Source organism: Schistocerca serialis, chromosome 5, assembly GCF_023864345.2.
Source record: "Schistocerca serialis cubense isolate TAMUIC-IGC-003099 chromosome 5, iqSchSeri2.2, whole genome shotgun sequence".
Lineage (NCBI taxonomy): Eukaryota > Metazoa > Arthropoda > Insecta > Orthoptera > Acrididae > Schistocerca > Schistocerca serialis.
In genome coordinates, this window is record NC_064642.1 from 366413489 (window position 1) to 366485577 (window position 72089).

The 72089-nt window shown below is 43.1% G+C and overlaps 1 protein-coding gene across 1 annotated transcript; it reads right to left on the reverse strand.

Annotated features, from left to right (window-relative positions):
• Positions 1 to 11455: 11455 nt before the first annotated feature.
• Positions 11456 to 45908, reverse strand: LOC126481942 (uncharacterized). The gene is made up of 4 exons (XM_050105901.1): positions 45858 to 45908; positions 42176 to 42694; positions 18368 to 18935; positions 11456 to 11466 (listed from the first exon to the last, which is right to left on the reverse strand). The coding sequence occupies exons 1-4, from the start codon at positions 45906 to 45908 to the stop codon at positions 11456 to 11458; spliced, it is 1149 nt and encodes a 382-aa protein (XP_049961858.1).
• Positions 45909 to 72089: the final 26181 nt, after the last annotated feature.

Below are 72089 nucleotides of genomic sequence, written 5' to 3' on the forward strand. Positions count from 1 at the left end.
GCAATTTCTCGGAAAATTTGGATAAGTAAAATTTGAATGTTGTTGTTATTGTTGTAAATTGTAGACACTATTGCAGGTTCTCATCAATAAGACGACTTCTCAGTTTACTCTTTACAAGGTTCATCCTTGAAAATGATTGTTCACTCAATATGCAGATCCGAATAAGGAAAGAAAGCAAAGCTAGTTTCGTCAGCTGGATACTATTCCAAATGTCTAAATTCACCTTTGTTTCTCTCCAATATTTCTATGTCAGTACAAAGACGTTCGGATTCTGAGTTCCAGAAATTTTTGATTTTTAATTCCAGCAATCCAGCAATTGCATTTCAGAGTTACCATTGTCAGTATGAAAGGGAGAAAATTTAATTTCTTTACCGTAGCTTCAAGAGGTTTTTTTAAAAGAAAGAACAACGTCGCCTTGTTGTTTCTGAATTTCTCAAATCTGTAGAGAAAACCTTCCCTTTCATTTGAAACAGCAAATGTCATGATCAGAATGATTTTCTTATGTTTCCAGAGGCTTCTAAAGTGAATAAATGTTTCTCTTTCAAAATCTTGAGGAAAAAGTGGCAATTTTAACATTGCAAAAAAATAAATGGTTCAAATGGCTCTGAGCACTATGCGACTTAACTTCTGAGGTCATCAGTCGCCTAGAACTTAGAACTAATTAAACCTAACTAACCTAAGGACATCACACACATCCATACCCGAGGCAGGATTCGTACCTGCGACCGTAGCGGTCGCTCGGTTCCAGACTGTAGCGCCTAGAACCGCACGGCCACTCCGGCCGGCTAACATTGCAAAAAGTCCGTTACCTTTCCACTTTAGTTTACGAATAAACTGGTTTGGATAAGACTTAACGTCTACCATGAAATAAAATTTTTGGATCCACTTATCGTTCTTAAGTTCTGGATAGTGGAAAACCCTCTCAAGCAAAAAAGCTTTAATTTCTCTTGATGAGGAAGCGAATCGTTTCAAGATGTTTGCTCTTGATAACCAATATGCCGCGGATGATACCCGTGCTCGCTCTCCATTACAACAAAAAATTCTGTAAACAAGCGGGATTTAAAATCTGTGGCACTGTACGTCTACGCCCGCACGTGGTATTTTGTGGAAGAGCCACACTCAGCGGCCCAAAGACCCGCATGTGGCCCGCGAGCTGCGGTTTCGAACACTGACCTAATGTGCGCAAAGTTGGTGCAACAACATTGTCAACTACGTTGGGGTGGCAACATGACAACGGCATAAGCACTTGAAGAGAGTGCTGAGCCCACACGTGTGGGAGAGCATTCACCACGCCCAAAACTCTCTGGACTCTATGAGATGTCTTGAGTGTGTATTCATCTCAGAGTCGAATACATTGGTTAGTTATGATGTGGTCTCCCAGTTTTCCAAGGATCCACGCATTGGAGCTGATTATAGAGAAGCTTGACGATTTCCTTATACGGTGATGATTGTTACGAATGGTCAGAAGAAGTGAACATGGGCAGTCTCCTCTCTCCGTTCGTGTGAATACTTTGTTTTTTTAACCCCATGGTAGAAAGAGTGTCATTGCGCTTTTACAACACCTAAACTATATCATTCGAACACAACGTTCACCATGCAGCAGGAAAAGGATGGTCAGCTACCACCCGTGAATGCGCTGGTCAAACGGAGAGCACAGAGCAAGATTGTGCAGTCTTTAGTACACTGGACTCCGATTCAGGAAGACAACGGTTCAAATACCTGTCTGGTAATCGTGATTTAGGTTTTCCGTTATTTGTTCAAATCGTTTAAGAGTTCACGAAATTAACCGAAAATGTCAATTTTCAATTTATTTTTTATTTATTAGTAGAACTCATGGACAATAAATTCACATAGTTTCAATGATAAAAGCGCATCCGAAGTGCCTGAAAAATAGTTGAATACTTGACGCGACCTTCGTGCTAAGACCACTCTTTGAAGCAGCGCTTCAATATCACGCTCAGAGCGATAACACACCCTACATTCCAAAGGAAAGGGTTCCAAATAGTATCCTCGATGTTTTGAAGCCCACTTACTGGTTTCTGTCCAAAAAGTGTGTTCATGGCAAAATCCAATACCCAAATGAGTATCAAAATTCACTGATACGGAAACGATGCCCAACAACCAGTTTGGTCTGCTAAAGTTGTCAGAATTACAAGATAAGTGGTGTAAAAGGTATAAGAGATGTTAGAGGTAAAGTTAGTGAACCGCTTATACATGTTGACTTTGACACTATTTATGTATCAGAGCAGTATTTAAACAATGTGACAATTCAGAGGCTTCCTTTACCAGAATATAGACTAGCCGGCTGTTTTTCAAGGAGTTCTTTGCTGAGCGGGGGAGTGGCCAAGTACGTAAAAACAGTATTCAATTTGAGTCCGTAGACGTATAAAAGAACTGCGCTGAACAGGTATTTTAATTTTGTGCGGTGGCAGTTGAATATCCTGAAACTAAACTTTTAATTATAGTTATTTATTTATAGGTCCACTAACTCTGCCTTCAGAGCATTTCTGCTCAAGCTAGAGAGGCTTCTTGGTTTCCTTTATGGGAAGTAACAAAAATTAGTTGTAAGTGGATTTTAATTTTATATGTGATTGTGCAAAAAAACAGTATGCTGGAAGACCTCCTACATTCATATGATCTGGTCCAGACTATATTTTTCCCAAACAGGGTGCAGGTAAACTGTAGTACAACCACAGCCAATATTTTTATTCATCCTTCATTACTAGAAGGGCATTCTGTGAGTAAAAATACCACAAATTTTAACACTAAAAGGCATTTGTACTAAAACAAATGTTATATACAATTACAAACCATGCATAAAAGCTAATCCAATGGCAATAAAGAGTTTTTAAACCTCGTTTAGGAACAAATGGTTCAAATGGCTCTGAGCACTATGGGACTTAACATCTGTGGTCATCAGTCCCCTAGAACTTATAACTACTTAAACCTTAATAACCTAAGGACATCACACACATCCATGCCCGAGGCAGGATTCGAACCTGCGACCGTAGCAGTCGCGCGGTTCCGGACTGAGCGCCTTAACCGCGAGACCACCGCGGCCGGCTGTTTAGGAACAAGAATGGTAGGATGTTTGTAGCTCTGGTTAACATAGATGACAAATATAATGCTTTACTTAACACATTTCTCATGTTCTTTGAAAGCTGCTTTCCGTTAGAACATTCAAAACAGAGTACTAGCAGTGAAAGACAGCCTGGATGGAACAAGGATATCATGTAGAACAAAGTGGGGATTATATTAAAGTGTTAGAAGTTGTCACAATCGAGTTACAGTAGTCCATGAGAAACAGTACTGTAAGATGCTTAAAAATGTTATTAGGAAGGCAGGAAAATTATGGTACGCAAATAAAATAGGTAATTCACAGGATAAAACTGGAACCATATGCTCAGTTGTGAAGGAAGTGTCTGGTCAGCAGCATAAAGTGGAGGGTATAAAGTCAGTACGTAGTGAAAACGTTTCAGTTACTGATAAATCAGACATATGCACAGTATTTAACAATCACATTCTGAACATAGCAGGTGAATTAAATTAAAATATAGTTTTTGCAGTGAATTATATAACTCTTTTGAAAAATAGCTTTCCCAGACTGATATCTGAAATACTCCTCCGTGATACTGAGAAGGGGAAGATTAAGTCAATAATTAAATCACTGAAGACTAAGGCTCTTATGGATATGGTGGAGTACACAGTAGGATACTAAAGTACTTTGCTGCACATGTTAGCCCTGTGCTTAGCTACATTTGTAATTTTTCCTTTAGAAACGATCAGTTTCCTGATCGATTAAAGTACTCAGTAGTAAAGCCCATTTGTAAATAGGAGAAATGGATAATGTAGACTATTTCAGACCTATTTCTATGCCATCAGTGTTTGCTCAAGTTATTGAAAAGACTATGTATGTAAGGGTAATTGATCATTTCATTTCACATAATTTGCTGTCAAATGAACGGTTTGGTTTTAGAAGTAGTTTAAAAATTGAAAATGCTACGTTCTCCTTTCTCTGTGAACTACTGGATGGATTAAACTAAAGGTTTCGAACGCTAGGCATCTTTTTTTTGTTTAACTAAGGCGACTGATAGTGTTGATTACAAAATATTGCTCCAGAAGTTGGTCTACTATAGAATACAGAATTGGTTCACCTCTTACTTTAAGACAGCAAAAGGTCATTCTGCACAGTTTTCAGAATGACTATGATGTCGGGTCCGAGTAGTTAACGGTTAAATGGGAGGGGGGGGGGCAGGGAGGAGTGCCCCAGGGATCAGTGCTTGGTTCACTTCTGTTCCTTATTTATATAAACACGAGGGTTGGAACTTGAATAGTGGAAACTATTTATTTACAGCTCGTAAAAATAGGTACGTGTTTCAAAGTTTTACTGACCTTCAAAGTAGTCACAAGCATTGTGTATAACCCGTTTCCACCGATGTGGAAGTCGTGGGATACTCTTAGCAGTGCTAGTTGTGTTGACAGTTTGAGCGGCGCGGTCTATTGCCCGACGAATTTGTATCAGTTCTGAAGCGAATTCCGCGAAGTGTTTCCTTCAGTTTAGTAGGTGGTATATCAGTCAAACAAATCAGCAACAGTTTGCACTGTACGTGCATGAGCATTGTCCTGCAAAACGATGGTCAGGTCCTGCAGAAAGTGTCATCACTTCCGTCTCTAAGGTGAACGTAGATTGTGTTCCAAAAATGAACAGCATAGAGACAGAAGTGATGAAACTTCATGCAGGACCTGACCATCAATTTTCAGGACAATGCTCAAACACGTATAGTGCAAGCTGTTACTGATTTGTTTGACTGATGGGGCTGCTGAGTGCTATACCACTTATTGCACTCCCCTGACTTAAGCCCTCGTGAGTTCAACTCGATTTATAAACTGAAGGTAACACTTCACGGCATTCGCTTCAAAACTGCTACAAATTCGTCGGGCAATAGACCGCGTCGCTCGAACTGTCAACACAACTGGCACTGCTAAGAATATTCTACGACTTCCACATCGTTGGCAACGGATTATACATAATAATGCTGGTGACAACTTTGAAGGTCAGTAAAACTTTGAAACACGTATCTATTTTGTACGAGCTGTTAATAAATAGTTGCCACAATTTAAGTTCCAACCCTCGTGTGTCCCCTAGTATTACAAGTGATTCCAAAATATTCCTGTTTGGTAATGGCACTAGCTTGGTAGTAAAGGATTTTGAGTGCAACATTGGCAGTGTTTCAAAATGTGCAGTTCAAGACATAAGTTCATGGCTTGTAGAAAATAAACACTCGTGGAAACCCCTTCTTCAGTACCTTGCTCTGAGACTTAATGCCCCCATTTTTACTATTAATACAATATCTGAAGTAAGTGATAGTTGACATGAAAAGTAGTCTACTTTGCTTATTTTCAATCACTTATGACGTATGGTATTATGTTTCTGGTAGATCTTCCCTTTCTCAAAGGGTATTTTTGGCTGGGTTCGGTGTTAAGTTCCCGAACCTCTTGTCGTCTCCTGTTGTTGAGTCGTGGTATTCCGGTATTGGCCTCTCTATATACATGTTCTTTAATGTCGTTTCTTGTCAACAATATCAGCTTATTCCCAAGAATTAGCGGCTTTCACTCAGTTAATACTAGGGAGAAATCCAGTCTGCAGTTGGATCGCTCCTACTTGACTCTTGTGCAGAAAGCGTGCAGTATTCTGCTGCATCCATTTCAATAAACTACCTCAAGAACTCAAAAATTTTTCCAGTAATCCAAGCGCTTTCAAATCTAACCTGAAGAGTTTCCTCATGGGTGACTCCTTCATTTCTGTCGAGGAGTTCCTTGAAAAATTTAGCTAATTCCAGCATTACATTTGTTATTGCGCTTATATAAACTTGTAGCTGGTTTTTTTTACGATTCATAAACATTTCGTTTTATCAATTATTACTCGTACTTATCTGGTATAATTTCATGCACTGACACATTCCATGGCCTTGAAGATTTGCTCCTCAGTTTAGTGTCATGGAACAAGACGTGTAACATAAATAAAATAAAATAAACGTATATTGCCGTTGACGTATTTAATTATGGGAACGTAGGGATGACGACATATTGAGCTTTAAGATAGGAAATTGCGCTCAAAATATCTTGAGAAAAATAGATTTACTGCACCTTTCTGCAGCTGAAAAGTCAACTGAAGACCTGGTAAAGGCAGAAAACAAGAAACCAAAAGAGAATTCTTGACGGGAAAGAGGACCCCGAGTACAAATCTGCCGTCTTTTGAAAGTGTGGCACAAGAAAAAAACATTAGGTTGAACTTTAAATTGCATTTACTGAAAATTATATTCTTTAAAGTTTATGTACCTTTTTTTCAGGGTTAATGGGTGCTAGAATTATGGTATTTTGTATACTTATTTCTATAAAATCAATAAATGACGTCTCAAGAGTAAATTTTGAAATTCTGAATGTAAGCTGATATATGGGGCAAAGTGACTGGAATTTTGCATGAATTTTATGTTATGCTTACAGAATTAAAGTTGAAAAAATATTAAAATTCTCCTATTCTAAATATTATAAAAAGAGTCCTGAGAGAAGATTAATATGCAAAGATATTGAACAGATAAAATTTTGTAGAAATTTTTTGAATATGATCTGAGAAAAAGCTACACATATTATTTTTTTAAATAAAATTTTTAAGGTCCTTGCAAAAGTAAATATACGTAATCCAAGGAAGTTACAGTAAACTTGTTAATTTCATGTAAAGCATGGGACAAAATGTCACTGTCTTATCTTCAAAATTGTGGATTTGGTGCATTTTTAAATAGTGTGTGTTTTTCATGTACGTCCCCACTTCAGGCAAATTTCGGGTCGTTTTTTTTTTGACAGGGGACGGGCGATTTCTTTCCCCATCCTTCCCTAATAGAGTTTGTATTTGGTCCTTAACAGTGAAGCCTGCACGAGACCTGACGGCTTGAAACGAAAGCAGAATACTCGAGAGATTCCAGGTGGTGCGGATAGCCAAGGGTGTCACTCGCGCGAGCGGACTACATACGTAGCGAGAAGGTAAAGTGTACAAGTTAAACACAGCCTCCATCCGACGATCAGCATCACGTAGCACGTGATGAAGATGACGAGTCACGACAACGAAATACCGTGCAGGGAAAACGTCAAAATCAGGCAGAACCGTGACAACTCAAGAATGTCAGTATGAATTAGTTTTTGTCCGTGTGGCTATTGGACGATAGAGCTTTAATGCGGTATTCTGTGAACTAATTCGTGCGGTTCTAGGCTCTACAGTCTGGAGCCGCGAGACCGCTACGGTCGCAGGTTTGAATCCTGCCTCGGGCATGGATGTGTGTGATGTGCCTAAGTTAGTTAGGTTTAAGTAGTTGTAAGTTTTAGGGGCCTGATGATCTCCGAAGTTGAGTCCCATAGTGCTCAGAGCCATCTGAACCATTTGTGAACTAATTTCGGAAAAAGCAATTTGTTATACGGTTTTCTATTTTCTTATTTTCTTATCTTAATTTTCGGACCCCATACCATCAACGAGTAACTGAACGCACGAGCACAAGCACTATATAAATGGGGCGACGGAGGGAAGGAGGAGAGGGGGGAGGGGGGGAGGGGGAGGGAGGACGACAACTTAATAGATCACAAGGGAGTCTCAACAGGAGAGCCCCTGAAAAAAGACGAACAAACTAGGGCATAAAACCGTTTTTTTTCTGAATGCCTCAAACTATACATTTCCATGGTACTTAAAACTCTTATAACGTGCCAACTTAAACCTGGATTATTAAGTATTTTGTGATTACCAAGTCTAAGAAAGTTGAATAATAGTAACATTTAAATTTATCGACAGTGTGCGTGTGATTATTATTCATAACGCCCTAAATACTCACGTAACTATTTCAAATTTAATAGTTTTTCAAACTAAATAAAATCTTCGTTCCTGCAAAATTTCGGTTCAGTCTGCTGAGTGGAACCGTAACAGGCGAAGACCTCTACGTTTTAAGACAGTGAAAAGAATCCGCAAAAAAAAAAAAAAAAAATGTATTTCGTAGTTTAAAATACAGACCTATGATTTTAAAACCTAGAACAGGTTGGAAATTTATTACTTTACAAGAATACCATCGATACGTTCTTTTTGTGTAGTGTCCTTTTACTGCGTAAAACGGGAAAAGCCACGACGGGTAAATCGCTAATTTCTTATAAACCTTCTTGTCGGGAAGAATCAAGGAAAAATAAAATGCGTAGAACTTAATGGACTATATGCTACACTTAGATCCGTTTGAATAACACAGATAAATTCCTCTAGACTAGGTGTTCTAGTGCACTGTAGTGGAAAAACTGAGTAAACTGGAATACATTTTGTAATAAATATTTACTTACGATCATTGCTTCGCCTTTTAAAAAAAGACAATACTGATGAATTACCTTGAATTCTCTTCGTAATATTTCCTCTCGGCATATGCACTGACTATAACTTTAATATTATACGAAATTAAAGACTAAACACCATCCTAACAAGCCTCGGAGGCCCAACGGTTACCGACCGACCGCCGCGTCTTCCTTTGTATTGTGATGAGCCAGTTGCTCGGCCACGATTAACCAGACGTTTTCAATTGGTGAGAGATCTGGAGAATGTGTTAGCCAGGGTTGCAGTCGAACATTTTCTGTATCCAGAAAGGCCCGTAAAGGACCGGCGACATGCGGTCGTGCATTATCCTGCTGAAATGTAGGGTTTCGCAGGGATCGAATGAAGAGTAGAGCCACGGGTCGTAACACGTCTGAAATGTAACGTCCATTCTTCAAAGTGACGTCAATGCGAACAAGAGCTTTGGTGAGAGATCTGAAGAATGTGTTGGCCAGGGCAGCAGTCGAACATTTTCTATATCCAGAAAGGCCCGTACAGGACCGGCGACATGCGGTCGTGCATTATCCTGCTGAAATGTAGGGTTTCGCAGGGATCGAATGAAGGGTAGAGCCACGGGTCGTAACACGTCTGAAATGTAACGTCCATTCTTCAAAGTGACGTCAATGCGAACAAGAGCTGACCGAGACGTGTAACCAATGGCAACCATATCATCACGCTGGGTGATACACCAGTATGGCGATGACGAATACACGCTCCCAATGTGCATTCATCGCGATGTCGCCAAACACGGATGCGACTATCATGATGCTGTAAACAGAACCTGGATTCATCCGAAAAATGACGTTTTGCCATTCGCGCACCCAGGTTCGTCGTTGAGTACACCATCGCAGGTGCTTCTCTCTGTGATGGAGCGTCAGGGGTAACCGCAGCCATGGTCTCGTAACCGATAGTCCATGCTGCTGCAAACGTCTTCGAACTGTTCGTGCAGATGGTTGTTGTCTTGCAAACGTCACCATCTGTTGCCTCAGGGATCGAGACGTGGCTGCACGATACGTTACAGCCATGCGGATAAGATGCCTGTCATCTCGACTGCTAGTGATACGAGGCCGTTGGGATCGAGCACGGCGTTCCGTATTACCCTCCTGAACCCACCGATTCCATATTCTGCCAACAGTCATTGGATCTCGACCAACGCGAGCAGCAATGTCGAGACACGATAAACCGCACTCGCCATAGGCTGCAATCTGACCTTTATCAAAGTCGAAAACGTGATAGTACGTATTTCTCCTCCTTACACGAGGCATCACAACAACGTTTCACCAGGCAACGCCGGTCAACTGCTGTTTGTGTATGAGAAATCGGTTGGAAACTTTCCTCATGTCAGCACGTTGTAGGTGTCGCCACCGGCGCCAACCTTGTGTGAATGCTCTGAAAAGCTAATCATTTGCACATCACGGCACCTTCTTTCTGTCGGTAAAATTTCGCGTCTGTAGCACGTCATCTTCGTGGTGTAGCAGTTTTAATGGCCAGTAGTGTACATTCATCTCACTGAGAGACAAGATAGTCAATGCCTTCATGGAAAAATGTTTTTGGTTGCGTACGTAACCTTTATTGTACCCAGGTGCGCAGCTCTTCGTTCGAAGCTAAGCGACGGCCACGAACGTCTCTCTTCAGGGCTCCAAAAATATGGAAATCCTATGGGGAGAGATCAGAACTGAACGGATTATGGGTAAGGGCTTTCGAGTGAAACTACTGAAGAGTACTCAAAACAATCTTTACATCATATGGGCGGGCATTATCCTGCCACAGAATCATGCCGTCCGCCAACATTCTTGGGCGATTGGGCGTTTGGACTTGTTTGGACTTGATGGCGTGCTTCAAGTTTTGCAAGTGTTCACGCACCCTTGTGCTTTAACTGTGGTGTTGTGTTCCAGAAAGTCAATGAGCAGTGGGCCCCTATAGTCAAAGAAAAAGGTTATCACGGCTTTCCCGGACATGGCGTGCCTATTGTTTCGACTACGCTGCAAAAGTTTCGCTGGTGTGCCCTTACACATCCTCCACACAATCTCTCTCTCTACCCATGCGATTTCTGTATTTTTCGAGCCATGAAGAAAGACATTCGTGATCGTCGATTTGCTTCGGACGAAGAGGTGCATATTTGGGTACAATCATGCTTCCACAGACAACCGTAAACATTTTTCCATGAAGGCACTGAGTGTCTTGTATCATAGGGGATAAACGTAGTAAAGTTATGGCAATTACTGTTGAAAATATGAATAGCTAACTTACTTTTTCGCATGTGTCACATGCTCATTTCGCTGCCCGTTATAGAAATCAGTTGCTTGCAACAATTTTTAAACAGACATATTCCATTTTTCTCTAGCAGTTATTTAAACACCACCAATCTTTGGTGCTACACTGGCCTTATGGTAGCTACGTTTCGCCTGTACATTCCGTAAATCGAAAATCTGGGGCTCAGAGGGGCTACAATCGATTGTGGTGCCAGTACAGCGATTAATGCAATTGGGGTGGCCTTCAACAAGGTACGCTAACGAATCGTTCATAAACTAATTGTCTTCCGAATGCAAGCTTTCGTGCCTAGCGGCTATGCAGCTGTTACGCGTGCTTCGCCGGGTCATGGATAATAATTAACCAGACGTTCCTGGTACAGGCGTATTTGAGCTGATACATCCCACACCGTTCTGTTGCCGGTCGACTATCTGAAAACTGTGAATCATTCCCCTTCGCAGGACCTCACGACCTATCAGTGTAAAATAATTGATGAAGTCTAAGAATCGTTAGTATTTTTCAGGTATCCGCCTCCCTTCTGAAAGTTTACAACTGGCTCCCATGCGTGTATCACGCTTTAGTACTAGCAGTTACTGAGTCCAACACAAAGATGTGAGCAGGGACAACTTTGTCGATAACACTCTTAGGACAACCAATACACAACAGTATACGGCTTTTATTAGCTATTGTAGGACACTCATATTCAACAAGTAATACCTAAAATCACAAGGCTCCTATCAACAGGCGGCTTAGATACATATACAGGGTGTCCAAAAAGAAAAAAGGAAACGCCGAAGAGCTCTAGGACCAGGTTTCTTACACCAGACCTAGAAAAAAGTGCCTGGTAAACATATACTCTAAAATGCATACCTTAAAGGCTGTGAGCGCTTGTTCATCTTCGGTAGAGAGAAAAACATTTATTCTACTAAACTAGTGTTCATAGCTCTTAAGGTATGAATTTTAGAGACCATGTTTACTAGACTTTTTCTTGTTCTGGTCCATACTACCTCCCCCCAAAATATGAAAACCAAAGTTCTTGCAGTAGAGGAGATCTGTTTCATAGTATCGAAGATGAACAAGTGCTCATAGCTCCCAAGGTATGCATTTTAGAGCCTATATTTACTATTTGTTTTTTTATTGTTTTTATGTAACGGACCTGTCCCTAAAGCCTGGAGTTTTCTTTTTGCGAAGGGAGTGGGGGGAGGGAAGGACATCCTGTAGAACCACTACACACTGCTTGCAATATAATCTACTGAAAGTTATGCACTTTTTCTGCAAACAGCTGAGATCTATTAATTGTTTATTTTAATTGATATTTTTTGAGCTCCTTCTACATTCCACCACTCAAATTCATTTCTTACCCAGCGAGGTGGCGACGGTTCAAACCCGCGTCCGTCCATTTTGATTTAGTGTTTCCATGATTTCCCTAAATCACTTTAGGCAAATGCCTGGATGGTTCCATCGAAAGAGCACGGCCGACTTCCTTCCCCATTCTTCCCTAATCCGAGCTTATGCTTCGTCTCTAATGACCTCGTTTTCGGTGGGACATTAAACACTAATCTCCTACTCCTCCATCTCATCTTGCACCCGTTTTTTCTCGGACCTGGTAGTCTTGTGGTAGAGGGAGTGCATTCATCCCGAGAGTTCGCGGGTTCGAATCTCGTTCGAAGTATGGATATTTCAATCTTGTTTTTAATGTAGCATCCACTTCTCAACGGTGTGAGGACTCGTGAGAAAGGTCACATGGTTCGGATTCCACGTTAAACAGCAGGCCACCCTTCCCCAGTTGGATAACTGGGATATCTAGGGACACACAAGTCGTCGAACTAGCGTCCAGTTGAAAGACTTGCACCAGGCCGTTGAGCCACACAAATCTATTATTTGTCGTTTGTTGTCGTGGGTTGCAGATCCACGGCTTCATACGTATGTACGAGGTGACCATTTAGCGTTATAAATAACAAACAATATTTCTGACAATCTTGCTTTATTATTGTTCTGCCCGTAAGCAACAAGATATCGATACACTGAGCGACTGACGTACACTATGTGATCAAAAGTATCTGGGCATCTGGCTCAGAATGACTTACAAGTTCGTGGCGCCCTCCATCGGTAATGCCGGAATTCAATATAGTGTTGGTTCACCCTTAGGGTTGATGACAGCTTCCACTCTCGCAGGCATACGTTCAATCAGGTGCTGGAAGGATTCTTGGGGAATGGCAGCCCATTCTTCACGGAGTGCTGCAGTGAGGAGAGGTATCGATGTCGGTCGCTGAGGCCTGGCACGAATTCAGCGTTCCAAAACATCCCAAAAGTGTTGTGTAGGATTCAGAATAGGACTCTGTGCAGGTCATTCTATTACAGGGATGTTGTTGTTGTGTAACCACTCCACCACAGACCGTGCATTATGAACAGGTGCTCGGTCGTGTTGAAAGAGGCAATCGCCATCCCCGAATCGCTCTTCAACAATGGGAACCAAGAAGGTGCTTCAAACATCAATGTAGGCCTGTGCTGCGATAGTGACAAACAAAACAACAAGGGGTGCAAGCCCCCTCCATGATAAACGCGACCACACCATAACACCAACGCTTCCGAATTTTACAGTTGGCACTACATACGCTGACAGATGACGTTCACCAGGCATTCGTCATACCCACACACTGCCATCGGGTCGCCTCATTGTCTACAGTGATTTGTCACTCTACACAACGTTTTTCTGATGTTCAGTCGTGTAATGTGTACGCTCCTTACACCAAGCGAGGCGTCGTTTGTCATTTACCGGCGTGATGTGTAGCTTATGAGCAGCCGCTCGACCATGAAATCCAAGTTTTCTCACCTCCCGCCTAACTGTCATAGCACTTGCAGTGGATAATATTGCAGTTTGGAATTCCTGTGTGATGGTCTGGATAGATTTATACCTATTACACATTACGACCCTCTTCACCTGTCGGCAGTGTCTGTCAGTCAACAGACGGAGGTCGGCCTGTACACTTTTGTGCTGTATGTATCCCTTCACGTTTCCACTTCACTGTCACATCGGAAACAGTGGACCTAGGGATGTTTAGGAGCCTGGAAATCTCGCGTACAGACGTATGACATAAGTGACACACAGTCACCTGACCACGTTCGAAGTCCCTGAGTTCCTCGGAGCGCTCCATTCTGCTCTCTCACTATGTCTAATCACTACTGAAGTCGCTGATATGGTGTACCTGGCAGTAGTTGTCAGGACAATGCACCTAACATGAAAAATGTATGTTTTGGGGGTGTCCGGATACTTTTGATCACATAGGGTATCTTCCTGCTTCAACGAGAACTGCCATCTTCACCTTAAAAAAAACGAATACAGCACCATGTTGGATACACACCACATATGTCGTCTGCTAAAGGATCAGTAACGGTTTAAAACAATTATCGCTTGACCATACATTTTGCCAACACACACAGTACGAGTTTTTAATTGCGTGGAACTAGGGAACGCAGCACACACACACAGACACACACACACGATGTGTAACTGAGCTAGGAGTTTGTAATTGGATTGCGAGTGCAACCAAATTTAGAAGGTATGATCAGAAGATCACATGACTCGAAGCACCACCATCTTCGAACTTTAGAGTACAAAAGGAGGTTTGACAGCCATAACTGATCAGTCTTCTGTGGTAGTGCAAAGTTTAATCATGACGTCCGCTAACGTGCTAAACTCCCCTCAGCTATTAGGGAGGAAGACGTAACTAACCGACAAACCCTTTGATTTGTGGTTATTACTGGAGTACCTGGACAATCTTGTTACTGATATTGTTAACATAAATTGCGCTGAAAATGTTACATTCCTTAGCAAAAAGAATTTAAATGTGTTTACATCCGTTACAACAGCGTTTTGCGATAACTGTATGATGGTTAATTCTTTGATCAAGTGGACTGTCGGAAGCAATAGAGAAGAGACAATTTATAATTTAAAGAAGAAAATGTATGGTTCATTTAAGTTATCAACACAGGAAATTCTCCAAGTTCATCTCTGCAAAACAGGAGATCAAAAAGAAGCTACCATTTCTCCTACAGGGGAACGATAATGTGGCAACAATAGGAATGTTGGGATAAAAATCGGCAAGGCAGCACTGAAAACCGCTTCGAAGAAATATAAAAATTCTGTAGCTATACTATAAAAAGTGGAACTGACTGATGCTAAAATGGGTTATTAATGGAAGAGCTGCATGGGATTTTGTAGCAGCTTAGTGTAGATGACTATTATGTTGTGGATCTGGATATAACGCAAGATATCGCTGCAGGTTTTAACAAAATGGTTATGTGAAACTACCTAATATCAAACCATGACATCTGTGTGCCAGAGAAGTAGAAATATGACTGTAAACCACAATAAGACAGTTGGGATTGGCTGTTTACCGTGGATCAACTCCATTTGTAGAGTGAAGGTATATAAAAAAAAAATGTATTTCAAATCATGAGCCCAGGAGTGAACAAAGCTATCGGTAACCTCCTTATCGATTTTATAAAGTGCTCTGATATGCAACTACTAATAACTTTTACATCTCCTTGGGTAAAAAACTTTATATTACTACACTTGAGGATGCAGTTTACAACCACAAAATTGACTGTGTGTTTTTGACCTTTGCAAGATGTATAAGTGCATTAAATGCCAACAAACAGTATTTACAACATGCACGGCTGCACTCTGTGCCAGTCGCTTCTGTGTGGTGTCAACTAATGAGTAACTCACAGAACAGTTGCTGTGTGGTGTTTATCAGTGTTCTGTCGTTTGTCTGCTGGGGCAGTAAGAATACCCGAAAACTGACTGGCTTACAAGTAAACCTTGCAGATAATCAAGACTAAAAAATATTATGAACTATACTAACTGACAAACCCGGCGTTCCAAAGGTATTCGTTTTGCCATTTTTATATTAAAAACGAAATCCTAATTGCATTACTGCATTAGACTCGGTGTGAGATAATCCCAGACAGTTTCCGTAGACTGGGTGCAGCTGCTTCGTATGTCTGCAACGCGATTCCGTTGACGTCTCCATGGCAACGCCTCTTCATTGCTGTGCGGACGACTATTGTGTTCACATACAGTCGTTTGCACTTCGCAATTGAAAACTGTGACAACCGTTGCCAGATGCCAGGGATTACCTTAAGTTGATTCGACTGTGGGAGTGCCTTACTAGTAAAGAATAAATATACACACATCAAAAATACTTTTGCATCACCTCGGTTCCGAGAGTTCCGAACACTGTACAGAAAATTGGAATACACATCAACATAAACATCATTTACGCCCTTTTTATAGCTCATGAAAACCACACATTGCGTGTTGTACCACCATACAGCGAGTCCTTCAGAGGTGGTGGTCCAGACTGCTGTACACACCGGTACCTCTAATACCAAGTAGCACGTCGACTTGCATTGATGCATGCCTGTATTCGTCGTCGCATACTATCCACAAGTTCATCGAGGCATTGTTGGTCCAGATTGTCCCACTTCTCAACGGCGATTCAGCATTGATCCCTCAGAGTGGTTGCTGAGTCACGTCGTCCATAAACATCCCTTTTCAATCTATCCGAGGCATGTTCGATAGGGTTCATGTCTGGAGAACATGCTGGACACTCCAGTCGAGAGATGTCGTTATCCTGATGGAAATCATACACAAGATGTGCACGATGGGGGCGCGAATTGTCAACCATGAAGACGAATGCCTCGCCAATATGCTGCCAATATGGTTGCACTATCGGTCGGAGGATGGCATTCACGTATCGTACAGCCGTTACGGCGCCTTCCATGACCACCAGCGGCGTACGTCGGCCCCACATAATGCCACCCCAAAACATCAGGGAACCTCAACCATTCTGCACTCGCTGGACGGTGTGTCTAAGGCGTTCAGCCTGACCGGGTTGCCGCCAAACACGTCTCTGACGGTTGTCTGGTTGAAGGCCTATGCAACATTCATCGGTGAAGAGAACTTGATGCCAATCCTGAGCGGACCATTCGATATGTTGTTGGGCCCATGCGTACAGGGCTGCATGGCATCATGGTTGCAAAGATGGACCAAGCCATGGACGTCGGGACTGAAGTTGTGCATCATGCAACCTACTGTGCACAGTTTGAGTCGTAACATGAGGTCCTGTGGTTGCACCAAAAGCGTCATTCAACATTATGGCCTTGCTGTCAGGGTTCCTCCGAGCCATAATCCGAAGGTAGCGTTCATCCACAGCAGTAGCAGCCCTTGGGCGGCCTGAGCGAGGCATGTCATCGACAGTTCCTGTCTCTCTGTATCTCCTCCATGTCCGAACAACATCGCTTTGGATCACTCCGAGACACCTGGACACTTCCGTTATTGAGACCCCTTCCTGGCACAAAGTAACAATGCGGGCGTGGTCGAACCGTGGTACTGACCGTCTAGGCGTGGTTGAACTACAGACAAAAACGACAAAAACTCCTGTCTCTAAGCTGGTCGCAGGTTGTGCTCCAAAAATGAACAGCATAGAGACAGAAGTGATGACACTTTCTCCAGGACCTGGCCATCATTTTGCCGGACAATGCTCAAGCACGTACAGTGCCCGCTGTTACTGATTTATCTGACTGATGGGACTGCTAAGTGCTGTACTATCTACTGCACTTCCCTGACTTAAGCCCTCATGTGGTCAACTCGATTTCTGAACCGAAGGAAACACTTCACGGCATTCGCTTCAGAGCTGCTACAAATTCGTCGGGCAATAGACCGCGCCGCTCGAACTGTCAACACAACTGGCACTGCGAAGAGTATCCTACGACTTCCACATCGCTAGCAACGGGTTATACACAATGCTGGTCAATACTTTGAAGGTCAGTAAAACTTTGAAACACGTATCTATTTTGTATGCGCTGTAAATAAATAGTTGCCGCTATTAAAGTACCAACCCTCTAACATACATCCACTTTATATATTTATGGATGGACTGAACAATCTACATGTTTTTATTGATATTGTTGAAATCTTAAGCACGTGAGTCAGGTTAAGTGCGGGGATGCCGACAAGTTATACTGGGAGGAAGGGGACAGTAAAAACCCGTGACTTCCTCCCCACTTTTTCCTCTCCTCGCCCTGCTCCCCGACCAGAACTGAAACGAAGATCCGCGGCTGAATAACATTGTGCGGATATAGGCAGGGATAGAAACGTAGCGATATGAAAGCATTGAACCAAAGTGTGATTAGCAACCAAGGGTAAGTGAATCACGAAGTGACTTATACTGAGTGGTTATAATTAAAATGCAGCCTCTCGCAGAAGTCCTTTGTGGGCAGTGATTACAGTATGGCAGCGAAACTTGTTAGATATTCTGATATGTCAACGAGAAACCGATTTACGATGGAGAAACATTAGTTCCAATTTTGACCACCTGGTGGGAATCTGGCGCTGTACAACATTCCATCGACGTCTCCGATGCTCATATTGAACAAATTGTGTAAGTGGCAGTTAACAACAATGTCAACATTATGGCTTTATCACTTGTTTGATCTTTTCTACCCACGCCCCCTTCCTAATCGATTATATATGGAAACATTTCTTGCATTAACGGCACCAAACTTGCAACTGGTGGCCAAAATTGGAACTAATTTCTCCAAGCACAAATCGCTTCTGCCTTAACGCATTAGAATATCTACCAATTTTCGCTGTCATACGATAATTACAGCTCACAGTGGAATTCTGTAACTGCACTTTAATTATAAGCACGCGGTACTTACCCGCTTTGGGAGACTTTCGAAGGCAGACGACGCGCGTCGGCTGCAGGGACGCGCCAGCCGAAGAGGCGGTAGACGACGCTCCGACGTCTGCCTGGGACGCGGACTGTGCGGGGGCGGCGTCGCCAATCGCGGGCGTGGCAGCGGCGGCGGTGGCGACGGCGGCGGCGGCGGCGGCGTGCTCCAGCCAGCCGCGGGGCGTGGCGGCCAGGAAGGCAGCCGCGGCGGCGGGCCCGTCGCTGTCGTCGGCGTCGCTGTGCTCGGGGCTGAGCAGCGACACCATGGTGACGACGTCGACGCTGCCCCTGGCACCGCCGCGGCGCCCGCCCCCCGCCTTCTTGGCGTCCGTGGCCGCCTCCCGCGCCGCCGGCTCCGCCGCAGACGGCGGGGCGAGCTGCGAGCGGTTTTCGGCGTCGCCGACGCCGTCGGCCACCTCGTCGGAGGAGTCTTCGTCTCCGCGGGGGCGCGCCAGCCGCAGCTTGGCCGTGCGGAGGCGGCGGCGCGCGGGGGCGGACTTGACGCTGCGCTCGAAGCGGACGCGAGCCGTGCCCTGGGCCATCTCTTCCGCCGTCTGCCAACACCGGAAACAGATCCTCAACCGTGACCCACACTCGAGTTTAGGAAGCAAACGCCACTCCCCAATATACCAGTAAGAAATCACCCTCGCTGTAACAACTACACTGCCTCACAAAAAAACTGAAGGACCCAGAATAGATGGTCTAGTGCTGACGTACATTAGGTAGCCCTTATTTGAATGTAATTTCCTTAAGTTTAGAGCTTTGCTTCTCCCACCCCCACCTTTAATACCAACGGACAAAAAAAACTGTGAAAAATTCCATCGCAAGCTGATAAATTCTAGACGACCATCAAACGCCTTCAAGTTGGAGCATAGCATCCGCAGCACCCATTTCCCTTAAAAGTCATTGCTTTCTTCTTGATCTCCACTGCATACGTGTCTTTCGCGAGGGTAATGACACAGTCAGGCAAACCCATTAATTGTTTAAAATCATTGTGACTGAAAATTCATTCGAGGAATTCAAGAAACAACACGAAAATGTAAACATCAAATTTATTTTTGAAGATATATACATTTTCAGTCTGACAAACGTTTTCTTTACAATTATCATTTTAGACATTCATTTCTATAGAATCAGAAGATAATGTGACTTAATGAGGACTGGACATTATTTATTCATAACGAAAGAGTTGGTAGCAGCTGAGTACTTTTTACAGTCTGTAAAACACATACATTGTTCCTCAGTTGCGTCTTTTAGGAGATTGTTACTGTAATGTTGAATGAGTCCGACACCTCTTTCTGCAACGTCATTCAGAATAACCATATGCTCAACTTCTTGAATTACACTCTTGTAATAGGAGTCGTCTTTCCGTATTTCAAGGGTCTTTGTGGAAAAAATGAGTACTGATAGAAAATCTTGTGAAGAATGTTTTCGTAACAGGTGTTACAAAAGATGGAAAGTCAATATTCCTAAAACAAGAGAGGTCATCTCTGTGCAAAATGTACCGTTTCACTTGATTTTTTTCCTTGTTCTTCTTCATTTTTTCCTAATCCCAAGATAACTTGAGCCACATTTGCCTCGACCTTTTTTTGGATATTGTTATCAAACAAAACTAAAGCCCCAGTTTCTGGAGGTATGTACTAATGGTATTTGAAAACTATTTGTAGCAGCCTTACTGATTACTCGATCAAGATCATTATAATTTATCAGTTCACTCACGAATAGAAAATCATGGTAACGTGCCTTTTTGCTCCTGCTGACGAAAATCAGTCCCGATGTACATCTGTACGAGAAAATTACATATTCTTGTTAATGAGTTCTCCATACCAGACAAGTGGAGTTGATCTTGAACCATGTATAACTTGAATGCGTATATGGGGTTTACCATCCATCCAGAATCAGTTACAGCTCCTGCGATGAGAAACGATACCCCACTGTTTGGAATGCCGCCAAGAAATGTCATCGTTAACTCCAGCAGTTCTCAGTAATCATCTTGCGGTTGTTTCTGCGTAGAAATTTGGTTTTCATGAAACTCAAGAATAACAACTCGTACATCATCAGGTACTTCATTGCCGCCAACCAAGTACTGTTTGTGCAGAGTTTCGACCCATTTACTCTAAATGTCTTGAAGAGTTCCTTGTCTTGGAAAGTTCCAGAAACAGCCCCTTTCAGTGAGTCGTAACACGTCCTCAACACTAATTCAAAAATTTGATGACGGCTGCAGAAGATAAATAATAGGCAGAGGCCACTTTTACCCCCACCTGGCTAGTACAGGTGTCTATACTTATACAATTAATGTTTTACTATTAATAGAATTATGATATTTATTACATATTACAATATTAGGGTTACAATTTTGAAAGAGGGTTATCTCTAATAATACGGCTTTATTTAATAACAATAACAATGGCAAATTTCGTAACGAAGTTCACACAGCAAGAGTTCCAAACTTCATGATCGATTAGAATCGTCTTGTAGTTGTCTGTTTGAGCTGAAATTTTGCCCATACCGTCTTTTTTATTAATTCGAACAAAACAGGGAGGTGGGAGCTATTTCTAGAAAGATAAAAATAAGGGCTACCCTAATGTACATGTACGCACCTTCGGCGGGTATGCATATGTTTATAGTTGCAGTTCCCTGTGACTGGTTAAACAGCCACCAGAGTGCTTCCGATGTTGTTTTCTTTTAGGTCCTTTGTTGTAGCCTGGTAACAACACTAATGTTGTTACCAGGCTACAACAAAGGACCTAAAAGAAAACAACATCGGAAGTTTGGCGGAGTCAACTGGATGCTTCCGACACAAGAAGACGTCAAAGAAAGATTGAAACAGAAAATATTGGAACCGTCACAGGGACTAATACATTTTCTCGCCGGTCTTGATCCCTACACGGCGTATTTGCATCGAACACTTAGAAGATGAACATCGGAGTGTTCCTGTGGCGTCCTTATGGGGACACGCGAGCACATCATATATGAGTGCCAAGAGGTCGAGCAGGTTGTCTCTGACGAGAAGCAACTAATAACTAGAAACTATATCTTAGAAATCGTTCAATACTTGCAAAAACTGACGATCTTTAAGAAGCTGGTTGATAAAGTATCGAAACATGCATATACGGAATATGTTCAAAATGATGGGGGATCCAATGTTTAGACAAGTCTCACACCTCAGATACATCTGAGATGTGTTGGAGGCTAAAATGAATTGGCAAAAATATGTGTTAGCCGGTGTAAAACAGAACATTTGCCGGGACTTACGAACATTGAATTTGACCAGAGAAGCAGATGAATGTCGTCTCTCCTGTCTGTTGGAAAATAGACATGGAGGTTGCCTGGGATGGATTATGGTTCACGGTTTCCTTCCTGCTCGTCCAATACTTTATACACAAGACTGTAGTCAAAGCTCAACCAGCGCATCCCGAACATGACTAAATTACCCATAAAGACAACCACGTTATGTACAACTTTTTCACTGCTGGTAGTGTAGTTTGTTTGTTGTTTTGTTTGAAAAGCAGTTAATTTTGTAAAGTAGTGTGTAGTTCAAGAAGAGCGTGTAGGGAACTGTAAAGTAAAATTAGACTGGCAGTGGTTGTAGATACTAGAGGACCGCTCCTCATGGCAGAGACGGGCAACTTCCCAGATTAGCTGCGGAAGCTGAGTTCTCAATTAGGTATCAGTATCACAAATGTTTCACTTCACGGTAAAGATAAACACTGTCAAAATTGCTATAAATTAATAATGTATAGTCAGTAGCGCCCGTTTAAAATGTATTAGATAAAGAGCTATTGATACACAAACAAATGAAAAAAAAATGTTACCAGGCCCGGTACGGCATACAAGGGGCGTTAACAATACATGTTGAATGATCACTGTGAAGGGCATGGAGGTGTTGCATACTTGTGTGACAGCGTTACCAGCACCTGACACAGTACGTTATGGTCACATTGTGAGTCTCCAAATGAGAAGCTGGTTGAAACGTGCGATATCCATATGTTGGGGGGATTCGGTTGTATAGTGGGCTCACGTTGGAATGCATGGGAACCTCATGGCAATCTTAATGATTTCGGAGGTTCCAGTCGACCATATCTGACCAGCACAAGTGAATATCGGTGTACTGTGCACCAAGCATATCGTAACACCTTTACATCTGTGCACGCCATCCAAGAACAAGTATCGGACTCGTTGCAACACTCTGTACTAACTGCTGACGTCCGCCGCTGTGGATTATATTACTTTAATAATTACAGCAATCATCTACTTTGTTATGCATTTTTACTTAAACTAATACGCGTTTTGGGCTTTCACCCGTCTTCAATTAGGGTAATACATATTTGAGTCTTCACTCAGTATATAGTTACAAACATCGACAGCCTACTGAATCCTGCAGCTGCCCTATACTAAATAACAAATGCAAAGTTTTGCATTTATGGGTGTGGCCCAAACACTTTTTACTGCTATTTTGCATGAAACGAACCCAATATCAGCCATATTGCCAACTGACATCTTCTTTAACATCCGAAAAATACATATCGTCAAACACAATATTTTGATTAAGCAAAATATGACCTCTGACCCTAACAGAACCTGTAAGCAAAACATAATCCTTGACCATATGTATTTTGAGGCTGTAAATAAATATGTTAGTCCAGAATGAGATTTTCACTCTGCAGAGGAGTGTGCACTGATATGAAACTTCCTGGCAGATTAAAACTGTGTGCCGGACCGAGACTCGAAATCGGGACCTTTGCTTTTCGCGAGCAAGTGCTCTACCAACTGAGCTACCCAAGCACGACTCACGCCCCGTCCTCACAGCTTTACTTCTGCCAGTACCTCGTCTCCTACCTTTCAAACTTTACAGAAGCTCTCCTGCGAACCTTGCAGAACTAGCACTCCTGAAAGAAAGGATATTGCGGAGACATGGCTTAGCCACAGCCTAGGGGATGTTTCCAGAATGAGATTTTCACTCTGCAGCGGAGTGTGCGCTTATATGAAACTTCCTGGCAGATTAAGACTGTGTACCAGACCGAGACTCAAAAGCGGGACCTTTGCTTTTCGCGAGCAAGTCCTCTACCAACTGAGCTACCCAAGCACGACTCACGCCCCGTCCTCACAGCTTTACTTCTGCCAGTACCTCGTCTCCTACCTTTCAAACTTTACAGAAGCTCTCCTGCGAACCTTGCAGAACTAGCACTCCTGAAAGAAAGGATATTGCGGAGACATGGCTTAGCCACAGCCTAGGCGATGTTTCCCGAATGAGATTTTCAGTCTGCAGCGTAGTGTGCGCTGATGTGAAACTTCCTGGCAGGAGGACTAGTTTTCCAAGTCTCGCAGAAGAGCTTCTGTGAAGTGTGGAAGGTAGGAGGCGAGGTACTGGCATAATTGAAGCTGTGATGAGGAGTCGTGAGCTGTGCTTGGGTAGCTCAGTTAGTAGAACACTTGTCCCCGAAAGGCAAAGGTCCCGAGTTCGAGTCTCGGTCCGGCACACAGTTTTAATCTGCAAGGAAGTTTCAAATATGTCAGTTGGCAGCCATTTTCTGCAAAACAGAAGTAAAAAATTGTTTGGACCACATCCATAAATGCAAAAATCTGACAGACAACAGAGTAGTACACCTAAACAGCAGTACATCGTAAATATGCCACTCACTAAGTGTAGTAGCTGAACAAAATTGTTAATTTGTAGGGCAACTGCAGCATCCAATTTCCTGTCGATGTTACAACTATGTACAAACTGAAAATTCAAACATGGTTCCAATGGCTCTAAGAACTATCGGACTTAACATCCGAGGTCATCAGTCCCCTAGACTTAGAACTACCTAAACCTAACTAACCTAAGGACATCACACACATCCATGCCCGAGGCAGGATTCGAACCTGCGACCGTAGCAGCAGCACGGTTCCTGACTGAAGTGCCTAGAACCGCTCGGCCACATCGGCCGGCATTCAAACATGTATTACGCTAACTGAAGATGGGCGAAAGCCCATAATGCGTATTACCTTAAGCAAAACTACATAACAAAGTGGCTGGTTGTTGTATTTATTAAAGTAAGATTCTGCATCATCCCACACCATTCGTCGGAGACTGCTAACAGCCGGATTAGGGAATTACCGTACCATGAGTATGCTGCTGCTGATATCACAACACAAGCGGCTGCGTACGGAGCGATGTTGTGACCCGGATGCAAGAACTGCTGATGAATGCCGTAGCATTGTGTTCAGTGATGAATCGTGGATCTGAACTGCCCCAGATGATCATTGTCGGGGAGTATGTCGGCCACCTAGGGACAAGTACGTTCTTCCAGTGTTTTGGAGAGACACAGCGCAGTTACTCCAGACGTCACAATGTGGGGATCCATAGGATGTGCCTATACGTCGCGAAAGGCAGTGTTGAGGGAAGTCTGAGGGTACAACGTTACGTCAGGAACATGCTGCTTCCTCATGTATTACGTCTCTTGTGACAGTATCGTCGTGCTACTTTTCAACGGGATAATACTCGTCCACACACAAACATGTTTCTCTATGAACTGTCTGCGTGATGTTGAGGCACTTCCATGGGAAGCAATATCAATAAATCTGTCCCCAACACAACATGTGTGGAACCAGCTCGGACTTCAACTCCATCCCAGTGCTAGTAACCACTACATCAACCACCACTTAACAACAATTTTGGACCTGTTTTCCTCAGGTTGGGGTACCAAGGCTTTATGGCCCCGTTCCGAACCGAATCACTGTCTGCATGCAGGATACAGGTGTGCAACGTAATTCTTCTAAGCTGGCTCATACGGCCAAATTATTTGTAAATATAACTAGATTTTGTAATCACTGCAATAACATCACATACCAGCTGAATCCGTGAAATTTCATTTCTTTTCCTCCTCCCCTTCCGGATGCTTTAGTTATTTTGTGAGGCACTGCATCATGCCTTACACTGCTGATCACTAAAGTTGCAACACAATGAAAGACAGTAAATATTTTCAACCATGGTGCGTGTCTGCGTCAAATGGTCTCATTTCAGTTCGCATATACTCACGTACATTTCCTAAAAGAATGTTTTGTAAATCAAGTGGAGTCCATTGAACTGTTGTTCCCAGAAATGCTATCAGGTAAGCCTATAAAACATCATTTTCTTAAAGAGGTGGGCAAGGTATAAAGGAGAAATTTTCTACTGGTGAGAGAGTTATCAGAGCAGAAGCTTTATTCGACCTAGATTTTGTTCATGAGCAGGCAAACAAAAAAATTACTGTCAGGGGTAATCGTGATGTGTACATCTGTGCAAATAGCCAGGGAATTCCACAACGAATTTTCACTTTGCAGTGCGCCGATATGAAGCATCTTGGCAGGTTAAAACTGTGTGCCGGAACAGAAGTCCAACCTGGGACCTTTGCCTTTTGCCAGTAAATGCTCTACCGACTGAGCTACGCAAGCATGACTCATTGCGCCTCCTCAGAGCCATTGTTCCACCAATACCTGATCTCCTACCTTCCAAACTTCACAGAAGCTCTCCTTCATGACTTGCAGGACTAGCACTCCTACAACAAAGGATATTGCGGAGACATGGCCTAGCCACAGACTGGAGGATGTTTCAAGAACAAATTTTCTCTCTGCAGCAGAGTGTGAACTGATATGAAACTCCCTGGCAAATGAAAAAAGTTGGCTTAGCCCTCTCTTCGCAATATCATTTCTTACAGGAGTGCTACTCTTGCAAGTTACGCAGGAAAACTTCTGTGAAATTGGGAAGGTGGGAGATGAGGTATTGGTAGAAGTAAAGCTGTGAGAACGGGTCGTGTTAGTAGAGTGCTTGCCCGCGAAGCAAAGGTCCTAAGTTCGCGTCCTGGTCTGACACACAGTATTAATCTGCACGGAAATTTCAACGAGGGGATTATATATGAACGTCAGAACATTTTCTTGTGTTTTGTTTCTGTTCTGTTCTCACTTGCGAACTTGATCATTTTATTGCGTTTACTTGAGTAACTATAAATTGTGATGTGTAATTTACACACAGAACTGTTTCGCGTTTTATTCACAAGGCATCATCAATGCTTTTAAATTATACTTGTGGGGGTCGATGTTGTTTCACGTCCGTAGGTATAAACCTCAGAGTGCCCAATACGTAACCCCTGGATGCTGCTTAGAAAGCAACACAATTAGTTGCCAGACTATCTTTCTAGATCTGCTGGTAATACAAGATGTACATAACAGACTTAGAAGGAATGACTCAACATTACGTCAGGAGCCATTTTCAGGACCAAACAAATAGTAAACTTGGGCCAAGCATTAAAATAGTAAACTGAACATTGAAGGTATTAAATATAACAAAATTCTAAATTCTACACAAACATTGATTGAGGACAATATCGACGAAGTTGTCATACGGGCAACTCATGCAGATAATGAAGATCATCTACGCTCTAGAGGAAAAATACTAGGATATGAAATCACTGGCGCTGCCATGCCAATTTTGTAGCCACATACGTCCAGAATAAAACAGAGAACGCTCACCTGCTACCCACTGTCATAGACTACAACATCCACTCAGCGGCTATTAAAATTGGGAAAGTGATCATATGTAATATCTACAAATACAGCTTATCCCTGACCAACGTATGTTCTTCAAACATTCCGACATCCTGTAGTCTTTGTAGGAGACTTTAAGAGTTACCACACACAGTAGTAATTTAAAATGACTGATACCAGTGGTGAAGCCTTAGTAAACTGGGCATAAGAAAGCAACATCCGTCTTATTTTCGATACTAAAGATCGCGTTTTTTTCAGGTCAGCAGATTGGAAACAAAAGCACTATGCAGATTTATGTTTTGTCACAGCTTATGAAAAGCATCGCTTGGTCAGCGCAACTCGGAATACTCTGTCATGTATCCCTTATAGTCGACACCGTCCGGCTCTAGTAGAAATCGGCACAAATATCTCACTGATAACTCCAATTCCTCAACCTAGGTGGAACCTACAAAAATCTAATTGGAGTGCTTTCTCTCAAGACCTTGACAAATGCCTGAGCTGGATTCCTTCATCTGTTGTCAGCTATAAGAAGTTTCAATACAGCAAAAAAAAAAAAGGAGCTATATTCAGATGATATCGAAAATACGAGCAATACATTCCAGACTGAGACGACAAGTGTGAGGTACGTTACAATGATTTTCAAAGCAGCGATGACAGAGGAAAACCAGACGAACTGATACTGCATGACAAAACAAGTGAGCGGAAACTTCTCAGACGATACATTTCAAAAGATCCAGTAGAAAAGCATGTTCCCTGCTTTAAAAATTAGAAGGAGAACATAGCCTCACAGCTCCTAACAAAATAGCTTCGCACATTGTCAAAACATCTCAAGTAGAAATTACCGAGAGACCACAACACTTATTAAATGAGAACTCAAGAAACTAAATGCAACAGCAGGATTAGACACTAAATATACCTGCAGCATCACCCCTGAAGAGATTTCAGCAACAGTAAAGAACACAAAAGCTGGTGAAGCTCCTAGCTTTAATGACATGAAAATATGGTAAGCAGAATTCTTCAACTCACGACTAAAGACGGAAAACATGCTCCAAGAACTTAAATGTGTCAACGTAATTGTTCTCCTAAAGCCAGCTAAACATGGAGATCTTACGCGAAGTTATGGTCCCATTCCACTGCTTAGTGCGGTATATAAATTTTTGGAACGAGTACTGCTAAATAGTATTGGTTAAACAATACTCACAGCTATCCGTGTAGAATAAGCCGGATTTTGCCCCAATTGAAGCTGTGCAGACCACGTCCTGGCTCTCGCATCACTTTCTGAAGCGGGTTTTCAAGAGACGTTGAAAATATCTGTGGCTTTTTAATTGATCTGCTATACTGCATGGAGAAAAGGCCTACTATCTCAGCGAGCGAGGTGGCGCAGTAGTTAGCACATTCGACTTGCATTCCGGAGGACGACGGTTGAATCCCACGTCCGGCCATCTTGATTTGGGTTTTCCGTGATTTCCCTAAATCGCTCCAGGCAAATGCCGGGATGATTCTTTTGAAAGGCCGACTTCCTTCCCCGTTCTTCCCTAATCCGATGAGACCGATGATCTCGCTGTTTCGTCTCCTTCCCCAGACAACCCTACTACCTCTATAAACTTATGAAGATAACCCCAGGCGAAAATGTTACAGAGCTTATTGGCAAGATGACTGGTTACAGAGAGATCCGGATCGTCGTGGGAAACAAAATCAGTAGCCAGAAATTTCTCCAGAATGGCTTACCACAAGGTTCGGTATTAGCATAATTGCTCATTAGCCTTTACGTTGTCGGCATGCCAGAAACACATTGTGAAAAATTTGGCTATGCTGGTTTTGGGCCATGGCTATAAAGCAAACTTGTTTTGATACTATGGAAGAAATCCTGATATCTGATTTTTATGCACTGGCTGAATACTTTCGAAGATGGGGCTGATACAGAAGTGATTTGCTTAATCAGAAACAATGCAATAGAGCTCTGGAAGTCTGTGTTGATGACACATGCCGTAACTACAATAAGGAGACAACATACTTGGGTGTCGCGATAGAAAGAAACCTCTCTTTTAAATCCCGCTTCAAGAAAACTTCTTCTATTCTGCGGACAGGAAATAAATAATCTCGTTCAAAACTTTGTGGAGTCACATGGAGATCATCAGCGACAACTCTGCGGACTTCTGCATTGAGCTTGGTGCACTCGGCGGCGGAGTACCGTGCACCGGAACAGCTGAAAAGCACTCATGTTAACAAACTTGATGTTCAACTTAATAATACCATGCTCATAATTTCGGGAACAATTAGGTCTACTCCCACCATCTGGCTGCCTGCTGTGAGGCACATACTATCCCCAAATCCGTGAAGGTAAGAAGCCTTGGCCAGGGAATACAACAAGATGCTAGTAAACACTGGATTACCGCAGCATTCTGACATCCCTGAAATCAGAAGCAACAGATATCGTTCGAGACATCTCCCTCTTGCCTTTCCATACAGTCTCACTAAGATTAACTTAACCAATTTCTGTAAGAGAAAATGACTCCAAAATACACCAGTAACATGATCGTTGTATTACTGAGAGAGTTCCTGGCTTTACTCAGCCCCATAAGATTTCGTCAACTCTCAACAGACTGAGAATGCGACATTAAAGATGTGGAGATTCACTTCTGAAATGGAGAATGCTGTCCTCACCAGCAAGTGACTGTGGTGAGCCGAAGCAGACTAGCCAAAACATGAGGAAAGAATGCAGCGCTGGTCCATGTAGACCGGGTTCCGAAGAATTCCTGTTGGCAACCTCAGATTCCATCAAATATATATGGTGTAACTGTTATAAATGCTATTGTTGGCTGAGGCCGGTGTATTGAACAACATTAAATCAGTATTTACATTGTTTTTCAAACAAATAATTATAGCTACTATAAGTTGTATGTTTTTAGGTTGGGTACTATTTACAAATACGCGTGGAAAGATCAAGCTATTAATGATTATTTTACCCTGAGCAGTAGGTCAGGTTTTGAAATGTGGATGCTTGGACACAACACGGTTAGTCTATACTGTCCACTTTGTGGTGCAATTACGACCATTCAGAAAACATTACGTAGTAAAGTTTGTGACGTGTTTGTAGGAAGACTGTTCTACGCAGAGAAAGAACAAACAACACACTGATGTGTGTACATATTAATGTACCACATACCGAAGTATCTGTACTTATACCCTTTACACCCCGTATAGAAGGACTACATGTTTGTGATTAATTATTAAATGTTTACAAATAACGTTATGCAATTCAAAATTGAAACGCACTTAGATGCCACACATCAAATAATTAAATATTATATTTGCGAATATGTACGAGGGTCAGTTTATTAAATCGACTGCATGATTTCGTCGGGCTGATTGGGCTGGAAACAGATGAATTGTTTACTGATTTGTGGGACTGTCTGAATTTACAATTATCACTTTTCTGTGGCTCTTACATATCTGTAATCATTCATCTGTGTCTACTGTAAGGACTAATCGAAGAACTTCAGAACATGCATGAAGATATAAACTTTTGTGTTTATTGATAACGCATACGAACGAAATTTTAGCTGTTGTGCGCGGAACGAAAATACACTGACCGGTGCGAAAAACGCAAAACCAAATAAATAATGTGTAATCATTGTGTAATTATCTATTTAATCAAGCGCGTCAACCAATTTTTTGAGAAGGGATATGTTATTGGCATTGCTTTGCGAGTAACCTATGAAATGCTGTTAGTTTATTGCACTAGCCTCCACTTTTGTTTCTCACGCAACTGGAAAACACATCACTGAACGTAAGGCGAATAATATTTTCCCGATCTTGTAACGCTAATTGTTGTATCCTCAATTGTTCTCCTTTCAATCACACGTGTTTGTAAGGTCTTTCTGTGATTGTCAAAATCAGGTTTCTGCAGTAAACACGCCGTTAAGCCCTGAACAAGCTGCAAAAGCTGTTGATTTGGTGGAAGCTGTCTGCAGCATGCATTACCTTGCCGAAGTATGACGACTACTCATTTCACGATTTCCAGAACCATACGGAGGTACAGGGAAACTGGAGGAGTTGCAAGGAGACCAGGAACAGGCCTGAGAAGAGGAAAATCGAAGAGAGATGACCACTTCTTACCGCTTCAGCCTCTCTGCAGCCCTAACATCATCGCTATTGAAGCATGAAAACGAGTCCCCAGGTTCAAGGGGTCAATGTCAGTGAGAGACCCGTTCGAAGAAGACTGTAAGAAGCTAATCTTCAAATCAGAATACCTGTTACAGGTCTGGAACTCGCCAGAGAGCACTGCGTAGCTCGACTACGTTTCACAAGGCAACATCTTGGCTGGACAGTACAACAGTGGGATCAAGTGTTGTTCACCGATGAGTCGCGATTTGATGTCCGATCACCTGACAGAGGAGAGAGGGTCTGGAGGAGGCCAGGGGAAAGGTATTCACATTGGACATTCTCATACAGGACGCCTTTTCAGGATGGTTCTCTGATGGTGCGGGTAGGAATCAATATACCTGCAAGGACGGATTTTTCTTCGCGGAGCATTGTAGCCTTACCGCACATCGGTATGTGGAGGAAATCTTTCTGGAGCATGTTGTGGTTTTCGCTTCATATATTGGTGATAAATGTAAATGTCGTGTGACTAGGGCTTCCGTCGGGTAGACCGTTCGCCGGGTGCAAGTCTTTCGATCTGAAGCCACTTCGGCGACTTGCGAGTCGATGGGGATGAAATGCTGATGATTAGGACAACACAACACCCAGTCCCTGAGCGGAGAAAATCTCCGACCCAACCGGGAATCGAACTCAGGCCCTTAGGGTTGTCATTCTTCCGCGCTGACCAATCAGCTACCGGGGGCGGACATTTATTCGTAATGATTTTACATTAATGAACGACAATGCACGCCAACATGTTGCGAGAATTGTGCAAGAGTTCTTGGATGAAACAGGGATTCATGCTATGTGTTGGCCTGCTCCAAGCTCTGATTTGAATTCTATTGAGGACTTTTGGGACCGACTGGAGAGAAGAGCCCGTCAGCATTACCCAGAGACCCTACAGGACCTATGGAACACCCTCCTAGAAGGATGGGATATGATTCATCAACAGGACACTACCGCATTAATGAAGAGCGTGCCTGCAAGGTTGTATGCCGTCTTTGGTGCAAGAGGTGGCAATACACGCTTTTGAGAATGCGAACAGGGGTCTCCGATATCGTCTGCGAGGTCTGTGAAGTAAAGTGTGAAGGGTATAACAACAAAACAGTTGCATCTCAGCCTTAATTTGTTAAATTTGTTTGTAATCGTCTCCCTTTTTTCATTCTTGGACGCTTAGATGAGATCGCACCACAACATTCCATCATAAAATAGTGGATTAGTGTCATAAAAGTGTCATAAATTTAAAACAAATTTCTGTTTCCGTAATAAATTGAAGTGTTACCTTTTTCTTGGCGGTCAGTGTCGACGTTAAAAATTGTAGGTCATTTGGGGTGAACATTGTGTGAAATTTAGTACACAGAGCTGAGCTCGATATACTTGCTTTAACTCGCCAGCGAGTCCTGTGACGTCATCTTCGAACTCGCCGCCCCGTGTGCCCTTGACTCGACTTGCGAGTCCCCGCCACAGTCCACTCGTCACCACAGTCTGTTGTAGGCTACAGGTGGACTCGCATCACTCAGGGAGAGCGAGTACACGAGTTTGCAAGCATAGCCGCGGACTCGCGGCATTTCCGCTACAAACGCAACCGTTTTGAAAGCAATTTTCGCCATTAAACCGTAGATTACTCTCCATTTATTTCGCAGGATCATGATTTCGGCTTTATAGCCATTCTCGAGTGCAAGTTGAAATCTCACAAAAGGTGCGACCTGCTTAAATGACGGAAGCAACGATTGGGCATAACGATTGATGCATACCAATGTAACAACTGATCGGTTGGCAGTGGGTATTGTTGTGTTTACAAACATATTTATATACATAAAACTTTTTCGAAGATAGCCGCAAATTTATTTAAATATTTAATATCTGTTCAGAGAATGTCTAACAATTACGTTGGCATATACACGCTTTAGTCGTTACCGTATCTGTAAAGATATACCAGAAAATGTGACGTGAGGATGAAGTGGACTCTCTAAATGGTGGTTACTCGTTAAAATAAGTTACAGAAATGAATGATCTCACAACTCGCTATTAGCCAATAAATACAAGTTGCCATGACCAAATGAATGTAGAAATAGCATGCTTTCTTGCGACAGTGACGTTGGTCTGTGCCCAGTTTTCGTTTGGTTTGATGCAACATATGTTTTTGTTCAGTGTGGAGGTGGAATAAACAAGAATACAACCATTTTGTTTGCATGGAACCAAAATTGTATGTTTTTCGTGTGAAGCATGGACTACAGCGTGAAACTTTTCCAGATATCACTCCTTGTCTAACAGAGCATATTTGCAATTGCGTACTTTGCACCAATTAATTTTCGTCTTTCACACTCCACAGTGTCACTAAACACGGCTTCGTTAAAGGCCATCTGATCTTGACAATCGGTCATTTCGCTTTGTGAGTGCATCAAGATCGTGTACTGATCTTTTGTACTAACAGTACGTCACGACTATTCTTACATCCCTGTATGCTTCAGTAAGAGCGAAAGAATCTGCAAGAATGAAGCGATCGCAGAGGCACAGTTCTCTCCATACTCGCGAGACAACAGGGGGAACGAAGGAAGGATGTTTGCACAAATGTAACAGCGGCGTCTTTGTTTTAATTTATTCGCTTTCGGTTCTCGCCCAGCTAGCCATTTTAGTAGTGGAAAAACGATACGAGAGTGTGTTTGAGGCGACTTTTCGTGTCAGTAACGACGATACGAACGCAAGATCAATACGACATCAAGTCCCCAAGCGAAGAAAATCTCCGACATGCCGGAAATCGATCCCGGACCCCGTCGGTTAGCAATCTACTGCGCTGACCAAGCAGCTGCCGTGGCAGACAGTAACAGCCGATGTAATAAAGACTTTTATCAGCTATTACTAAAAGTGAAAGTAGAGAGAAGGAAAACAAAATCCATTTTCGACCAGAATCCAACCAACGTCCTTGATCGTGCTTGCTCGTGCCCGTACACACTACGCTATTGCGCTTTTCAGAGACTGTTGACAGTTTAATAGATCGTAAGGATATTCATCTCGTCCGTCTGCCGAGGATGTCTTGAACAAAGACCCACCAGCATTAATGGTTTTAGGGCGGAGTACCTGCCACCTTAAACCCCGTCATCACTCATTCCATACGACAGTCCCCATCTGAGTCCCCACGCTCTCCCCCTCGCCAGAGTTACTTTGCTAGCTTTGAATTCCAGTTCTATGGGACTTAAGATGTGAAGTTTTCACAAAGTTGGTAATTTCTTTTTTGTTCGTAATACTACAGAAATTGCTGCCAAATTACACATTTATCCACATTGTCAGTGACATATACGAGCGTAATCACAAATGTAAGGCCTATTTTTTATAAGCACATAGATCTGTTTATTTCTACAATGATTTACATCATTTCGGGCGCGGGAAGCGAGAACGCTACCGCACGACCTACAGCTTCAACATTTAGCTAGTTTTCGACATAATTACCATTTCTGTCGATGAATTTTTGTATGCCCATGTCATGCCAGCTCGCCGCCATGTTGTTCAGAAAGTTATGAACCTCTTCTTTCACCTCGTCGTCGGAGCTGAATAGCTTTCCGGCCAAATGTTCTTTTAACCAGTCCAGAAAGTTCTCCTATTCGGCTGCAAGGCGATGAAAAATGCGCGGGAAGCATCAACTCGTTGCCGCATGTGGTCTTCAGTTAGCATGCGTGGCACCCATCTTGCGAAAAATTGTGAGAGCGGTGCTTCGGGAAACCTCAGGAGCCAACGTGCAGAGATCATCCATGGTGATCTGCCGATCTTCACGAATGCTTTGCTCAATCTTCAACACTGTCTCCTCAGAAATTGATGGTCTCCCGCTCCTTTGTTCGTTGTGAATTTTGGTCCAACCAGCCGCAAACTCTCTACACCACTTAGGAACATTTTTGACATCCATGCACGACTCACCATACACTTCCGTCAATTGGTGGTGGATTTCAATCGGTGCAGTGCCCTTTGCGTTCAAAAACTGAATAACTGCGCGCAATTCGCACTTGGCGGTAACATCCAACGGAAGCTCCATTCTCAACGGCTGCCAAGCCAAGACAGCGCCTGAGCGCGGCGTGCGCATGTTTACACACAGCGCGTGAAGCACTCTTCATAACAGTGTGACCAACTGCCGCACAAATAGAGTTCTGTACTTATAAAAAAATAGGCTTACTTTTGGGATTACCCTCGTATATTGTGTGCATTTCGTTGCTTTTTCTTTCGGGTAAATACTTCAGTTCAATTCATTTCAGCAGCACGTTCCTCTTGCCGTAATTCGTATACTACCGAGTTGCTCAACTTCAAAATTTCCCTCGCACTTCCGTCTGCACAGTCACTGCTTTCTGCTCCTCATTGCCAATAAATGCAATTTTGCAACAGCACGTTTGAACTGACAAGTAACAACGCACACTACTTTAACTAGAGTATGTCTGTACCTAATCACGCGATAAAGTTGATTCCCGCAAGTGTCGGTTGTGTAGTTCGCTTTCCGTGCAATACGCTTAAGGTAGCTGACACTCAGTCCTACCCAGTCACATTAACATAATCACCTACCAAAAACCGAATAACCGCCCTTTACAGCACGGACAGCTGCGAGACAGTAGTTAAGAGGTTACGTTGAGCCCACTTGGAATGTTTGTATTGCATAACCTTTTTTAACGAATTAATTACATTATATAAACTTTTTTATAAGATAAAATAATCTTAGAATATGTTTTACCTTATGAAAAGTTGATATAATATAATATAGTTCATTTAATTAACTCCCAAAAAGGTTACGTAATAGAAACATGCCAAGTGCGCTCAACGCACCTACTTACTCCTCGAGACGTGCAGGAAGAGAGCCAGTGAGGTTGTGGAGGGTTCCGACAGGGATGGGGAGCCACGCCGACTCCAGTGCTGTGGCCAGCTGAACTGGGTTTTCCGCCTGAGGATCCATGGCGCGAACAGCCCACTCAAGGTTGTCCCAAGATCATCGATTGGGTTTAAATCCGCCGAGTCTGGAGGCCAGGCGAGTATGGTACACTCATCCTGGTGCCCTTCGAACCACGCACATACCCTGCAAGCTATGTGACACGTTGCATTTTGCTACTGTAGGTGTGGACATGGTCCCCAAGGATTGATACATACATGTGTTGTTCCATTGCGCCTTCCGTAATGACGAAATCACCCATGGAATGCCACGAAAACATCCCCCACACCATAACGTTCCGTCTGCGAGCCTGACCCTTCCGGCAACTGTTGCAGGGTGTTTGCTTTAAAACGTTCCTCACCGAGCATGCGAATGGCCATCTGATATCCGAAGAGGCCACTTGTCGTTACTGAGTGGGTGTCCAATTGCCCTATTAACGTGCAAATTCCAACCTTCGTTGCCGATGAACAGCAGTCAGCATGAGTGCATGTTCCAGGCGCCTGCTGCAGAGGCCCATATGCAGCAACGTTCCCTGAAAGGTCGTTGAGGAGACGGTACCCCCTCGGTTCTTCTGGGCGGTGTTGCTCAACAGCTGCACGTCTTCTCGCCCGCACACATCTCTACAGCCGTAGTTCACCCTTGTCATCTATGGCCCCTGATGCATTATAGTTGCTGTGTTGGATTGGGTTGGGTTTTTTGAGGGAAGAGACCAAACAGCGAGGTCATCGCTCTCATCGGATTAGGGAAGGACGGGGAAGGAAGTCGGCCGTACCCTTTCAAAGGAACCATGCCAGCATTTGCCCGGAGCGATTTAGGGAAATCACAGAAAACCTAAATCAGGATGGCCGGAGACGGGATTGAACCGTCGTCCTCCCGACTGCGAGTCCAGTGCGCTAACCACTGCGCCAAGCCGCTCGGTGCATTATAGTTGCCTCACCGCCGATAAAGGATAGCGCCATTTTGTCATGCACGGTACTCTTTAACAATGGCGGCACGCTTACAGTTTACAAACTTAGCCGTTTCGGAAATGCTTTCACCCTTGGCCCGGAAGCCAATCATCGTGCCCTTTTGGACGTCAGCTAAATCGCTCCCCTTCCGCATTCCGACAACGACTGTACTGTTTTCCGCGCCCCCCGTACAACTCAGGGGATGCCTTCCACTGCCAGTGCTTCGGCCTGCCGTCTGTGAGTGATTATTGCCCGTTTCGAACATAGTCGACAGTCACATTAATGTCACTGGACCGTGTTCAGTCATTGAGCTGCCTCTTCCGCCAATAAGTATAACTGGGTTCTTGCAATTAATTACTTCCATCATCATTTGCCGAAAGTGACCTTAGCAAATAGTAATAATAACAAAATTTCTTCAAATGGCACACCATTAGACATGTTCCTAAAGCCGAGCGCTATGACATTTTCTGCAGGGTGATTTGCTACATCGAGACAAACAGCCGGAAACGATCCTCCGATACGTACTTGTTTTCCCTATGTCATAGTTTCCACACAGTTGTCTCCTGAAACCCCAGAGGTACTTATGAAGAACCATGTATTTTATGTTATCCTCGTACATAGTACTTTACGTGCAACGTACGGTCTGTTTGAAGATGTAGATAAAGGATTAAAAGAAAAAACATATAAGCACTAAAAAATAAATGTGATTATAAATTTGTTACGGAATTCATTGTGTTAAGTCTCTCAAATGCTCAACACACTGCCGTGGCAGGCGTTACAGGAGAGACGAAGCGCATCGCGGAGAGTCTTACTTGTAAAAATCCGAGAGCTCCCATTCCAATGTTATCCAAGAAACGTATTATTTCCTTCAAGTTATGTCCCACGTTAAGACCACGACTAAAATGAGGGAAATTCGAGCCTACGCCTAGGGTTACGGACATCTTTCTTCTTGCATCGCACCCTTGAATGGACTAGGAAGGGGCAATTGAATCTGGCGCAGCGCCTATCCTCCGCCACGCACCGGATATTGGCTTGCAGCGAATGATGTGTGTTACACAAGTCATGATTGGTTTCACGTACCTACGCTATCTTCCGAAAGCTACACTGCTTGACAATTGCTAAGGAATAGACACATTGCTTGACAGGAATAATCACAGGCAATGGTGGACGCTTGAAGGTTGAGGTAAAAGATGTTTGACAGCGGACCTAGTAAGATGAGATGATCATTTGCAACTATTATCCGAAAGACCCCATCTGGGGACATTCGTCCACCTACTGCAAATCTTTCGATTCGACGACACTTCGTCGACTTGCACTTCGATGAAGGTGAAATGAAGTGATCAGTATAACACAAAGATCCATTCCCCCAGCGAAGAAAATCTCTAACCAATTCAAGAATCTAACTTGGGACCCCGTGATTTAGAGACAGTAATTCTAACGACTAGACCAGGAATTGTGGATGGTGGCCATCGTATCATCATCAGGCATGTGGCTTGCCATTATGGGGTAAGCCAGATGACGATGTCAGACATTCTCCACGGTAACAACCACTATCCGTGTCATCTACAACGTGATGACGGCTTGTTGCCTCCACGGAAAGGGTTTTATCATTGGTTCGTCACAAAGGCCACTCTATTACATACCGTACGTACTGTGTTTAATGTCGTCCACCACTACCTGTAATTATTCCTGTCCAATATTGTCTCTTCGCAGCTGTCAAGCACTGTAGCTTTCGGAAGATAGCGTAGGTACCTGAAACCAATCACGACTTTTGTAATAGTACATCATACGCTACAAGGCAATATGTGGTGTGTGGCGTAGGATAGATACTGCGCCAGATTCAATTTCTCCCTCCCATTCCAGTCAAAGATGATACACAGGAGGGAAGACGCTCGTATCCCTCCGTGTAGACTTGAATTTCCCTCGTTTTAGAGTCGTCGTCTTAACATGGGGAGTAACTCGAAAGAAGTAATACGTGTCTTGCGTCATGTTGTAACATGAACTCTCGGAACTTTTTAAGTAAGGCTCTCCGCAGTGCGCGTCGTCTCTCTTGTAACACCTGCATTGCTGTGTGTAGAACATTTGAGAGACTCTTCCAATGATCAAACAAATTTGTTACAAAGCTATTCTTTAAATCTTTCGTATCTGTTCCTTTAATTCAACTTGGTAAGGATCCCAGACTGAGGGACAGTTCTCAAGAATTGGTGTAGTAAGCGCTCTCTTTCACGCGATAATTACACATTCTCATTATTATTCAGATTTCCCTCGTTAAATTTCCCTAGAGAGAAACTCCCCGATATTTGAAGGTTATGACTCATTCCAATTACTGGCCGCTAATCCCAAAGTCTTCACACGTACCTCTGGGGTTTCAGAAGACGACTGTCTGAAAACTATGAGACACAGAGAAAAAAGAGTACGTATCAGAGGATACGGCATCTCTCCATGTTTGTAACTCACATTGCAGGTGCTCAATATGCACACCTTTGGTGACGAGGCAAACATTAATACGTATGGAACTAACTGCACTCGCAGATATGAAATGCCAGGGAGGGCGTGATAGCAACCCGTTTCGGAATTCTGTAGAATGGGTTGCTTATCAACAGGCGCGAACCAATTCGATCTAATTAGATGCGAGAATACGGAGCACATTATTTGTCTTCACGACACGCCTGCCCCCTAGTGGTTCGCTCTACAATTTCGTCACGGCACGGCACTAATCGAAACTTGCGGAGATCGTGTAGCCACTGATAAACACTATCGTATCGAAATTATCCTGCCATATATTAGCGGACAACAATATGGAGTGTGTACTCCCTTCGACTTTCTCTGGCGACGATTTCAATAATATGTCTGAATGTCTATAGAGGAATGGCAACCCATTTTTCTTCAAGAGCTGAAATTAAAGAAGGTAGTGATGTTGGACGCTGTGGTCCGCGGTAAAGTCGACGCCCTAAGTCATCCCAAAGGCGCATCATTGGGTTCAGATCGGGACGCTGAAAAGGCCAGTCAATTTCAGAAATGTTAATGTGCATAAATCATTGCCTCACAGTTGCTGCTTTATGATAAGGTGTACTGTCATGATGATACAAACGCTTCCGAAATGGTCCTCTACAGTACGCAGCACACAATGGTGCAAAATATGTTCATGTTCTTCTGCATTTGGCATTCTCTTAAGCTGACCACACCCTAATCGCGATAAACACCCCTATACCGTAACCCCACCTCCTCCAAACTTCATTGTTGGCACTATACATGATAGTAAGTAACATTCTTCCTGCATTCTCCAAACCCAAAGCTTGCAGCGGACTGCGTGGTTCCTCAGTCTATATCACTTCTTTCTAGTCGTCCACTGTCCAGTTGCGTCGCTCTTTACACAACCTCAAGATTTGCTTACCATTGACCACCGTGTGCGTTATGAGGAGCTGCACGACCACTACGTATAGTCCGTTCTTTTTAACTACTTATCAACAGTCATTGTGGTAGCTGGTCTGCTGGTATCATTTTAGAACTCTGGAGTGATTCTTTCTGCAGATTTCACGCGATTTTTACAACCACTCCAGCAACACTCGATTGTCCTTTTCCATCAGTACATGTTCACAAACACATCCCCAATAGTCGCCTGGGCAGCTTTAGAAGGGTTGAACGGTTCGTTATGGACTTTTTACTCAGTTGACATCCAATGATTAGTCCACGTTCATAGTCACAGAGTCTATCCTGACCGATCCATTATTCTATTACTGCTTCTCTACTGGGAATACAATATTGCCCGCCTCCATCTACAATTGTGAGTCCGCTGCTCGTGACGTCTAGTGATCAATTTCGCATTACCTACATACACTCCAAAACAAAAGAACGGCTTACCACGAAGGACTTATGCAAATTGGTTATAAACTGATACTCACACAGGAATCGACGGAAAACGCAAAAGTGTAAAAATTGGCCGCCGATGGATGAATGTGTGACACCGCAGAACAGTTTCACCACGCAGCTAACAGGGACATCGAACAGGGAACATATCGATAGCATGGAATAAAGTCTTTGCGAATTTCATTCCGTGTACTCAGTTGAAGAGTAAGTACGCCTCGCAGACAGGCGCGTGAACTATGTACACAGACCCCAGCATTTCAGAGAGGACGTGAAGCTGGGCTCAAAGAAGCCGATCGGAGTATTCGGCGAATCGCTCGACATTTGAACAGGAGTGATGCCACAGATCGAAGATGTTGGCAGGAGTGGGTGAACCGTGGCCAAACACAGAGTTAAGAAGAAAGCAGTCGGCTTAGAGGGACGACAGAACGAGAAGACCGACCAATCGCAAGAGAGGCACTCAGAGCCCGGATTCGTCGTTATCACCGATCTGACGTACAACAGATGCTTCAGTGAGGACAAGGATCATTAATAGGCGGCTCACAGGAAGCGGAGTGAGCTCACGGTGCCTTTGCGCCAAGTACCTTTGACCTCCATACACCAACTAGTCCGTTTGCAGCGGTGTCGGTCACATTCTTCCTTGAATCTCATTGGTTGGAGTAGAGTTGTCTTCAGTGATGAGTCCCGCTTCCAACTGAGCCCGATGACCAGAAAAGACTTGTCTGGAGACGCCCCTGACAGCAGTGGGATACCAGCCTGAGTATTAGTGAACATACGGCCCAACAACCAGGAGTGCCGGTCTGGGGTGTCCATTTATTTCATAGCAGGATCCCTTTGGTTGTCATCAGTGGCACCCTTACAGTACAGCGCTACGTCGACGATATTCCAAGCCCTGTTTTGTGGCCCTTCATGACTAGCCATCCTGGGCTTATATTTCAGCAAGATACTGCCCGCCAGCTCAATGGAGAGAGTTTCTACTGCTTGTCTTTGTCCTTGTCAAACCTTACAATGACCAGAAAGGTCGTCGGATGTGTCCTCAACTGAGAACGTTTGGCGCATTATTGACAGGGCCCTCCAACCAAATAAAGATTTTGACGATCCAACACACCAATTGGGCAGACTTTGGACAATATCCCTCAGGAGGAGATCCAACAACTCTATCAATCAATGCCAAGCCGAAAAACAACTTGCAGAAGGGCTAGAGGTGGACCAATTTGTGAAGCTCTGTCTCTTGAATAAATCAGCCGATTTTCCTGGAATTGTAGTCATATGTTTCTCTGTACGTGTTCATTACAACTACCGATTTTTGTCCCATTCGCATAATTCCTTCGTGGTGCATCGCTTTCTTTGTCTTAGAATGCACTTTTTTCTGGATAAGATCTGTTAAATAAAAGTCAACGTCTAAGCAACATTGAATATGATAAGAACTTGCCTTGGAGCTGACATCGACGCTGCTGCCGTGGTGGGGCGGCCTCCTGACAAGTATGCCCCTCGGCTGCGGCGGTGGGGGCGGTTGAGCCGTGTGGGTTGGCGCTGGCGGCTGGGCAGGCGGAGGCCGAGGCTGCAGCTGCGCTCTGTTGGAGGGGGCGGACAGCGAGCGCGCCAGGGCCTGCTTGGGCGGCGGCCGCTGCTGTGGGGGCGGCGTCGGCACCGGCAGTGGCTTTTGAGAGGCCTGTGCCTGCAGCTTGGGCTGCCCCTGTGTCTGCAGCTGTGGCTTGGGCTTAGGCGGCGGCGGCTGCAGCTGGGGCTGCGGCTGCTGCTGAGGCGGAGCCTGCGGCGTCTTGGGCGGCGTGCAGGGCGGCGCCTCGGCGTCTCCAGCGGCGTCGGCGTCGAGGACGCGCCCCTGGTGGCCGGTGCTGCGGAAGCTGGCGCGACGAGCCGCTGCAGTGGTCGGGCGACCACACAGGCCCAGGCTGCGCGCTGCGATCTCCTTCTGGCGTGCGTCCAGCACCTGCGTTCCGTTCGAGAGCGTGACACGATTTTAAAGGAGGTTTAAGGGAGACCTGGAAGTAAAAATTTTCAGCTACACAACTACAAGGAGCGTTCAATAAGTAATGCAACACATTTTTTTCTTCTCGGCCAATTTCACTTTAAAAAATACGGAATTTGTTGTGGGACGTCGTGGAATATTCCCGGTTCAGTCCGTAAGTTCGTTAAGTTCCAGTAGTTGGCGGCGCTTTACATAGCCTTCAAAATGGCGTCTCTAACAAAGGCTCGTTACAAGAAGAGAGCTGTCAGCGAGTTCCTTTCAGCGGAAGACCCAAGCAACGGATATTCATAAGCGCTTGCTGAACATCTACAGACTTCTGGCACGAAACAAAAGCACGTTGAGTTGTTGTGTGAGTCGTCTGCCATCATCGCAACAATGTCGCGCATACCTGTCCGATTTCCCTCGTGCCAGCCAGCCGCACACAGCTCTGACTCCTGCAATTTTGGATGATGATGATGATGTTTGGTTTGTGGGGCGGTTATCAGCGCCCGTACAAATTCCCAACCTTTGCTCAGTCCAAACTCGCCACTTTCAGGAATGATGATGAAATGTTGAGGACAACACAAACACCCAGTCATCTCGAGGCAGGTCAAAATCCCTGCCCCCGCCGGGAATCGAACCCGGGACCGCGTGCTCGGGAAGCGAGAACGCGACCACGAGACCACGAGCTACGGACTGCAGTTTTGGAAGGCGCAGACACTCTCATTCGAGGTGATCCACGGATCACGATCAAACACTTCGCTGCTCAACTGGACCTGTCTGTTGGTAGTGCTGTCACATTCGTCCACCAGTTGGTGTACTCAAAGAAGTGTGCCTGTTTGGATCCTCGCAGCCTAACGGAAGACCGTAATGAGGAACTAAAGATCATCTGTGCGGAATTGATCTCGCTTTATGAGACTGATCGTGACAATTGCTTGCTGAAAATTGTCACAGGCGCTGAAACATGGCTTCATCAATTCTAACTGAAACAAAGCTACAATCCAATAAAAAGTGCAAAGCAACATCCTCAGCCGATGAAGTCATGGCGACGGTCATCTGGGACCCTGGAGGCGTTCTTCTGTTTTACGTCCTGCCTCCTGGTGCAACCATCACCTCTGTGGTCTACTGTGCTACCCTCAAGAAATCGAGCAAACTTCAGCGTGTTCGTCGCCACAACAATGCAAAAGAACTTGTCCTTCTCCATCACAACACAAGCCTCACGCAAGTCTGTGCGCCCGAGAGGGAGCTCGCAAAACTTCATTGGATTGTTCTTCCTCATCCACCCAACAGGTCGGCTTTCTCACCTTCCGACTTCCATCTATTTGGGCCAATAAAGGATGCTCTCCGCAGGAAGCAGTATGTGCAGTACGTGGATAATGGAGAGGTTACTGATACAGACGACGTTGGCTCTGACGTCGACCAGTAGATTGGTACTTCAAATGGCTCTAAACACTAATGGGACTTAACATCTGAAACCATCAGTCCCCTAGACTTAGAACTACTTAAACCTAACTAACCTAAGAACATCACACACATCCATACCCGAGGCAGGATTCGAACTTGCGACTGTACCAACAGCGCAGTTCCAGACTGAAGCGCCTAGAACCGCTCGGCCACAGAGGCCGGCAGACTGGTACTATGTGGGCGTATAGGCCCTCCCAGCAAGGTGCATAAGGCCGTGGCACTGAACGGAAACTGTGTCGAAGAACGGGGTTTTGTACCCAAAACAGTGGGGAGTAATATCATGTATTGGAATCCTAAATAAAATCAACCTGCTTTCAGAAAAAACTGTTGCATTAGTTGTTGAACGCACCTCGTATAAAAAACTGGCATACCTTGTTTACTGTTACTCTGTTGTGTGATACGGTACCATATCTTGCGGTAACTTCATTTTCATTGCAAGAGTACATGAAGAAAATTGACTCACCTTAAAAGCTATTGAAGACACATGTTGACAGAATTTCGTGTGGACAGTTCTCTGTTTTCGATTGCTACCAACTCAAGCGATCTTTTATCAGTAGTAGCTCTTTCGAAACGTTGCGAAATGTTGTTGTGTCGTGTCAAGTAATTGAAAAACGAGTGTTTAACTCTATCAATACCAACGCATTTTTCATAACGCGCTTTACTAAGGTGTGCGGGGGACGGGGGTACTTTATGCCCATCCGAAAAAAGTTTAAAAAAAAATTGTTTATTGTTCTTGACATTAACAACAAGAGTTTTAAATAGGTACTGATATGTAACCACGACTCATGTCCTAAAAACATCTTTTAGCAGACTTTTAGCAATATCAACGCATTTTCAATAACGTGTACTGCCAAGCTGTGCTACTTTAAGAGCAAAGAGATACTGATGTTTTAAGCGAGCTCCTGCACCTGAAAATATTAAACATCGCATTCATTGTGGAAAGAGACATTTACTATTAAGACTTGCGTTTCACTTAAGTTTAAGTGAAGGTAATAAATATTTGTGGTATCAGGTCGAAGAATTGATTACAAACAATTTTTTTTCAAAATTTTAAAATATAAATTAACTGCCTAGATTACAGTATTTTTAAAAGGTGTGGATCAAGAGCCATCTCCCCCCCCCCCCCCCTGCTCCCCTCACCCCCTTGGTATTGCGATGGTTAAACATGAACGTCTCTGTAGCCGATTTCTCGAGTTTCCGTTACTTCCGTGTGTTGTTTTGCCATAGCCGCTGAATGATATGAGGCAAGCGCATCCGTGGTCTGCCAGTACTGACCAATAAACAAATAAATATTCCCTTTCTCACGACCCATCTATAAGTGTAGGCTATGTCATTCTTTCTCCACTCCCCGTATTCCCTCTAGCCACACCATATTCTTTCCGAAGAAGCACTAACAGAAAAAATACCATATGTCGACAATGGTATCGATTCTTATACAAAGACTATTCGGCAACTGATGGTCAGAGTATTTGAACTGTCGATACGAGAGGCATTCAATGAGTAATGCAGTATTTTTTTTTTCCTGAAAGTAGGTTAGTTTTATTCAGGATTCTAATGCACCATGTTATTTCCCATTCCTTTGGCTACAGAACAGTATTTAGATATTTGGACAACATGGTTATGGAGTAACAGCGATCAGTATAAATTAACTTAGTATTAAGAAAACAGTCTTAAGACTGACAGCCTTCTGCCACACCTTGGTATACGTGACGCCACCAGCAGTCGACCACATGTTCGCCCTGAAGATGGCCCCTGCGATGGGCTGAAACAGGTCGGCACTAATTAAATAAAAAACGTGATTAAGACTGTTTTCTTAATACTAAGAACAGTATTTTCCAATACACTCTCTGATTAATGTGACGGCCTTACGCCACCTATCTGGAAGGACCTGCATTCCCGCATGGTACCCCTCTACTGGTCGACCTCAAAGACAACGTCTTGCTGCATCATTAATCCACCTGCTGCTTCTCGAGGGCTGCAACCTTCAATGGGCCAAACGGGTGGAAGTCTTCTGTTAGGCAGGGCCGAACCCAGTGGGCACACATCTTGAAGTAGCCTAACTGGTAGATTAGTATGTGAGCATTGCCAACAGAGACGTCCACTTGAGCAGCGAGACCTTTCATTGTGATCCGTCGATCGCCCCGAATGAGAGTGTCTACACCTTCCAAAACAGCAAAAGTCAGAGCTGTGTGCGGCCGGCCGGCACACGGGAGATCGGACAGGTACGAGCGAGATTGTTGCGATGATGACAGTCGCCTCGTGCAACGATTCACAGCGCTTTTGTTCACTGTCAGGTCACCGTAGATCCCTACAAGTACCTATGAATATCAGCAATGCTCTGATTTTACACCAAAATAAACACAATGACAGATCTCTTCTTGGAACGCACATCCATTATACACGTCGTCTTGAATGCTACGTATGGCACTGCCATCTATCGGAAATTCATGAAACTGTAGGGACTGAAGCGGGAATATTTCACGATCTCCCACAGTAAATTCCGTGGGCATGTGGTCAGCACACCGCTCTCCCGGTCGTTTTAAGCGAAACTGTCCAAGAAAAAAAAGTGTTGCATTACTTATTGAATAAATTTCGTAATTATTGCGTGATAAACGTTTATGACAGTGATAACTGACGAAGTATACGGAAGAAACAGGCGATCAATAAGGTATCCAGCACGATTTTAAAAAATTTCTATAATATAAGAGAGCCCTGGAAATACAGGAGAGTTGGTCACCTTACGTTTGCACACATCTTTTTACGACCTGTTCCCACGTCGTTCCATAACAGCTACTAGGTGTTCAAACAGGAACGCCACTTAATGAAAGCACTCCGTCTTCAGGCCACAAGTGGCCCATCGGGACCATCCGACCGCCGTGTCATCCTCAGATGAGTATGCGGATAGGAGGGGCGTGTGGTCAGCACACCGCTCTCCCGGTCGGTTATGATGGTTTTCTTTGACCGGAGCCGCTACTATTTGGTCGAGTAGCTCCTCAATTGGCATCACGAGGCTGAGTGCACCCCGAAAAATGGCAACAGCGCATGGCAGCCCTGATGGTCACCTATCCAAGTGCCGGCCACGCCCGACAGCGCATAACTGCGGTGCTCTGACGGGAACCGGTGTATCCACTGCGGCAAGGCCGTTGCCTCATTTAATGAGAAAATGATTGATTTATAAAATCTGAAACGTTTCTTTCTCGTCTCCACGACGCTTAGGTGGCGTCGCGCGAACTCTCATTCTCGGACGCGGATGAATTCCTCTGTATCCTATCCTTAAGTCCTCTGTGAATAAATTGGCAGCTATGGGCGATAAACGGTTGCATGTCAACACACGACGACAGATTCGTGGATTAATTCTGGGATTGGACAACAAGGAGTCTAGTTTTGCAACCAACGTGCTCCTGCAAGTACTTTGACAACACCTATTTTGTCTGGTTCCATGAAAGCGATACTCTTAACCGGTCTTTGAACAACTTCAAGTGTCTTCATCCCAAGCATTAAATTTATCATGGAAGTTAAAAATTACCGGAAGCTTACATTTTTGTACGTAATGATTTACGAAAAAACCACACTGGTACTCTGGGACATAGTGTTAAAAGAAAACTGAGGCATACGGATCGATATTTCCACGCAAAGAGTTTCCATCCACCACACCTACGCAGCGAAGTCTTAGGACTCGGGTACACACAGCGTACGCTGTTCCGACGCGGATTGTCTTACACTGGAACCTGCACACTCGGCGTCTGTGTTTAAGGTTGGTTGGTTGTTTCGAGGAAGGAGACCAGACAGCGAGGTCATCGGTCTCATCGGATTAGGGAAGGACGGGGAAGGAAATCGGCCGTGCCCTTTGAAAGGAACCATCCCGGCATTTGCCTGGAGCGATTTAGGGAAATCACGGAAAACCTAAATCAGGATGGCCGGACGCGGGATTGATGTGTTTAAGGAAAATATATACTCCAAGAAGCAGACTTGTCGAGCTACGGATTCTGGACCACTCCTGGAGATGCATGAAGAGGAGAATAGGTCTGTGGACTTTATTCCTTATGCCGGGGGCATATCCTTGAAGATTGGAAGAATTTTAAGGACTTGACACTGACAAGGGGACCATCAGATCACGGATTTTGATTAGCCTTACGTATGTTGTAGAGGGACCTGTCCTGAGTACCAGGCTAGTGGCTTTTCAGTGTTGAAATCTAATGCGTACCTACTATACCTGTAGCTTTAGACTTGTTTCAGCGTAGCGCAAGTGCTAAAGTTAAAGGGTACCATTCTGCCGTTATGTGTTCACACCCCGCCTAGAACTTATCATCTCATCATACAGAATATATGACATGCAAAATTAATCAAAACTACGGAAGTCATTTTCCGCCGTAATAATTTCATTAATAGCGATCATTACAGAAAACGTTTTTCAAATGTGTACTCCGTTTGTTAAAGAATAGGTTACAGAATCACCTTATTCACTGTCGCTTGCGTCACTTATTGAGCTCGAACAGAATTCCGGGTGATATTTCTCGTATAACCAACTGTAACACAAATTCATGGAGCACCATTCACGTTTTATGGAAGCTATTGCATTGTAGGCACACGGATTCTTCAGAACAGATACCGAAAAAAAATCGTTTAAATTCAAAAAGTTCGTTGCGAACCACGTGTATTTGATCATTCCTGTGAATGCAGGTTCACTAAACAGGTACACTCTCTGTAAAAACTGTACATAAAGAACTTTCGTGAGCCTCCCTGATTTCGTGCTGGTCGAAATTACATTTTTTAGTTTGTTAGTCAATTAGTCAATTCTTTTTTGAACAGTCCGACCAAATCTTCCAGATGGTTCTTGCATGCATAAGAAAAAGTAAGGGAATATCTTCCCTGACACCGCTGTAGCTTACTGTGCTGTGAAGCAGTGCGTAATTTTGTTCAAATATTTTTCCCGCACAGGCAAAGTCTCCGAGCTTGTTCCACAACGAATCCATTGTGCGTCAGTTGGTACTGACAGCCAGTTTAATCAGAATTAATTACACAATCAAAGTCAAAATTAAGGACGAGTGCTTTAGTTTGTAACTGGAATATTTCTGCAGTTGCTAATACTTCGTCCATCGTTGCGAACTCCTTGGAGTTGTACACATATTTTGAATTATGACTACCAACCACAAACGGAGTATGTGGTGTCACCGCCAGACACCACACTTGCTAGGTGGTAGCTTTAAATCGGCCGCGGTCCATTAGTACATGTCGGACCCGCGTGTCGCCACTGTGTGATCGCAGACCGAACGCCACCACAAGCAGGTCTCGAGATACGGACTAGCACTCGCCCCAGTTGTACGGACGACGTAGCTAGCGATGCACACTGACGAAGCCTCGCTCATTTGCAGAGCAGATAGTTAGAATAGCCTTCAGCTAAGTCAATGGCTACGACCTAGCAAGGCGCCATTAGTAATTTTGCATGTATCTAAAGAGTCTCACTTGTATCGCCACAATCTCCAGATGTACCAAAAGGATGGATTAAAGTTAAGTATTCCAGAAGCTAAGTACTTTCCTTTATAGCATTCATTACGTATCCTGTTTCAGACCTCACGCCATCCTGCTTTAGCTTAGCGCGTGCCTTTCGGCTTCCTCTCATTGTGTCTAGGCTGTCTTGTCTAGACACAACAGAGTACACTTATAATGAATGTGTGCTGTATTGATTGACTTAATAATGAAGTTACTACGACGGAAATGACAATTTTTTTAATAATTTTACATGATATATATTTGCCGGCGGCTGTGGCCGAGCGGCTCTAGGCGCTTCAGTCTGGAGCCGCGCTGCTGCTGCGGTCGCAAGGTTCGAATCCTGCCTCGGGCATGGATGTGTGTGATGTCCTTAGGTTAGTTAGGTTTAAATAGTTCTAAGTCTACGGTACTGATGAGCTCAGGTGTTAACTCCCATAGTGCTTCGAGTCATTTCAACCATTTTTGATATATATTATTTAATGATACTCCATACGGTGAAATTGAAAAAAGAGAAGTATACGGACAAGGTTTGAACCCATACCGCCATAGCAACAGTGAATCTTAGCCCTTGCGCTACGCTCGCTCGATCGAAACATTATTAGCGTTACGAATATAGGATGTTGTTGTTGTTGTTGTGGTCTTCAGTCCTGAGACTGGTTTGATGCAGCTCTCCATGCTACTATATCCTGTGCAAGCTTCTTCATCTCCCAGTACCTACTGCAATCTAGGTGAAGACAACCAGCATCGCACGCGGAGTGCAAGCTGAGCTTAATATCTGCAGCATAGTGCCCAGAGTCGATCGCGGTCCTCTGGTTTGGAGCCGTGTGGAGGGTCTAAACCAGAGGCTCAGACGACTCTGCGACTATAATGGTTGCAAATTCATCGACCTCCGTTATTGGGTGGAGAACTGTAGGGCCCCCCTAGACAGGTCAGGCGTGCACTACACACCGGAAGCAGCTACTAGGGTAGCAGAGTACGTGTGGCGTGCACACGGGGGTTTTTTAGGTTAGAGGGACCCCCCCTTGGGCGAAACGATAAAATACCTGACGGCTTACCAGAGAGGACATTATCATCGTTGATAAAGAACGTCCGTCCTCAGAGACCAAAAACAGGAAAAGTTAACGTAATATTGGTAAACTGCAGGAGTATCCAGGGCAAGGTTCCTGAATTAGTATCTCTTATTGAAGGAAATAGTGCGCATATAGTATTAGGAACGGAAAGTTGGTTAAAACCGGAAGTGAACAGTAACGAAATCCTAGACACAGAATGGAATATATACCGCAAGGATAGGATAAACGCCAATGGTGGAGGAGTATTTATAGCAGTAAAGAATTCAATAATATCCAGTGAAGTTATTAGCGAATGCGAATGTGAAATAATCTGGGTTAAGTTAAGTATCAAAGGTGGGTCAGATATGATAGTCGGATGCTTCTATAGACCATCTGCATCAGCAACCGTAGTAGTTGAGCGCCTCAGAGAGAACCTGCAGAACGTCGTGAAGAAGTTTCGTGATCATACTATTGTAATAGGGGGAGACTTCAATCTACCAGGTATAGAATGGGATAGTCACACAATCAGAACTGGAGCCAGGGACAGAGACTCTTGTGACATTATCCTGACTGCCTTGTCCGAGAATTACTTCGAGCAGATAGTTAGAGAACCAACTCGTGAAGCTAACGTTTTAGACCTCATAGCAACAAATAGACCGGAACTTTTCGACTCCGTGAATGTAGAAGAGGGTATCAGTGATCATAAGTCAGTGGTTGCATCAATGACTACAAGTGTAATAAGAAATGCCAAGAAAGGAAGGAAAATATATTTGCTTAACAAGAGTGATAGGGCACAAATCGCAGAATATCTGAGTGACCACCATCAAACGTTCATTTCTGAGGAAGAGGATGTGGAACAAAAATGGAAAAAATTCAGAAACATCGTCCAGTACGCCTTAGATAAGTTCGTACCGACTAAGGTCCAAAGCGAGGGGAAAGATCCACCGTGGTATAACAATCATGTACGAAAGGTACTACGGAAACAAAGAAAGCTTCATCATAGGTTTAAGAGTAGTCGAATCATAGCTGATAAGGAAAAGCTGAACGAAGCGAAAAAGAGCGTAAAGAGAGCAATGAGAGAAGCATTCAACGAATTCGAACATAAAACATTGGCAAACAATCTAAACAAGAACCCTAAAAAGTTTTGGTCATATGTAAAATCGGTAAGCGGATCTAAATCCCCTATTCAGTCACTCGTTGACCACGATGGCACCGAAACAGAGGACGACCGAAGAAAGGCAGAAATACTGAATTCAGTGTTCCGAAACTGTTTCACTGCGGAAAATCGTAACACGGTCCCTGACTTCAGCCGTCGCACGGACGCCAAAATGGAAAATATTGAAATAAACGATATCGGAATTGAAAAACAACTGCTATCACTTAGTAGCGAAAAAGCATCCGGACCAGACGAGATACCCTTAAGATTCTACAGTGATTATGCTAAAGAACTTGCCCCCTTTCTATCAGCAATTTATCGTAGATCGCTGGAAGAACGTAAAGTACCTAGCGACTGGAAGAAAGCGCAGGTCGTTCCCATTTTCAAGAAGGGTCATAAATCAGATGCGAATAATTATAGGCCTATTTCGCTTACGTCAATCTGTTGTAGAATAATGGAACATGTTTTGTGTTCTCGTATTATGACGTTCTTAGATAATACAAATCTCCTTCATCATAACCAACATGGATTCCGCAAACAGAGATCATGTGAAACTCAGCTCGCCCTATTTGCCCAAGAAATTCATAGTGCCGTAGACACTGGCGAGCAGATTGATGCCGTATTCCTGGACTTCAGGAAGGCATTTGATACGGTTCCGCACTTACGTTTAGTGAAAAAAATACGAGCTTACGGAATATCGGACCAGGTTTGTGATTGGATTCAGGATTTCCTAGAAGAAAGAACACAACATGTCATTCTTAACGGTTCAAAATCTGCAGATGTAGAGGTAATTTCGGGAGTACCGCAGGGAAGCGTGATAGGACCTTTATTGTTTACAATATACATAAATGACTTAGTTGACAACATCGGTAGCTCCGTGAGGCTATTTGCAGATGACACGGTTGTCTACAAGAAAGTAGCAACATCAGAAGACTCGTACGTACTCCAGGAGGACCTGCAGAGGATTAATGCATGGTGCGACAGCTGGCAGCTTTCCCTAAACGTAGATAAATGTAATATAATGCGCATACATAGGGGCAGAAATCCATTCCAGTACGATTATGCCATAGGTGGTAAATCATTGGAAGCGGTAACGACCGTAAAATACTTAGGAGTTACTATCCGGAGCGATCTGAAGTGGAATGATCACATAAAACAAATAGTGGGAAAAGCAGGCGCCAGGTTGAGATTCATAGGAAGAATTCTAAGAAAATGTGACTCATCGACGAAAGAAGTAGCTTACAAAACGCTTGTTCGTCCGATTCTTGAGTATTGCTCATCAGTATGGGACCCTTACCAGGTTGGATTAATAGAAGAGATAGACATGATCCAGCGAAAAGCAGCGCGATTCGTCATGGGGACATTTAGTCAGCGCGAGAGCGTTACGGAGATGCTGAACAAGCTCCAGTGGCGGACACTTCAAGAAATGCGTTACGCAATACGGAGAGGTTTATTATCGAAATTACGAGAGAGCACATTCCGGGAAGAGATGGGCAACATATTACTACCGCCCACATATATCTCGCGTAATGATCACAACGAAAAGATCCGAGAAATTAGAGCAAATACGGAGACTTACAAGCAGTCGTTCTTCCCACGCACAATTCGTGAATGGAACAGGGAAGGGGGGATCAGATAGTGGTACAATAAGTACCCTCCGCCACACACCGTAAGGTGGCTCGCGGAGTATAGATGTAGATGTAGATGTAGATGTAGAATCTACATCCTTCTGAATCTGCTTAGTGTATTCATCTCTTGGTCTCCCTCTACGATTTTTACCCTCCACGCTGCCCTCCAATAGTAAATTGGTGATCCCTTGATGCCTCAGAACATGTCCTACCAACCGATCCCGTCTTCTGGTCAAGTTGTGCCACAAACTTCTCTTCTCCCCAATCCTATTCAATACTTCCTCATTAGTTATGTGATCTACCCATCTAATCTTCAGCATTCTTCTGTAGCACCACATTTCGAATGCTTCTATTCTCTTCTTGTCCAAACTGTTTATCGTCCATGTTTCACTTCCATACATGGCTACACTCCATACAAATACTTTCAGATATGACTTCCTGACACTTAAATCTATACTCAATGTTAACAAATTTCTCTTCTTCAGAAAAGCTTTCCTTGCCATTGCCAGTCTACATTTTATATCCTCTCTACTTCGACCATCATCAGTTATTTTGCTCCCCAAATAGCAAAACTCCTTTACTACTTTAAGTGTCTCATTTCCTAATCTAATTCCCTCAGCATCACCTGACTTAATTCGACTACATTCCATTATTTTCGTTTTGCTTTTGTTGATGTTCATCTTATATCCTCCTTTCAAGACACTGTCCATTCCATTCAACTGCTCTTCCAAGTCTTTTGCTGTCTCTGACAGAATTACAATGTCATCAGCGAACCTCAAAGTTTTTATTTCTTCTCCATGGATTTTAATACCTACTCCGAATTTTTCTTTTGTTTCCTTTACTGCTTGCTCAATATACAGATTGAACAACATCGGGGAGAGGCTACAACCCTGTCTTACTCCCTTCCCAACCACTGCTTCCCTTTCATGTCCCTCGACTCTTATAACTGCCATCTGGTTTCTGTACAAATTGTAAATAGCCTTTCGCTCCCTGTATTTTACCCCTGCCACCTTTAGAATTTGAAAGAGAGTATTCCAGTCAACACTGTCAAAAGCTTTCTCTAAGTCTACAAATGCTAGAAACGTAGGTTTGCCTTTCCTTAATCTTTCTTCTAAGATAAGTCGTAAGGTCAGTATTGCCTCACGTGTTCCAGTGTTTCTACGGAATCCAAACTGATCTTCCCCGAGGTTGGCTTCTACTAGTTTTTCCATTCGTCTGTAAAGAATTCGTGTTAGTATTTTGCAGCTGTGACTTATCAAACTGATAGTTCAGTAATTTTCACATCTGTCAACACCTGCTTTCTTTGGGATTGGAATTATTATATTCTTCTTGAAGTCTGAGGGTATTTCGCCTGCTTCATACATCTTGCTCACCAGATGGTAGAGTTTTGTCAGGACTGGCTCTCCCAAGGCCGTCAGTAGTTCCAATGGAATGTTGTCTACTCCGGGGGCCTTGTTTCGACTCAGGTCTTTCAGTGCTCTGTCAAACTCTTCACGCAGTATCGTATCTCCCATTTCATCTTCATCTACATCCTCTTCCATTTCCATAATATTGTCCTCAAGCACATCGCCCTTGTATAGACCCTCTATATACTCCTTCCAACTTTCTGCTTTCCCTTCTTTGCTTAGAACTGGGTTTCCATCTGAGCTCTTGATATTCATACAAGTCGTTCTCTTATCTCCAAAGGACTCTTTAATTTTCCTGTAGGCAGTATCTATCTTACCCCTAGTGAGATAAGCCTCTACATCCTTACATTTGTCCTCTAGCCATCGCTGCTTAGCCATTTTGCACTTCCTGTCGATCTCATTTTTGAGACGTTTGTATTCCTTTTTGCCTGCTTCATTTACTGCATTTTTATATTTTCTCCTTTCATCAATTAAATTCAATATTTCTTCTGTTACCCAAGGATTTCTACTAACCCTCGTCTTTTTACCTACTTGATCCTCTGCTGCCTTCACTACTTCATCCCTCAAAGCTACCCATTCTTCTTCTACTGTATTACTTTCCCCCATTCCTGTCAATTGCTCCCTTATGCTCTCCCTGAAACTCTGTACAACCTCTGGTTCCTTCAGTTTTTCCAGGTCCCATCTCCTTAAATTCCCACCTTTTTGCAGATTCTTCAGTTTTAATCTACAGGTCATAACCAATAGATTGTGGTCAGAGTCCACATCTGCCCCTGGAAATGTCTTACAATTTAAAACCTGGTTCCTAAATCTGTGTCTTACCATTATATAATCTATCTAATACCTTTTAGTATCTCCAGGGTTCTTCCATGTATACAACCTTCTTTCATGATTCTTAAACCAAGTGTTAGCTATGATTATGTTGTGCTCTGTGCAAAATTCTACCAGGCGGCTTCCTCTTTCATTTCTTAGCCCCAATCCATATTCACCGACTATGTTTCCTTCTCTCCCTTTTCCTACACTCGAATTCCAGTCACCCATGACTATTAAATTTTCGTCTCTCTTCACTATCTGAATAATTTCTTTTATTTCAAAATACATTTCTTCAATTTCTTCGTCATCTGCAGAGCTAGTTGGCATATAAACTTGTACTACTGTAGTAGGTGTGGGCTTCGTATCTATCTTGGCCACAATAATGCGTTCACTGTGCTGTTTGTAGTAGCTTACCCGCATTCCTATTTTCCTATTCATTATTAAACCTACTCCTGCATTACCCCTATTTGATTTTGTGTTTATAACCCTGTAGTCACTTGACCAGAAGTCTTGTTCCTCCTGCCACCGAACTTCACTAATTCCCACTATATCTAACTTCAACCTATCCATTTCCCTTTTTAAATTTTCTAACCTACCTGCCCGATTAAGGGATCTGACATTCCACGCTCCGATCCGTAGAATGCCAGTTTTCTTTCTCCTGCTAACGACATCCTCTTGAGTAGTCCCCGCCCAGAGATCCGAATGGGGGACTATTTTACCTCCGGAATATTTTACCCAAGAGGACGCCATCATCATTTAACCATACAGTAAAGCTGCATGCCCTCGGTAAAAATGCTTTGTCTAGCATTACTGTTTTCCAGCTTATTTACAACTGACATGCTTACAAGTTTAGTCGCACTGTGTTGTTTATTTACATGTGCACTCTTCATTTCTTGCAAGGAAACAAGGAGGATGAGCCTGATTACCAGGAAGTCCCCAGTGGATACGGAGTTGGAATTAGTTGCCAGGATTGTAGCCGCTGGCGATGTGATTCGAGAGACACGAGGGATATTTGTCAAGGTCCGTCAGAGTCGTGTTCGCCGATGTCATGCTTGCACTGAAGTAAAAATGGCACGTTCATTGTGTCTATGGTGGTATTTCCAGTTAACTGTAACTATTGTAACAAAGTACACACTAATGTGATTTTATTCCTATTATCTCCTTAAGCTGGCTTGTCCGACCCGAGGTTCCGTGCCTCAAATTGTTCAGTGGAGCATCCTCTATCTTTTGCTAAAGTTTTGCAACCTCTTACGGAAACACCCTGTACTGACAGACTTATTGGTTAATAGAGACGCGTATTTCTCTCATAGAAGGACGTGGAATCCTGTATCAACTCCCATCAAAACACAACATTCTTTGGGACGGCCGATCCGAGTTTTTGAGGATAATCTTTGAGTTCGATACATCGTTGCCGCTGCGGGCGGTACTACAAGACCAGTCAGCGGTACTACAAGACCACCTGTGGTGGGCAGCGAATGCGCCGCGAACGGTACAGAGGCGTATATATGCCGGCGGTTTCCAGCACTGGCATCAGTTTTCGGCGGTACTCAGCAACAGCAGCGTCTCTCCTGAAGATGGCAACAGGTGGTTCGCCGATACATCAAGAAGTGTTGATTTTAGGATCCGGCAGCATACCCGGGGAGACTAAGAGCACTTATTACGGGAAAACCTACGGAGTCACGACTGGGGGCATATCAGTATCAAAATATTCTAGCTTGGAAAACCTTTGAGATTACTGAGTGGTACGGAGCGAAAATTTAGACTGAGCGGTAAGCGTCTAGGCCGCGAAAATATTTAACAAACTGAACAGTCTCTTTATTGAGTCAAAGAACAAAGAAGGCAACATCTCATTACCAAATTTACCATTTCATAACAGGAAGAATATTTCAAATTTAATTTTACAATGATGTAGTTCCGACCCTTAGGGAACGGTTCTCTGACTGGGCCCTTGGACAACTAAAACAGACAGAAGATAGAATGTAAAAGATACACAACATAATATCTTAAGGCCATCCAGAATCGGCCAAAAACAACCTAGCTAATGAAATTCTAAGGATTCCTTTTAACAACTGAGTAACAAGACCTTAACTAACGAAACATTTAAGTTTTAGTTTTAGATAATTTTACAAAAGCTTTAAAACAAGGAACCTTAAAAATCTCAGCAACAAGTAAACTTATTTTAATTAGATCTAGATAATTAAACAACCTTACGACAAGGAAACTTAACAAAACTCAGCAACAAATAAAATTTAAGACTTGTGATCTTAAATGTAGATAACGAACTCTTTAAGAACATTTAAATAACCCTGATCTACTGTAAAACTTTAGTTTCATTAATTTGACTTAGGAACTTTACAGTGAACTCAATAACTCTGATGCTGCAACACAGCAGACAAATGATTTATAGTAAACAGCTTACATATTTATGATAGTGCACAACTTACAGTTCGTGGTAAGATCAGTGTTCAAGTTAAACGTTAAGCAGAGAGCAAATGGACATCAAAAACTGATCATTAAAACCACAATAAAACATACAAAATGTATTCAAAGTGAATCCTTAGGAGAATAACACGCAGGGAAAGTGGCTCGGGTGAACAGCTCCTTTTCAAGGGAACAGCTCATCCATCGAACACACACTACGCTCGCCTTTCCAAATAACGCCCTACCAAAAGATGCGTCCGGCAGTTTGGGTCAACAGTTTCCGCAAACGACCCTCTCATATGCAGTCACCATACTGCAGAGTGTATGAAGTCACACCCCGTCCCAAAATAACCATCTACGGCCGACGTCCAAGAAATGAGTCAACTCTACCAAGGTACCATCGCGTCCGTAATTCACAAGTGATGGCGGGCACGAGGATACACAGGCTGCCCATAGCTGACAAGGGAAACTCACCATCACGACCACTACATTTAGTGATGAGAGGGCTCAGTGGACAGCCCATCAAAAACTGAACGCACATCAAGCGCCGGCCGCTGTGGCGCTTCAGTCCGGAACCGAGCTGCTGCTACGGCCGCAGGTTCGAATCCTGCCCATAGTGTTGAGAACCATTTTGAAATGAGCGTATGGCATCGCTGGCCGGCAGCTAATTCATTCGACGCTACATTGGGCGACTTGCGCGTCGGTGAGGAGGATGAAATGATGATGAGGACAACACGACACCTAGTCTCCAACCTGGCCGGGAATCGAACCCGGACCCGCTTGCATGGGAGAAAAGCACGTTACCACCCAGCTAAGCAGGCGGACACACCTCATATTGATGTCCACTGACACAGGAGCTGGACAAAAATATGGAAACACCACAGACACAACACATTGTCATTTCTAATACTGTGTAGGAAATCTGTTGGCATTCATAATAGCTTCCATTTGCCTCGAAATGGATAAATACAGGACCTGGATGGATTTAAAGGGAATCTTACACCTTTCTTCCTTCAAAATAGTGGCAAGTTCAGGAAACGATGACGCAGATAAATAGCGATAATACGCATCTCTCTCCAAAGTGGACCACAAAGGCTCAATAATATTGAGATCTGGTGACTGTGGTGGCCAGGGGTGATGCAAGATTCATGCACAGAAAACTAGTCCTGGACTGTGCGAGATGTGTGAACAGGGGGCCTGTCTTCTTGGAACACAGTATCACCAGTAGGAACAAAGAGTACCATGATATGGACCTGATCAGCCAAATGGTCACATAATTCTTGGCAGTAATGCGACCTTGCAGGCTAACGACAGATACCACGGCATAACACGATGTAGCTGCCCAAATCGTCACCGAAACTCCGCCTCCTTTTACTCTTGGGACGTAAACTCGGCCAGTAGTTGAAAACAGTGTGAAACAAGATTCATCCGATCAAATAACGTTCTTCCATTGCACCATGGTCCAAGTTTTATGGCTTCGGCAGCACGTTTCCCTGTTACGACCACTTGCGTCACTGATGAGTTGTTTTGGAATTCCAGCTCCCCATGCAATTCCCCTGCTTCTGGAATCCCCTTCGTGTTGTTTTGGTGCTGACAGAGTTCGTAATTGCGACGTTCAGTTCTGCAGTATAATTTGTACCGGTCGTCTTCTTGTTTTTCGACACAATCCCATTTAATGAGCGTCCGTCACGATCACTCAACACACACTACTGTCAGCCTTGTGACATAACGGACGATACTTTTCCATTTTCCCTGTTGCGGTATAAATCTTCGATACGGTATCTCTTGAAACATCAGGCACTTTGGCCATTTTGGTTACGGAAGCACTCAGAGACTTTTTTTAAATAATCTTTATTGCTCCTCTTATCATTTTGTAGAGCGAAGTTTTATCTCCGCAGCGAAACTTCTGCAGCGCACTCGAAACAACTTTGGCAGTATGTGGACGAGGTTTTGTTGACAGGTTGTTTCGACTACATTTCAGACGTTTCGCTGGGAAGTCCTTATACATTCTCATTACTGTCTCGATTTCTTCCCATGCGAATTCCACGTTTTTCGAGCTCCGAAGAAAGACATCCGTGGACGTCGATTTGCTTCGGACGAAGAGTTGCACTTCTGGGACAATCATGGTTCCGTAGAGTAATGAAACCAGGGCTACAGAACCTTTTCCCCAATTAGTGAAGTATGTCATACCATCTGAATTCTGGCCAGATTTGGTACTGTCTTCTTTTATAAAGTATATAATCCAGTCCTGTAGACGTTTACGAAAGTTTCTAACTATCGAGCTTAGATTCTGTCGTAGATATTTTTTGTTTCTGTATCGATATGTTCACTTTATGCAAAGATGCACTCTGAAGATTAGTTTACACACATTCAAAAGGAAATGCTGTTTACATAAAATTGTATTCCAAATAAAACTTAACTCGCCATTTATATTTTTATATTTCAAAAGTAAATTCTGTTTACACAAAACCGTATTCCAAATAAAACTTATGTCACCATTTATATTTTTATATTTCTTACATCGACATGTAATCGATGATGCAACGTAACAGGAAGTATCCAGTTTTTATATTTGCAAATGTTTTAATTGTTGTTATCAGTGGTTATTACTAAAAAGTTTGCACATGAATGCCGTAAAATGGGGTTACTTCAAACACTTATGAAATTCCTCAGCATCCAGTTTTTTCAGTTTTACAAAAATATTGATTTAATGAATTTCAAAGTACAGGTGACATTACAGTGAAACCCTGCTGCCAAAGTGTTGATGTTTCAGGTTGCCCCATACATAAATATATAAAGGGTGAAGCGAGATTCGAGCACTCGGGCTTCACTGCGCGACTCCTCACACGCCAGCGATTACACAAAAAAAAAAAAAGTCTGATTTCGTCCGGCAAGTGCATCCTGCAGAAGAAGGATGTTAATGAGTGGCAATGTGGCAACACTGCAACCACATACATGGTAATTACCTTTGTCAGCAGAAGATGGTCGTGCTGCACAGTTGGTGCAGAGGATAGAGTTTTGGGTTAGCATTCAGGGTGGTTGTAGGTTCGATCCTGGGTTGGGGCGCATATTTTTTTTATTTCCTAATTTCATTCTGACATTTCATCCTGTAATATACGTCGTTTCTTAGGTCACACGTAACTATGAACGTGACAAATACGCGGTTGGAATAAATGACCTGTCATAGGACATAATATCAACTTCGAGATGCTAAAGATGATAGCGTAGTACAATACGACAACATCTACTTGTCATTTATACTACATGTAATATGAGCTCTCAGATGTCGCACATTAACAACCAGTGACAATAACAATGTCCATATTAATGACCGCATGACTTTCACAACAAAAGACGTTGCATGTCCAACATTGCGCAACCCGCCGGATCACACAGCTCTGGACCCTTCGCAGCAAAGCTGCGTCCACAGTAACAAGAGAAGCATGAACACGCGCTACCAATTCTTCCACATTGGTCGGCGGAGTAGAGTACACGTGCTCCTTCAGGTGTCCCTACAGAAAGAAATCCAGGGGATTTAGATCAGGAGAACGGGGTGGCCATACAACTGGATCTCCACGTCCGAGCCATTTTCCTGGAAATGTTCTGTCCAAATACTGTCGCACATTAATTCCAGAGTGTTGAGTGCACCAACATGTTGGTGGAACATCTTCCAGCGCATCAGGCAGCCAGTTTGAGGGGAATGCATGATACCTTCATGCTATCAACCAGTGAGGTAACATGTAGGGGCCCAAACATCTGTCACCCAATATTCTGGTCCAGACATTGATACCAAAGCGAACTTGATATCCACGATCGCGGGTGGCGTGCAGGTTAACCTCACACCAATAGCGGGCATTGTGCATATAGAAGACACCCTCACGAGTGAATGCTGCTTCATCTGACCATATTACGGTATTCACTAAGTCATCGTTGGCTTCCTGTTGTTGTTGGAACCATTCACAGAATTGTATCTGCTGATGGTGATCTGTGGGATGCAGGTGTTGCGTGAAAGCATAATGATAGGGGTGCGGCCCATGCTCGTGAAGCACGTTAAAGACTGTGCTTTGTGAGACATGCACCTGTCTTGATACGCTATTTGTGCTTCACTGAGGTTCTAGGTGTATGACCTCCAGAATAGCTTCCTCAGTGGCTGGAGTACGGCAAGTCCATGGACAACTCTGTCACACGATGGTGGAAGAAGACAATCTGACTCCCAAAGGTGGATCTGCAGACGACGAAACACATTTTTATCAGGATGGCGTCGATAAGGATATCTAGCAGCATATTCATGAGCGGCAACACCAGCCCGGTTATCAGATGGACCAAGGACCAGAAGCATATCCACATATTCATCGTTTGTGTATGTCATACGTTTGCCACACGGGTTTAGAGGTTTACATTGAGAAAGTTCGATACTTGCACTCATGTACATTGGAGTCTCTCACGGGCACGTTTCTCCGCACGCAACTTGTCCCTGTCTGATGGACAGAGCACACAATATAAACACACCATCAGTCCTGTGCCAGTTCACGTAATGCGCATTACTCCTCCGACAGATATTTTTCTGCATCATTCATACCAACATCGCTAATTGTGAAATGTTACACTGGGTCCCTGCCGGTAATAGACGTGATGCTTCCACAATCCCATCTATAGATTAATAATAATAATAATAATAATATAATAATAATATAATAATAATAATAATAATAATAATAATATCGCATTGAGATACGTACTAAACAGCATGCAGTTACCAGATTCAGCGTTGAAATGCATGGGACCATGGTGATAACACACAAATATAGTAACAGAGTTCATCCCCGTATCATCTAACACAGCCACACATCGATCAAGACGCATCCAACACATGGCTAAGAAGAGGCAATATATACAGTGAGACAGAAGGATTCATGATTGCAATACAGGATCAAACAATAAACACCAGATATTACAGCAAGCATATTATTAAAGATCCCAATACCACAACAGATAAATGCAGACTTTGCAAACAACAAATAGAAACAGTAGATGATGATCTAAAACTATTGGCAGCAACAAATCAACAACTCAACCAATTACTAAAGATAACAGAAGTATTTAGCAATGATATAAATATGGCTTTTGGAACAGACAAATGTAAGAAAAATAGCATAGTCAAGGGAAAACACACTAAACAAGAAGATTACATATTGGATAACCACAGCGACTGCATAGAAGCGATGGAAAAAACAGATGCCTATAAATATCTAGGATACAGACAAAAAATAGGAATAGATGATAGAAATATTAAGGAAGAGCTAAAAGAAAAATATAGACAAAGACTAACAAAAATACTGAAAACAGAATTGACAGCAAGAAACAAGACAAAAGCTATAAATACCTATGCTATACCAATATTGACCTACTCATTTGGAGTAGTGAAATGGAGTAACACAGACCTAGAAGCACTCAATACACTTACACGATCACAATGCCACAAATATAGAATACATCACATACATTCAGCAACAGAAAGATTCACATTAAGCAGGAAGGAAGGAGGAAGGGGATTTATCGACATAAAAAACCTACATTATGGACAGGTAGACAATTTAAGAAAATTCTTTCTAGAACGAGCAGAAACTAGCAAAATACACAAAGCAATCACCCACATAAATACATCGGCTACACCACTACAATTTCATAACCACCTCTACAACCCTTTAGATCACATAACATCAACAGATACAAAGAAAGTAAATTGGAAAAAGAAAACACTACATGGCAAGCACCCGTATCATCTAACACAGCCACACATCGATCAAGACGCATCCAACACATGGCTAAGAAGAGGCAATATATACAGTGAGACAGAAGGATTCATGATTGCAATACAGGATCAAACAATAAACACCAGATATTACAGCAAGCATATTATTAAAGATCCCAATACCACAACAGATAAATGCAGACTTTGCAAACAACAAATAGAAACAGTAGATCACATCACAAGCGGATGTACAATATTAGCAAATACAGAATACCCCAGAAGACATGACAACGTCACAAAAATAATACATCAACAGCTTGCCTTACAACATAAACTTTTAAAACAACACGTTCCTACATACAAGTATACACCACAAAATGTACTGGAGAATGATGAATACAAATTATACTGGAACAGAACCATTATAACAGATAAAACAACGCCACATAACAAACCTGACATCATACTCACCAATAAAAAGAAGAAATTAACACAACTAATTGAAATATCCATACCCAATACAGCAAATATACAGAAGAAAACAGGAGAAAAAATTGAAAAATACATCCAACTGGCTGAGGAAGTCAAGGACATGTGGCATCAGGATAAAGCTGACATTATATCAATTACACTTTCAACTACAGGAGTCATACCACGCAATATCCACCAGTACATCAATGCAATACAGCTACATCCAAACTTATATATACAACTTCAGAAATCCGTAATTATTGATACATGTTCAATTACCCGAAAGTTCCTAAACGCAATGTAACATATACCGTACAGTTAAAAGGAAGTGACGCTTGATCAAGGTCCGCGTCACTTTCATTCCGAACCAGACCAAAGGTCTGAGAAAGGAAAGATAATAACGCATTGAGATACGTACTAAACAGCATGCAGTTACCAGATTCAGCGTTGAAATGCATGGGACCATGGTGATAACACACAAATATAGTAACAGAGTTAGGAGCCGTTGTGGACTTTCTCATATATATGATGCTTTTGTTGCCTTTCTCACGAATTTCATACCATACCTGATAGCATCAATGCTCTGTATTTGAGCGTCAGAGTGTTCCAAATTCTAGCTTTTTTTGTTTTGTTTTGTTTCTTCATCATATTTAAGACACATCAAGATTAAATCATTTGGCTTTACCTGACTGGTCAATATTTTCAATTTTTGCAGTTGCATGTGTTGCACACTGGTGAAACTGGTTTTCATTGTTATACTGCCAGTAGTGTTCTTAATTTCCGTGTTCATGGGAAGTACCAGTAACGTCTATGTCACTGCTAGAGTCATGCACAGAATAATCGTCGGTATGACTATTGATGTCACTGCCAGTATGTATACCTGTGGTTTATTCTAGTCCCTCATTTTGTTAGTCTCTTGACCAGATGCATTTGTTGCTCCCCAGGAGGGTTATTCAGTCTCCTGTTCTTCTATTTATCAGTCCTGAAACCAGAAGGCTAGAATATTTTCATGTCATTGTGCTGTAGTTCCCGAACATCCTCCACCCTAACACTTCTTCCTGTTGTTATAGCAAGGCCCTTCTTCCTGGGCTGCGTTTTTGAACACTTACTGACTGAATGTTTTGCACTAGTCTGTCACGTCTCAGATCTCTTAAACTCCTCCAAACACTCTTTTAAGCTGCCGGGCCAAGATTCCTTATGTGCAGTCTCTTCATTTCCTTTTGGCAGGTTTTTCAGAACCTTATCTTTATTCAAAGTAATGACCCCCCACAGTCTCAAACCCTGCAATCAGGTTTTGCTTAGATGTGCTATCTTTTTTAATTGAGTCAAACACTTATTCAACAGACGAGCGAAACAATCTTTTGGAATGATTCCTGTGTGCTTCGTCTTATATTCATCAAGAAACTTCCACCAAGACCTCTTGAGGCCTAAAAAAACGAGTGTTGTTTTCTTGGCACTCAGTGATAGTTGTTAAATAAATGTGGCTGCTAAGATTGTCTCCAATGAGTACTTTGGGATACTATAAAACCTCTTGAAGTATGGCAATACAACACTGCGAAACCAGTCCTCAGAAACATTCCCATTGAAAATGGTTCAAATGGCTCTGAGCACTATGGGACTTAACTTCTGAGGTCATCAGTCCCCTAGAACTTAGAACTACTTAAACCTAACTAACCTAAGGACATCACACACATCCATGCCCGAGGCAGGATTCGAATCTGCGACCGTAGCGGTCTCGCGGTTCCAGACTGTAGCGCCTAGAACCGCTCGGCCACTCCAGCCGGCCAATCCCATTGAATCACCCATGCTTAGATCTATTGTATCGGCAGCCTGCAGAGACCCCTTCAGTCCATTAGCCATACAGGTGTTCAGTTTTTTAACAAATATAGATTGGTAAAAGAACTCCAGAGGCTGACCACTAAACATTAACGATACACTAGATTATGAGTGATCAATTATTCGGTCTGGATGCTCACTTTCCCTACGAGAAATTACTTTTTCCTTTGCGAGTCATCAGTCATGTTGGTTTCATCATAATTTACAATCTCCTCTTGAGCCGCCCTATCCAGTTATTCTTTCCAATTCTTCAAAATATTCTACCTATCATTTCCGCAGTGAGAGCTGCTCTTGCTCGAGTTATATTCTGACACAAACGCTCTGACAGAACTGATCGATATCTATCAAGGAATCCTCTGACCCTGACTTTTTTTTGTAAAACGCTTCTTTACAATGCATCTTCGATCCAAAAACCCTTTCACAATGAGGCGAATATCTAGCTGAGTCAACGGAGCCCTCTACTAACTTGTCAGTATAACTGCCTCTGCAAGACATTTTTCATCCTCAGGCGTCAATTCAGTTGGTCCGTCAACATTTTTCATATGTTTGCCACGTAATTTTCTGCTGAGAGCTCCTGCAGAGATTTCATACTTCTGTGCTGCCTCATTCAATTAATTAACACCACTCTGTATTTCCTTCGGAGCCTCCTGCAAGGTTTCTTCTGAATAAATTCTGTATTCCCGAGCATCAGGGGTAGCTTTTCATAATTTTGGCATCTTGGACTAAAACAAAATAAATAAAATAAACTATTCCATCTATCTACCTATATAATTACAGTATGTAATGGTGTTTACATTTCAACCTGGGGTAAACTGAAATGCATAGGAATCCTTGAAACACCCATTTCCAGTTACCGCTTGTCTGTCATTAAAATTTGCAATGAAAAACTTATCATAAAGATGGAGAGCTCATGGAAGTTCAACGCTATAGCCATTTTGATAATAAGTGAGTTTAGGCACCTACACAGTTTCATTAATTTTACTTTTCTGTATTTCGTTCAACAGGAAATGTTTACAGAGGTGTATATTTGGGTGAAGAAATTTCTCTGTGATTAAAATTGCGTAACAAGTACATATTGTACGGGATGTTCGAAGAGTCTCTCGGCAGTGCCGTATGATTGTTAGCCGTGCATGCCGGGGTTTTACAATAAACGCACAACGATACTGCAGTGATATTCGGTACCCATTCATAGAACTTGTGTTAAGTGAAATACTGAACGGTTATTTTCAACAAGATGGTGCAACCGCGCATACAGCTCGCGTTTCAAGGTCGCTGCTTGCTGATGTTTTTGGTGATTGCATAATTTCACAGTGTCTTAGGCCTCCACAATCACCTGACCTAACACCACCTGACTTTTTCTTCTGGAGTGTAGCGAAAGCAACTGTCTACAAAAACCGTCCAGAATCCGTCGATGAATTGAAAACTGCAATATCCACTTTCACTGCTTCTGTTACAGAAGAAATGTTACAGCTTGTGTTTGTAAACATGATTAGACGAATTGTGTATTCAACAACAGGGGGACACTTTCAACATTTAAAGTGAAAATTTGTAAGTAAAAATGCATATTCAATAAATTAATAACGTCTATTTCACTGAGTTTCATTTGTGTATATTCACTGCGGCATAGGGCACGCGCGGCTATCATGCGGCATTGCGAAGAGACTTTTGGGAACACCCCGTGGTATTTTACAACGAATTTATTGCAGAAATTACATACAAAGCTTCCTTCAACTATCTGAACACACAACAAATGAAATGAACGACAAACCAGTGTTGCCAATCATGTACAAGCAACGTATGACGTAAGCATTTCAAGTAGCCCTTCCATTTCAAGTTACACCATTTTGCGGTACAAGTCCTCAAAAACCGTTCAATAAACTAAATTTTATAAATAATCTAAAAACGGAAAACACACTAACATATTGTTGACTCATCGAAAGTTCTCGAAGCTCCGAAAGAAGACAGCTTATCATATATTATTGTCGCAGATGTTTTTGATGTCGATAGAGTTAATGCAAGTAAAGCTCTTTGCAATGTGTGTGGCAGATGGACAATGAAAAGAGTTCTTTATTTCATGTGTTGAGGTTTCCATGTGGAAATGTGAAACGACGTGTGAACTTTTATGTGGAATGATAAATAAATCACATTTTCTGAAATAATAACTATTAACTCTATGCCGTGTCATTTATCAGTATAGACTTCAAATATGATATTATGCAACATTTCAACGCCTCTGGTTACTGACGCAATCTTTAAAAGCTAAGTAAATTTCTTACAGTTGTTTGATGTCACCTTTCTTGCACTTGAATATACAGTACATTGCTTGCTAAAGAATGAATGTTTTTATGCTAATGTCAACGATAACTACGAACACAAATTTCTTATTGCAAAGGAAAAGGAGGGGCGTCTTAACGCAACCGCAAACATTTTTCCATGGAGGTATATACCATCTTGTCTCACAGTGAGACAAATGCATTAACAATTATGCAATTACTTTTGAAATAATAAACAGTTTACTTTCTTTTTACTGTTCTGCACCTGAATCAGTATAGGAGCACTTTGATGACCTTCTGTCTTCTTGTCTGCTTCACCGTTAAAAAACCTTTTTGTCAGGAACGGGTGGGCTTTCTGACTGATCAAAAAGATTTTTATAGGTTTTAGTGTCACGATACAATTTCATAATTTCAGTCCGTTGTATTAGCAGCCAAGAAATCAAGGAAAAAGGTGTGATTTTTTATCATTTCATTGTAACTAAAGTCTATGTCGATGCATATGTCTTAGAAAAATCCGTACTGTGTCCAGCCATGCAAGTATTCGTACAGAGGTGGCAAAGATCATCCGTGGATCGTTGGCCGACAATAGAGTTTGAGGGAGCCATATATCACTGTGGCCGAAGTGGCCGCTAGAAGAGCAGGCGTCGGCCGCGAGTTCTCTGTTTTAATTGTTACGGAATAACGGTGGCACCCTACGTTTGTCTGAATCAATGGTTCAACTGTGGTATTGAATGGGGTCAGTCACTGCTGAGGGCGGAGGAGATAGCGAGCTTGGCTCGGTGAGACGATATATTTGTAACTGCACGTGAGCTAGGACACGTTTACAAGTGTTGCGATCGATACCTACCTGGCGCAAAATTGTATCGATTATTTCGTTAGTGTGGAATTTCCCGCGATTTTGTTGCAAAGTATAGGAAGCTGTTCTTTGACTGATGTGAGCTGTGTTTAAAATGCAAGGTTTGAAAAGTGCAGCAACTGGTCTAGAGCATGATGAGTGTAATTATCCTCTGAATTTTGTCGGAGTCACGCTCCTCGCATTGTGAGTGACATTTGACGAAAGGTCAAGTGATTTTAAGTTGGGATGGGCTTAATCAAGAGTGGCTTGTACGCTGTGTCGGTATTTGATAGTAAAATTCGTGAGTCGTCAAAATACGACGATGCTAAAGTTTTGGATTCTGTAATTTTGACTGAAGCGGTCCGAGTTGTGTTGCCTATGATATGAGGGTAATCGTCTATGAGTACATAGACCTGTTTATTTCTTCAATGGTTTACATCAGTTTACAGCTTGAACATTTAGCTATTTTTCGACGTAATCACCATTTCTGTCGATGCATTTTTGTAGACGCTGTGGCAGTTTTTGTGTGTCCATGTCATACCAGCTCGCCGCCATGCTGTTCAGAAAGTTATGAATCTCTTGTTTCACCTCGTCGTCGGAGCTGAATCGCTTTCCGGCCAAATGTAAAGTGCTATGACCTGGTTTCGTCATCCGTGACAACTGAGTCCAGAAAGTTGTTCTGTTCGGCTGTAAGGTGGTGAAGAAATTTGCGGGAAGCATCAACTCGTTTCCGCATATGGTCCTCAGTCAGCATGCGTGGCACCCATCTTGCGGACACCTTCCGGTAGTTCGATGTTTCCGTTAAAATTCTGTGAGTGGTGCTTCGGGAAACCTCAGAAAGCAACGTGCAGAGGTCATCCAGGGTGATCCGCCGATCTTCACGCATGCTTTGCTCAACCTTCAACACTGTCTCCTCAGAAATTGACGGTCTCCCGCTCCTTTGTTCGTCGTGAATTTCGGTCCGACCAGCTGCAAACGCTCTACACCACTAAACATTTTTGACATCCACGCACGACTCACCATACATTTCCGTCAATTGGCGGTGGATTTCAATCGGTGCAGTGCCCTTTGCGTTCAAAAACCGAATAACTGCGGGCAATTTGCATATGGCAGTAACATCCAACGGGAGCTCCATTCTCAACAGCTGCCAAGCCAAGACTAAGCGCCTCACTGGTTAGCGCACACGCCAGTGGATTTGGGTTTTCCAGTTGTGTAGGGGATGTTTATGAACGCATACTCTAAGTGTAAGGTGGACATATCATTTTGATTTTTGCGAGTTATCAATGTGGACGTCAGGGAGAGAGAAAGTTATGTCACTCTTAAGTAATCTTTGGTCTTGTTGTGGCACAGACCTTGCCTCTGCGTAGTCTGATTCATTCTTAGTTGAAGTGTGGTAGGTTATGGTAGGTATTCGGTAGTTTTGTGTTGACTTGTGATTGTATCTGTTAGATGAAGAAAGATTTATTGTAAAGGATTGATTGCAGCACTGCGCAGTTGGTTTATCGGAATGATTATTGTCAGCTAATTAACTTTGTTCACTTGCTCAGAGCTGAGAGAAAGACCACCCAATTCCTTCAGTTACGCATTAACATATCAACTGATAAAGCTGTTTACTTTCTATAGAAATTCCCTCTTAATATTGTACCCTTTTAAAATCAATGTTCACTTTATTAAGCACGGCATTATCGTTGTCTTAGGACATCATTTCAGGGGAATAGTTACTCTCCCCATCTCGCTGTTTAAAGAAGGTTTATCATTACACATTACCACATTGCACCATATGATATGCAACAGTTTGAGTAATGTTTGGACATTTTGTTTCAAAATAGAAATCTAGCTTAGCCGTTGCCTGCTTGCTTCCGAAAATCTGCAAGAATGTTGTTAAGACGCGAGGTAAGTGAAAATTTTGATTAGGGCCAGATAATTATTTTACTTCAGTTGTGTATTAAGTATAAAGACAAGTCGTATTCAGACCAGTTACAGTTCAATTCAAATCAAGTTCCATTTAGTCAAAGGTTAGCAAATGAGGTTAAGTTGGATGACAGTTTGTGGCTACATGGTTTTGGTAATACGTAGACTTTTTATAGAGTGGGGGTAAATCTGGGTTAAATTTCCTACAGGAAGACGTAGTTAGAAACTTGCATAATGTAGCTGAGTTTCAGCCGTGACAGTATTTTATTGGAGTGCAGAATCGTGCTGCGTTTGGCTGGTTGATTCGGAGGAGGGGACTAAACAGCGAGGTCATCGGCCCCATCGGAATAGGGAGGGATGGGAAAGAAAGTCGGCCGTGTCCTTTCCATCTCGGTATTTAACTGAAGTGATTTAGGGAAATCATGTTAAATCTGAACCAGGATGGCCAGACCGGGCTTGAACCGTCTCCTCTCGAATGCGAGTCCAGTGTGCTAACCACTGCGTCACCTCGCTCGGTCGTGCTGCAGGCTAGTAACGTTGTTTTGTATGTGGAGCAGGTGCTCATCTAACATTATTCTCGAAACTTTCTTGACCGGTGAATCCAGCACAGGAAAACACGGATCGCGGATAAATTATTATAAACAGCGTACTTTGCCCATACGTATTGTTACTGATATAATCATTGAGACCACACTGTCCGAGTTGAAACTTTTTAAAGCGGAAATTTCCACTGCTACCATTATTTCCATAGTAAAAGTGATGAGTGACTTTAGATTTAGGATTTTCTAGTGGGTAGCGAGCGGCCAACATTCGAAGAGGCTTGTATTTTGAAAATTTGAAACTTAAGTTGAGATATAAAGTGGTAGTGGCACCTA

Coding starts and splice junctions, on each gene's coding strand:
- LOC126481942 (XM_050105901.1), bottom strand. CDS start 45,908: ATGTGGTCGACTGCTGGTGGCGTCACGTATACCAAGGTGTGGCAGAAG. Junction 42,695..45,857: donor CCAAGGTGTGGCAGAAGGCT/GTCAGTCTTAAG, acceptor AACGGAACGCAG/GTGCTGGACGCACGCCAGAA. Junction 18,936..42,175: donor GCGTCGATGTCAGCTCCAAG/GCAAGTTCTTAT, acceptor CGGTGTTGGCAG/ACGGCGGAAGAGATGGCCCA.